The following is a 71,721-nucleotide window of genomic DNA, read 5'->3' as shown; positions in this document are numbered from 1 at the left end:
CTGTCTCCCTAGCACTGGGATTACAAGTTTCTGCTGCTCTGCCCACCTTTTGGTTGTTTGTTCATTTGTTTTTAAGCTTGGGTTGGGAGGATGGAACACAGGTCCTCGTCCTTGTGCACCAAGCCCTTCACTGGCTGAGACACCTTCCTAGCTGTGGAAACCCTTTTATATGTGACTCTTTGTAGAATTCTGTAGGGCTGTAAGTGGCTGTGACTGTCAAAGCAGCAGGGCACCTTGTGAAATGCCAATAAACTTGCCTTAAACACCACGTCACCACACAAGTCTGACATATTTTTAGCTCTAACTATGAAAGACTACTACAAAAGATGATTGGGGATTTTCTTTTCATAAATAGAATTACTTATCCTGTTTCCCAATTCTTAAAGCTGGATGAAAGCTGATGGTGCAATTCCTGGGAAACGGCAGCTCCTATAGTCCTGATGTATCCATCAGTAGAGGAGGGGAATGCCTGGGTGAGATGTGAAAGAAGTCTAACCTGAAGTCTGCCCAGAGAAGAATGTGCAGCCTCTGTACATCCACTATAGATGGACAGGAGGGTCTTCCCTTGTAGGTGAGAATATGACTGTGACATAGTTATAGTTGATGTGAGCATTCCCAGTGACGGACTAATCGGGCACTGTCAGTTAGCATTCTGTTGCTGTAACAAGATACCCAGGCTAAGTGACTTCTATAGAGGAAAGGTTGAATCCAGAGCTGTCTGTCACTCAAGGTCTCTAATCTTGTTTGGGATTCGTGGCAGCACAATGCATGGTGGTGGAAGAGATCTGATCATCTTAGTGTAGCCAGGAAGCAAAGAGAAGGAGGAAGGTTTGGAGGTGTCCTGCAAGGCCGCACATCCTAGTGACCTAGTGACCTAACTTCCTTCTACTGGGCTCCATCTACTAAATGTTCATCTTCTGGGTGGTGTTGCAGGTGGGAGACCAAGCCTGTAACACGATGGATTTGCAGGACACTCCCTCTCCAAGCAGTAGCAAGTGCTAAGTGAGTCCATCAGAAACTGCTTGCTGAACAATCCCTACCAGGTGACCCATGACCTTGCTTAATGACCACTGATCTGTATTCATTGTTTACCAGCAGCTTAATAAGGCCTTTAATGACCTCAGTGAATAAAACAATTAGGAAAGTACAGCCTAGATGACCTCGTGACCTGCCTCGAGCCTGGACGATTATCTGGCTGATCAGTTTGGGATCTGAGTTAAATGTCACCCAATATTTCCTGTAATTATATCAGACTAGTGCCTCGTCCCCATGGGAAATTCCAAATGCCTGACTCAGTAGACTCTTCATTGTTAATGCGCTGTCCATCAGCTACACTCATATGCATACATTTTGAAATTGCTTCTCTTTATGTGGAGATTTCTATGCAGGCATTTTAAGTGAACTCTCATTGAAGTTTGACACACATTGATTAATAGGTACAAACAATAAGCACATAACTGGATAGTTTTTCATATTCATGGATGTGCCCTGTCCTCAGGCCAAGAAATAAAATGTACCATCACTCCAGAAGCCCCTTTTTGTCCCTCTGTGTCACTTCCCACCCAAAGTAATTCAAACGTGATTCTAATGAATTCCTATTGTAACAGCCAGCCACTTGAAAGACATTTCCATAGACAGAGAATATGCTTGCTAATATTTCACCTCAGCCACAGTAATAAGCCCACTTTTGTTGCCTACTGTAATGCCCCAATGTGAAGTGGACAAGTTTGATAGAGTGTTATAGAGTTCAAACCACAGGTGGTTCATTTGTTGGCTTCCAACGACTGTAATAAGGTACCCAAGATGCTCAACCTATAAAGAGGAACGGTTTATTTGAGGTGAGAATTTTGAGAGCGTCAGTCCCTGGGCTTGTTTTGGGGACCCTGTTAGGTATCACATCAATGTGAGGAATGAATGGCTTATGCAAAACACTCACCTCATAGCTGGGAGAGGAGAAGGAGAGGGAGAGGGAAGAGGGAAGAGGGAAGAGGGAAGAGGGAAGAGGGAAGAGGGAAGAGGGAAGAGGGAAGAGGGAAGAGGGAAGAGGGAAGAGGGAAGAGGGAAGAGGGAAGAGGGAAGAGGGAAGAGGGAAGAGGGAAGAAGAGGGAAGAAGAGGGAAGAGGGAAGAGGGAAGAAGAGGGAAGAGGGAAGAAGAGGGAAGAGGGAAGAGGGAAGAGGGAAGAGGGAAGAGGGAAGAGGGAAGAGGGAAGAGGGAAGAGGGAAGAGGGAAGAGGGAAGAAGAGGGAAGAGGGAAGAAGAGGGAAGAGGGAAGAGGGAAGAGGGAAGAGGGAAGAGGGAAGAGGGAAGAGGGAAGAGGGAAGAGGGAAGAAGAGGGAAGAGAGGAAGAAGAAGAGGGAAGAGGGAAGAGAGGGAAGAGGGAAGAAGAGGGAAGAAGAGGGAAGAGGGAAGAGGGAAGAGGGAAGAGGGAAGAGGGAAGAGGAAGAGGGAAGAAGAGGGAAGAAGAGGGAAGAAGAGGGAAGAAGAGGGAAGAGGGAAGAAGAGGGAAGAGGGAAGAAGAGGGAAGAGGGAAGAAGAGGGAAGAAGAGGGAAGAGGGAAGAGGGAAGAAGAGGGAAGAAGAGGGAAGAGGGAAGAAGAGGGAAGAGGGAAGAGGGAAGAAGAGGGAAGAGGGAAGAAGAGGGAAGGAGAGGGAAGAAGAGGGAAGAAGAGGGAAGAAGAGGGAAGAAGAGGGAAGAAGAGGGTAGATGAGGGAAGAAGAGGGAAGAAGAGGGAAGAAGAGGGAAGAAGAGGGAAGAAGAGGGAAGAGGGAGAGGGAAGAGGGAAGAAGAGGGAAGAGGGAAGAGGGAAGAAGAGGGAAGAGGGAAGAAAGAGGGAAGAGGAAGAGGGAAGAGGGAAGAGGGAAGAAGAGGGAAGAGGGAAGAGGGAAGAAGAGGGAAGAGGGAAGAGGGAAGAAGAGGGAAGAGGGAAGAGGGAAGAGGGAAGAGGGAAGAGGGAAGAAGAGGGAGAGGGAAGAGGGAAGAAGAGGGAAGAAGGAAGAGGGAAGAGGGAAGAGGGAAGAAGAGGGAAGAGGGAAGAGGGAAGAAGAGGGAAGAGGGAAGAGGGAAGAAGAGGGAAGAAGAGGGAAGAGGGAAGAGGGAAGAGGGAAGAGGGAAGAGGGAAGAGGGAAGAAGAGGGAAGAGGGAAGAAGAGGGAAGAGGGAAGAGGGAAGAGGGAAGAGGGAAGAGGGAAGAGGGAAGAGGGAAGAGGGAAGAGGGAAGAGGGAAGAGGGAAGAGGGAAGAGGGAAGAGGGAAGAGGGAAGAGGGAAGAGGGAAGAGGGAAGAGGGAAGAGGGAAGAGGGAAGAGGGAAGAGGGAAGAGGGAGAGGGAGAGGGAGAGGGAGAGGGAGAGGGAGAGGGAGAGAGAAAGAGAGGAGAAAGAAGCTGGAGATCTTATAATCTTCAAGGGTGTCCCTTCAATGACCAGACCTGTCACTAGGCCCCACCTTTGAAAGCACTCACCACCTCCCAACAGCACAGAGCTGAGCCTCAGGGATTGTGATCCAGACCCGGCCTACATCAGATGGAGCCAATCTTGTTTAGCCATTTGACCAAGAGTTTGAACATCTGTTTGATGGCTAATGAATTTCAAATTTAAGACATGTATCTCTGCACACTTTAACTTTGTACACTTGTAGGATATGCACACCACAGGAGACTTCCTTGTCTCCACCTTGCTTTTTCTCTTCCTATTTTCAGAAGACTTCTTTACTTTGAGCTTCTTATGCACACCTTCCTTAACAAGCCTTGCTCTCTAGTTGATCATGCTCCCACCTCACTCCCACATTGCCCTGCGTGACTTACTGCATACTCTTCAAAAAGCATCACAATCACCAGTTCACTTTATTACTACTATTCCCTCCTCCTCCTTCCCCTCCCCTTTATCTTCTTCCTCCTTCTTATATTCTAGATAAAGTCCCAATATATAGCCCAAGTTGGCTTGGAACTCATGGTTCTTCTGCCTCTACCTGTTCTTCTACCTGATGCAAAAACACAGGGAATGCTGGTTAGAAGGAGATACTGGATGGTAAAGAAAATATTAGGAGACAGGAGGGCATGTTGATGGTTAGGCTAGGTAGTGAGACCCTGTCTTAAAAGGCAGCAATATTCAAACAACAAAAGGATAACATGCATGGATTCTTCTTGTTTGCATGAAGTTCTATCTTAGGTTTTTTTTCTTTTCCTCCTCTCTCTATCCATCTGTCCCCCTACCCCCTCCTTTTTGGTGGCTGGGATCAAACCCAGGGCCTTGAACCTGCTAAGTACATGCTTTATTACTGATCTATATTCTCAGCCCTCAGTCTGAGTTTTTCTTGGATGGGGTGAGTGTCTGTGTCTCCATATGTATTTGTGAAGTAGTAGGCATCGCATATGTTCACCAGATCTTCCCAGAACCCATCACGTGCTAGCCATTGTGTTAGCAATTGAGTTCCTGGATGGTGGTGGTGGTGTTATGCAGAGCTGGGGGGAGCCTGGAATCCACTGCTGAAAGATTTTACAGATGTGACCCTCTGAAGTGTAAGTAGCATCTAATACCTTCTGTGTGTGGTTCTGAGGATTAAACTCCAGGCTTTCTCTGTGTTAGGAAAGTGTTCTTCTACCAAGCTACACCCTCAGCACTCTAATTCCTCAAAAAGTGGGAGCTGGGTGGAGAGATGGCTCAGCAGTCAAGAGCGCTTGTTCTTGTAGATGACCTGGTTTCTATTCTCAGCACCCACATCTGTCTGTAACTCCTGTTCCAGGTATTCTGCCACTCATTGCATGTACATGGCACACATATGTGCAGGCAGGTAAAGTATTTATACCCATAAAATAATAAATGAATATGTTTTTAATGGATGAGGTAATACTACTATGCATGTTCTTCTGGCACAAATGGAAAAACTTGGGAATAGTTTAGAAGAAATCCAGAGCACTAGTTTTTAAATTAAATCTAATTCTGCACACACAGCCCTGGATTTGATCCTCATTTCTCTCTCTCTCTCTCTCTCTCTCTCTCTCACACACACACACACACACACACACACACAGAGAGAGAGAGAGAGAGAGAGAGAGAGAGAGAGAGAGAGAAATAAATTTAATTTTAGAAATTAAAGAAAAACAGAAAACAAAAAAATTAAAGATGTGAATAAAATAGCAAGCATCTGGTTATACAACAAGTCTGTCCTGTGCCCTTACAGTGACTCCTTACTCTGAAGCATCCTCTAATATTTCATTTGAAAAATTGATATGGGTGTTGTGTTTTGCGCGCACATATGTCTGTGCACTGCATGTGTGCTTGTTGCCCGTGGAGGTCAGAAGAGAGCATGGGATCCCCTGGGACTGGAGTTACAGCTGGTTGTTTACTACCAAGTGGGTGTTAGGAATCAAACCCAGTTAGTTCCTCTGGAAAAGCAGCCAGTGCTCTTGAGTCGTCTCTTCCCATTCACTGAGTCTCGATATATACATAGTTGACATGTAATGAAGAGAGCCTTTCTGTTTCATAGTCTTCATTTGTCTGTCTGTCTGTCTATCATCTATCTATTTGCTTTTATTTGGTGATGGTGGTGGTGATGTATGCATGTGTGCATGTGTGCATGTGTGTGTGGTATGTATGTATGCGTGTATGGCATATATGTTCTTGTGGGATGTATGTGCATGCCTATGAGCCAGAAGCCAGAGGAGGATATCCAGGGTCTTGTTCTATCACTCTAAGCCTTACTGCTTTGAGACAGTCTCCCACTGAACTGCTGTTTTTCAGGTAGGCAACCTGGTCAGCAAGCAGCAAGCCCTACTAATTTTCAAGTCTCTACCTTTTATCCCCCAGCACTGGGGTTGCAGGTGAACATGGCTCTCCCTGGCTTGTTAAAAAAGGGTGCTGGGGGTGGGGAAGAATCCAGACTTAGATTTTCATATTTAGTCTCGTAACATGCAAGTGCTCTTACCTACCGAGCTATCTTCCCAGCTGTCTCCTTTGTGTTCTTATTGAAAATATTTAAGCATCAGAGCTTTGGGTTAAATAGAGAATCCTTTGCCAAAAAGAATCCTGGATGCATAAGTGAGGTGAGCCTGCTCTGCAAGGTACCATTCATTATTCTGTCTGCTCGGGGCTATGGTTGGGCACACTGCTGGATGTGTGGCTCTTCGCCTATAGGATGTGATTGCTTCAGGGAGGAGATGCTGGGTTTTGGGGGCACTGTCCATAGACTTCATAAAGTTTTACAACCACAATTACCATTTTTGAGAGCATGGAGATGTTCAATTATGGTTAATAAAATACAGCCATTGGAGATGCCATGCTTGAGATTGAATTCAGGGTACACAGTATATACACATATAGTCAACAATTTAGCTACACCCTCAGTTCTTAAAATATAAATGTGTGTAAAGATATGTCTAAATTCATGGGGAAATGTGAAGGTATCATATGTCACTGGGTGAAATTCTTTTTCTCAAGTTATGTGTTTCTAAAAGAAAGAATTCAGCCAAGAGACACAGATCATTTAAACAGAAATAGATTTACTCAGAAATATATTTATTATAGTAAAGGGAAATACATGCTCTAAACAGAAATGAAAGTGGCCTGATCCACAGTAGGAGCTGGGCAGCAAGCTGCATGGTACAAACGTGTAATCCCTGCCTCTTTTTTTAGTCTCTGTGTGTGTGATATGTGTGGTGTTTACGTATGGTGTGTGTGTTATATGTATTGTGTGTTATGAGTGTATGTATGTGTATATGTGTATACATGTATTTGTGTGTAAGTGGTTTGTGTGTGTGGTGTATGTGTGTGATGTATGTTTAGGTTCATATGTGTGCACATCTGTATGTGTGTAAGTGTTGTATATGTGAATACATGTGTATGTGTGGTATGTATATATGCATGTATGTATGTGTGCATATATGTATATGTGTGTGTGTGTGTAAGTGATGTGTGTGGTGTGCGGTATATGTTTGTGGTATGTGTGTGCTGTGTGTGTGGTATGTATGTGTGCGGTTAACATGTATGTGGTATGTATGTGTGAATGTGTATCTATGTGTCTATACATGTGTACCATGGTGTATGTGTGGAGGTCAAAGGACAACTTGTGGGATTCTATTCTGTCCTGCTACCTTCTGCTATGTGGGTCCCAGGGATTGAATTCAGGTCATCAGGCTTGGTGACAAACACCTTAACCCACTGAGCCATATCACTGTTGTACATTGTGAATTTCTGAGGAATTTTCATGAATATGTATTTGGCTAGAGGCATATTTATAGGATTAAGGAGACCATTCTCAAAAAAAAAAAAAAAAAAAAAAAAAAAAAAGAGCTCATTCTTCTCCCTCTCAAAGCATGATGAACTCAATCTCCATTTTAGAACATTGTCTCCAAGGATCCTTTGAAAAGCCCACAAGAGGGAAGGTCAAAATCACAAAGTAAATACTATTATAATGGAGTTGGGATCTTCTGTGGATGCAGCTCCTTTTGCTAGTACCCATCTGTGGCACCTTGGTTTCTGGTAAAGCAGGAAGATCCCAGCTGCAGTTTCAACAATTTTAACCACAAAGAGTCAATCTGACCATCAGGAACTATAGCTGCCAGGGAATGGCTCCTGTTTCCTTGGCTCTCTAGTACCTCCTGGCCTGCCCAGTCTCAACACTAACACATAATTATGGTTTTCTTCATTGGTTGCTGTCAGAAGTATAATTTTTACTTAGGTGCAGATACACAATTTTTTAAATAATAAAATGGTCCGTATAATTTAAAAGTTAAGGGGGTTATTGAGAGTGTTAGTGATCTGTTTAACTCGTGTTTGAGCTCCTTGTACCTCTATAAAAATGAGGTGTTGACTTTTTACAAGGCCATTAGAGTGTCTAGAACAGATCTGTGATTCCCACTCTGTCCATGATAAGACAGTCTTGATTGCCTCATGGTATTTACAAACCTACCGGAGAAAACCGGAAATGAGCATAGGCAGTACTAAATGACAAGAAAACACAAGGAGATGATACACTGTATTGATCTATCAAAGGCTGTGAGCTTAGAAGAAAGGGGAAAAGAAAAAACAAAGGCTGAGGGAGATAGAAGGGAGAGAAGAGAGAGAGGAAGAGAACCCGGAGTGTTGGCCTTGCTAATTAACACTAAATGACCGTGGGGTGATAACCTGGTCCATGAACTTCATTTTATCTCAATGAAATCAAGATTACACAAAGCTGCTCATGGTGTTATTCTGAAGTCACTGGTAAAGCATCTTACATGCTATGTTTTGCCCCTGGAATGTAGAATGTAGTTCACTATGTTTGTTTGTTTCCTGTGGTTGAGATGCTACTCAAGAAAACAAAGAGGACAGAACATTTATTATTCATTCATTCATTCATTCATTTGTTCGTTCATTTTGGTCTCATGGTTTCATTCCTTGGATGCTGGCTACACTACTCTGGGCTTCATGCAGCTCATCAAAACATAGTGGTGATAGAAGTGCTGAAGATAGATATTGCCACCCAGGAAGCAGGGAGCCAACAGCAAGAGGGAAAAACTCACATGGGACACATCTATCAAAGGTATGACCCCATCTTTCCACCTCCTCTCAACAATCCACTTAAGTATGAAGTCATCAATGGATTGACCTATTGAATGATTGATCTAACTCTCATAACAGTCACCTCTCAATGACTGGATTCACTAGCTAGAGATCAAGCCTTCAGACATGAATTCTTGGAGTGTGTGGGTGGGTGGGGGGACAAGAACTTATCTTATGGTTTTATAATATATACACAAGCTAAATGGTAACAATTCTGTTTTATTAGGCTGTGAACCCTCCAGGGTGGGAAGTATGACTTGCTTAGTTTTGCTTTCCAGGAATTTAACACAGATCATAAGAGGGACTCCAAAGAAGTTGTTGAGTGAATAGATGGTGTGGTGTGTGTTTTATTTAGAAAGAATCATGGGTTTTGGAACCTGGGAGAGTCTTAGGATGAAAAGACTCAAGGTCTTATGAGGAGCAGGTCAGAGGCATTGCAAGAGGAAAGAACATAAGGACCAAAGAGAAGAGGCAGAGGAGGACCATGAACATGCAGGGTAGGCTAGGATTTAGTTGTGGGATTTCCTGCCTTGAGTTTCACAGGCCAAGATGGCGGGGTGTATCTTATCTGCTGACAGAGAGGGTTGACAAAGAACATTTAAGATGATGACATGAGAAAGAGAACTTTATGAAGGTCAGCCTGGTGCTGATGTACATACAAGACGGAGAATGTCTAGGGAGGGCCAGCCTGTTCTACTCAGGGAACCATCAAGTCTCTGATCAGGGTGACAGCTATCAAAGTAAATAAGGACAAAAGGCAGATTAAAGAGATGGCAGCCAATGCTCTTCTATAGTCTATGAAATCTTGCAGTGGCCATGGATCCCTGCACACTGACTCCTGAAACATCATGATGTCTATGTAAATCTCTTAGAGAGTTCTGAGCTGAAGATGAGACATGTTTAAACTGGAGGATAGATTGAGGAGTGTGGAACATGTGAGATGAACTGATAAAAGAAATCACTTTCGTACCCAAGGTTCCTTTTCCTAGATGACTCTAGCTCGTGTCAAGTTGACAAAAACACTGACCAGCATAAAGTAGACTTTCATGGTAGTTGTGACTTACTACTAAAAGATGGTGGGCGTGTAATCTGCTGTAGAAAAGCACACTTAGATAATTGAAGCAATTCAAAGGCTGGAGGACTAATTTCACCTCAGGGATGAGGGAATAGAGTTTGTCCTGGTGGGAAAGGAATGGCAACAGGACCTATTCCTGTCCCTGGTGGTGGGAGTATGAGGTGGCTAGGCACATCATGTATGAAGTCAGGAAGCAGAGAGCACAGTCAGGAAGCAGAGAGCACAGTCAGGAAGCAGAGTTGGTTATCCTATGCCAAAGACCAACCTTGGTTTGGAGAGGGGTTCTAAGGAAAGAGTGTTTGGAAATGACGAAAAAGAAAGACTCAAACAGTCATTGGTGGGGTGCAAGCTGATAGTCTTGTATTCTGTTCCTGCTGGCTCTCCAAACACTTCATCAAGATAGCTCAGCTTTTGCAGACCAAAGCCCAGTCTTTTATTTATATATCAATTCAGTCATTTACTCCTGGTTCCTTTTTAATTATCCTACAAGTCAGCATTCCATGACCCTAGCCCTTGATTCTTAGAAAGAGACAGCAAGCACATTTTTTTAACATTGCAAATGAGTTCAGAGATCTGCCTGCCTTTGTAAGCACAAACAATAAATTTAGCTGGGTGGGGTCTTGCTCTGTGATCACCACTCCCTAAATCTCTTTATCTCGGTCATTAATATCTTTCTGACAACCTGGCTCACAGTGCAGCTGCCTTTGTTCTTTTAGGTCCATGATACCCTTCATATAATTCATATTGCATCCTTATATTTTGTATAGTTGAAAAATGATATATTTTTGAACTCATGTGTTCAGAGTTCTTTCCCACAGCCTTAAGGGCTGTCCTGAAGGTCACAGCTTTCTATCATTTTGCTGAGACATTAGACATACCTTCACCTCCCGGATTCCTGCTATCTCTGATTATCATGGAGTCATTAACCTTGGCAGAAAGGACATTCTCTGTAATCTTGTCGGGGAGAATATTTCCAGAAGAAGAAACATGAAGTGAAAAAAATTACTTTTTATACAAAGAAGCCTTACTTGTCAACATCAGTGGAGGCTCATGCCCTGCTGGCTCTGTTACTGGGCGTGGGAACCATGTCACACAGTCCTTTCCATGACCCTGCAGGACTGGCAATCCCCTTCAAGAACCAACCCCCAGGGACCCATTCTTCTAGCTAGGCTAGCCCACATTCCACTCTCCCAAAAGAACATTGCCAGCTGGGGACTAAGTGTTCAAAGTGTTCAAAGTAAGTCTGTGGGGAGCATTTCACATTCTTTGTATAACAAGGAGGATACATGGATCAACAGTGAGTGTATGTCAGGAACAAAGAGGTCTGCTTCTGTATATATGAGTGGGAGTCTTTACCCTATCTAAGTTATTATTGCTCAAGTGTTTTTATTAAATTTCTTTCAGCAATGAAGAAAACAATTTGAGAAACCAAAAAAAAAAAAAAAAAAAAAGTGGGGGGGGGTACAGATGGCTATCCTAAGCTCAGAGCTAATGGCCTTTTGAGTTTGAAGCCCGTGCGATTAGGGTTTGGTAGGAATCTTGGGGGTACCCACCAATTGTATCCTCTCTGACTGAAACAATCTAACAATGTTGTCTAGGACACAGCACTTTTGGATTAAGAGAACTGAATTTGAATTTCACCCTTGGTGCTATCCTGTTGGCAATCCAACCACTTCCCTGGAGCCTCTACAGCTCATAATACCTGGGTTGGTCGTCAGGATTAAGTCAGACAAAAGATGAAACAGTTAGTAATTATATCTGGAGCAGAGTCCTCCTAGTTTGCTCTCTATTGCTGTGATAAAACTCTGGTCCAAAGCAACTTGAGCAAGAAAAGGTCTCTTTGGTTTCTCATAATCTACCACTGAGAGAAATCAGGGTAGAAACTGAGGTGGGTCTGAATCAGAGACCAAAGGAGAACACTGCTTACTGGCTTGCTCAGTTTACTTTCTTATACCCAGGGCCACCTCCCCAGGAGTGGCACCGCCCACAGTGAGCTGAACCCTCCCACATCAATCATTAATCAAGAAAACGCCCCTCAGACACGCCTACAGACCAGTCTTACAGAAGCATTTTCTCGATGGAGGTTTCCACTTCTGAGATGATCGTAGCTTGTGTCAGATTGACCGAAATCTAAGCAGTGAAAAAAGTTAACCTTCCCGATAGCTGTGCTCCCTGAACGGTGGTGTATGCTCTAGGGCAGAAAGGTGTGGTTAAGTGACAGACCTGGAAGTTGGAAGGACACTGAAAGAACAGCCATGGGGACTCCATGAGTCTGAACACTGCAGAAGGTTTTGTGGAAATCTTTTATGACAACCCAGAGGCTGACTTCTAGTATGTGAGTGTGGAAGCCTTGAGGACTCAAAGAAATATGTACATGCCTGCCTTGTAGCACACTAGAAGGCTTATACTTCTTCAGCAAGGAAAAATAAAAATGTCTCTAACACAGTGATGGTGGACTTAGGGGGCATTGTGATCTTCTTGAGGCTGTATTTGAACCAGTATCTCTCTGAGAAATAGTAGCAGTATTTCTCCTGCACTGGGTGTCCAGCTAGAAAAGCTTGTAGGTTGAATCCCTCTCTCAAGTTTAAGATCTAAAAATGATGGGATCTGGGAGTGTGTCTCAGTGTGGAACACTCACTTAGTATCTCCAGGCCCTGGGTTCCATCCTCAGGACCACAAGGAAAGCAAAAACCAAAGAAGGAACATTGCAATGTCTGAAAGTTTTATAAAATGCACAGAGAAACAGGTCTGAGCCCCACCCCACCCTTCTTGGTTTTGTTTGTTTGCTTGTTTCTTTTGAGACAGGGTTTCTCTGTGTAGCCTGGCTGTCCTGGAACTCACTCTGTAGACCAGGCTGGCCTCAAACTCACAGAAATCTGCCTGCCTCTCAAGTGCTGGAACTAAAGGCGTGCACCACCATTGTTTCAGCTAGTTTGTGCCTCTCAACAGCATTCTACAATCAATAAAAATAAGATTAATTCTCCCTGAAATATGAGGGGCAGCTGTTTCTAGATTGGAATTCCATATCTGGCCAAACAATCAATTGAAATGAATCCTGGAATAAGGAAACTTTCCCACAAATGAGTCCCAGCAATGGATCATTTTTGTGTGCTCATATTCAGTTGAGATTCTGGAAGAGGTGTGGCTTCAAGACAAGGGCAAAAGTGAAGACAAGGAAATCCCTAGGCCCCAGGAGAGAAGCCATGGCTCACACCTGGCAGAGATCAGCTAGATAAAGTGGGAATCTCACCGAAGCTAAGGGGCTTGTTTATAGAGCAGCTGGCTCACTCAAGGACAAGCCTAACATTTTCAGCTGCTTTCTTCAATCGATGGAATGGAATAACTGATGGGAGAGCCTGCATTGAGAAGATAATTACCCGACTAGAGAGGAGCTTGGGGATGAGCTGATGATAACAGACAGCTAAGCAAAGGGGTGGAGAAGTTGTAATAGGAAAGGATTATGATAAACTCATTACAGAAAATCTTCTACCAGTGTTGTTTACAATAGCCAATAGATGGAAGCAATCCAGGTGCCTGTCAACAGATGAGTGGACAAAGAAGATGTGGTGTGTCCACACAATGGAATATTATTTAGCCTTAAGAAGGAAGTAAGTTTCAATCCATGCTGTAGCATGGATAAACCTTGAAGGGCTATGCTCTGTGAAATATTTCAGACATGAAGAAAGGCTGTGATCCTACTCCTATACAGACCATCTCTAGGGCCATTGGATTCATGGGGTCAGGGTTGGTGAGGAGGGAGAGGGGGCTGAGGAGTTAGTATTTAATGGAGTTTCAGTTAGAAATGGTGACTAAGCTCAGGGGCGGATGGCGGTGATGGTTGTACTTAGTATCACCGAGGGCATTTGTAGAGCAGATGTGAGGGCCCAAGTTAGAATCCCCAGACCCACGCAGACCGTCATTCCCTCAGAAGCTCTCGGGCCAGCATCTGTGAACAAGAGACCCAGCTGAAACCAAGCTAGGAGTGAGGTGTTGTCCTCGGACTTCTGCACATGTGCCTGCACTGTGAGCAACTGCATTCACACACGTGAACATGAGCACACAACCAAGTGAACACACAAACACACATCATACAAGTTGTGTGTATGTACACGTTGATTAAAGACACTTTCCATTTTGTTTTCTTTCACTCAAATACGTACTCATTTCCTTAACATTTATTTGTAATAATAGCTGAAATAACATGTTTTATATTAATGTAAACCCCTCTTTAAAGTCAAGTTCCTTCAAAGTTAAGAAGAAAACTTTCAAACATCTCCATTTGCATATTACATTTTCCAGGGAAGTAAACAGGAACATTGACTTTTTTTTTTTTTTTTTTGAAGACAGGAGTCCCCACCTCCTTAAAAGCAGTGAACATCTCTTTTTTTCTTTTCCCTATTTAGTAAAGCACAGTCAAAGGTTTGGGGGTGATGACAAATGATGTTTTCTCTGGCTTCCATAGTGGGAAAGGACGCTTAGTTCCAGTCCACTTAAAGCCAAACTGCTAAGTAGTTAAAACACACACACACACACACACACACACACACACACACACACAGGAGCGGTCAGGCTGGTTTAGCGAGAATGACGTGTCCCTCTAGACACCCACCTTTGTAAGACAAAACTGATTCACAGGTTTGTGAAGCCTTCACACTGTGCTTAGCTCTTCCTGTATTTGAAGTGTGTCTGTCTCCTGACAGTTTGGCTTAGATGTTTCCAGGGTGAAATCTTGCAAGTGTGTAGACAGCGCACAAAGTGAATGAAGCTATATGTGGCTCACAGAAACCATCCTTTGAGCTCTACCCAAGGCATAAGCTCAGGCGTTAGTTCAGGAAGTCAGACCTAGCTCAGCTGTCTGTGGGTAGGGATCTTTCCTACTGTGAAGGTAATTCGCCTGGTGATGTCTGCAGCTCAGGACTGTTAGGAACCTTACAAGGAAATGCCTGCATTCCTCAGGCTAGGATTGTTTTCTTAAACACCGACCGACAGATAATGGTTGTAATTGCTTTACACTAAGCCATTGCTCACCAGCCATCCCACTCCTTGGTTTCCATCAAGAGTGACACCTACTTAAAATGGAGATGAAAAATTCTAGAACGAAGGTGAATTTATCACTTCCACGGGAGGTACAGAGATGTGTGCTTGGCCATTTACAAAGAGCCTTAAACAACAACTAAACAAGCCAAAAAACAAAACAAAACAAAGTCACTAAAACACACATGGTGGGGACATGAGGGGGTGGGGAGGTGGAGAGGGGGTGGGGGTGGGGTTCACATGATTATAGATGAGTTTCTCAGCCTTCCCTCCACTGACTTTGTACAACACACTTTTATAATCAGGAATTTAAAAAAAAAAGGTTCTCCAAGCTCAGGTTTATCTAAGATAACTTATTTGATTTGCTAATTGGGTTCTTGACTCTAAGTGGGGTTTGCTGCTAGTTCACAGGTTGGGAATTTAGGCTGTGACTTTTGCATAGGGTTTCCTTCCTGGGGGAAGTTCTCAGGACCCTAGGTTAGGAACCTCAGTTGCAATGCTCTCCCATCCCCAGCTGAACTATTTAGATGCTCACTTCTTATGTTTTATAACCATTGCCAGTTGGTTGTTCTTATTTTATCTCCTGCTTTCAGTGATTTGGTCCTTGTCCTCATTCTTTAGTCTCCCAGATGCCAGTATTTCTTTCTGTGATGGGGTTGGGTGTGGGGTTGGAGTGAGGGGGCAGAATTATCACTGTATACTTTAGGATAATAGTGCAGGAACTGGGAACTTGTATGTTGGGTGTTTGTGAATATCTTGGACATTGAGAGTCACTTCAGAAACTAGGTCATGGCTTCAAATCTGAACCTATGTTGTTTAGTATGCAGACCTCCCATTTTGCTTTTTCTGAACAATGAAGACTATATTTAAAACCAAACCAAGAGCAAAGGAGCCAGGAAGACGGCTCAGTTAGAAAAAGTGCTTGTCAAACTCTTGACACGCATGTCAGAGCTGGGAGCAGTAGTGTGTGTCTGTAATTCCAGCATTTCTATAGTGAGATGGGAAAGCAGAGACAGGAGGATGACCCTGGAGGATCACTGGCCAGATCAGTACACAGTATGGTGGCAAATGGCAAGAGTTCCTTCCACAGACAAAGTAGTCAATAAAGACTGGTGCCTGATGTTATCTTCTGATACTAACAAGCACCACACACACACACACACACACACACACACACACACACACACACACAAATAAATAAATACAGTGTCAGTTATAGCCAGGAACTAATGTTAGGGTTCTCCTCAGATAGCAAAATGCACAGATGCTCAAGCCCCTTGCGTGGTTTAAGTAATCTCAAGTTATGTATAATACCCAACATAATGAAACAATGATTATACTGTATAAAGAAATAATGACAAAAATTCTGTACATAGTCAGTATTGAGGCTTTTTTTTTTTCCCAACCTGTGTTTACTGAAAGTGGGAGAGGGAAGGGGTGTCACAGAGCTCTGGTGTTCATGCTTTGTGACTTGAGATTGTCAAGAAAAACAGCCTTAAAGACCAAATATAAAATACCTCTGCTCTGTGTGACCGCAGGAAGCAGGCACTCACTTTATTGTTATTGTGTATCCAGACACCCTCACCTACTCAGTTTAGGAAAATAACAATTAATAGAACACTTTCTTGGGTTCAGGTGATTTGATATCTTACTCAGAAATGTGTTCCTTCACGCCTGACTAGATAGGAATTTTGGCATAGTGACACAAGATTAGAAACAGACAGAATTCTGATATTTGAAATATCAAGTAACTCAGAGAAATGCCTAATATTTCTGGGTCTCACTGCTTCCTTCTATTAAAATGTGGGCTTGGTTTATGTGATACTTATGCTGGGGAAAAACTCTTGGGTCAGAGCCTCAACAGAGGCCCAGGAATGATGGGTAAGACCAAGACTACCCAGGCTACAGGACTAACCCCACAGTGATGTTTCTTCTGATGGTTGTCTTCACAAGACTTCATGTGAGGAGGCTCTACCACCCAAACAAACTCCACGAAGATCAGCACAATTCATTAGTTATTACCAGGTTGAAAACCAAGATAAGGGACAGAAAGAGTGTGTGAGACTTTCATCACTGTGGTAGAAAAGTGTTTGAAATGGTCTTCTCAGACATTAAATTTTTACAAGGTATGCCACCTTCTCTGGCAACAAAACAAAAAATAGACGAAAGTCACAGAAAACCAGAAAAATTCTCCTGTTAATAATCTGGAAACCTATGTCAATAAAAATAAAGATAGTTTTGGTTTAAATAGATTTTTTATTTGCTTTATCAAAATGCTTTCCTCAATGAAATCTCTGAAAAGTAGGAAAGGTTGTATAAACTTATGTTTTACACACACACACACACACACACACACACACACACACACACACTTGTAGTGTGCTGAATCAAGCTCAGAGTCAAATGTGTCAGACAAGTGCTTTTCCCTAGACCTACAGTGTAGCCACTACATACTCTGTAACTAAAACATTCTCTGCCAATTTAATAGATTTTTTTTTTATTATTGCACATACTTTTAGTCCAGGCATTTATCTGTTCTGATTTATTAAAATCCTCTTCCTCTAGCGGGCAAACTGGCCATTTTGAACTCAGGGTTGGAAATGGTTTTGGAACAAAAGTGTGTCACTTACTACAAAGAGATAATGAGGGGTCCCATGGGATTCTGAGCCAGCAAATGGTTCCTGTTAACCTTATTGAAATCAAGGTGTTCTGTTTGGTGTTTTACATCTGCTCAGGATAAGGCTCAGGGCTCTCTCCTAGCTGCAAGGTCATTTCTAAGGTTAGCCAGAGACAAGGTTGCCTGTCAGGAAACTGTCTCTGTCACTATATGGGAAGCTATCTACAAGTGGCAGGGAAAAAATAGCTGACCTTAGTCAGCTCAGCAAGTGAAGACTTCCAGACGCTAAATCTGTTGCTTTTAAAACCCAGTTGTAAACCAGGCAGTGGTGGTGCACACCTTTCATTCGAGTACTGGGGGAGGGGGTGTGGTGTGGTGTGCTGTGGTGGGGTCTGTGCCTGGGGTGGGGAAGGCAAGGGGGCAGGATGTCAACAGAGTCTCTGAGATCAGCTTGGTCTACAGAGTGAGTTCCAGACAGCTACACAGAGAAACCCTGTCTAGAAAACTCAAAACCAACAAACAAAACAGCAGGGCTGGAGAGAGATGGCTCAGTGGTTAAGAGCATTGACTGCTCTTCCAGAGGTCCTGACTTTCCTTTCCTGGGCCCTCATGGTTCTGTGGAAATCACAGCATACACTGTTGTGATCACTTTCCTAAAGCAGATTTCGATTTCCTACAAGTCAAGGGCTGCATCTTATCCACCTTTGTGTGTCTAGCATTGAGTCTGTGGGCTGGTCCATGCTAGATATCCAATATGGCTCCTCATAGGAATTCATGTTAACAAGGAAGAGATTTCTGACCCAGAGATAAGATGGACACTCCGAATCTAGCTAATAACTTTTGGTTCAGTGGGTGGTACCCCAAGCTTCATATACAATTTCCATTTTAAGAATGCTTCCATGTGGTACTTCATCTCTGGCCCTTACTATAGAAGGTTGGTAAGGCAGATATTCCATTTTCTGAGCTCTCGCCTGAGTCAATTATAACATCATTATAACGACAGTCTTCTATGTTTGTCCTTTAGCACGACCTGAAACAGTCCAGACAGCTAATGTTGTGTGTGTGTGTCTGGAGTCCACCTCCCTAGCATATCAAGCTACTTATTTTATCCTTTTATCTTCCTGGCTCGTCTTAGAGAAAGATAAATGAAATCACCGTCTTCCCAGACAGGCATGTTTGGTTAGCTTTAGAGCCACCAGTATTCTTGGGAAGGAGAGCAAGATGCAGTGAGGTAAGTCAGGAAGCAATGGTGGCCACAGATCTACATCTGGTGGGCTGTATTTTTCATACCTTTCATTCCTTGCTTTGTAAATAGATTGACCAGCTGTTAGTCTGGGGAGGGGGAAGTGCCAGCAGCCCAGCTCCTGCCTGACTAGCCAATGTGAGCACTCAGATGTGCTAGCTATCTTTGGTGGAGGGTTGCCTTTCTTGCTGTCCAGTGTTTCATAGACAAATGGGTTGTATTTAAGGTGAATTAGCAGGTCGACTGTGCGTCCTTTTCAGTAATGGAGAAATGATCTCCGAATGGTTGAGATTGAGGTTCTACGATAGCGTTTATGAGGACAGTGGCTATGTGTTAGTCATTGTCTTCTGCACAGTCTGATACAGGCCTTTCCATATGATGTGTTATAGTTTCTTGCTGGACAAGCAAGATGCATAAGAGGGAAAATATTCCGAATCAAATTCCGTGCATTATTTATTGATGCTCCAAATATCTTCCGGATACTGTGGGTTGTTTGTGTGGAGGCTGACTTGTGGATACGGATTCTATTTCTAACCAAAGCACTTCTGTCTACATGCTTCTGGCCAGGTGAATTCGTTATTAGAAACGAGAGGAAATTGATGGTAGTCGAACTGTGGTAGACATTAGCGGGCGAGCTTACAGTGGTAAACTGTTATCTCACTGTGCGTTTGACTCCTTGGGTTTAATTTGGTCTGCTCTGGGCAATCAGGAAACAAAAGTGCAAGCAAGATCTGTTGTCAAAAATTGTGTCCTAAAGTTAGAAGTGTCATTGCAGAATTAGATAGGACACATATTTAGAAAAACCCCCACTTCTTCTTTACACCATGCCAATGTAGTTTAACATTTACTTTTGGGGTTGCTTTAACCAGCGCATAAACATTTGAAAAATACATTGTACAAACAGGAAAGCTAACAGACATTATTTAGGAGGACGAGAAATATTCATTACCAAGATCTTTACATGGTGTTTACTAGAGAGCATTTCACACTGTCCCAAGTTATCTAAACAGTTTTTAATGGCTGGTGTACAGGGGTCTGGTTCTAAAGCCGGTTTATGGAGACTAGGTGTAAATAGCACTCAAACGCTAACTGGGAGTGGCTTTGGAACAAATCGGTGGAATGTTCTGGCTGGATCTTACTCATCTGGAACGGTGTCTGTCCAGGGTTCTTGGGCACAGAAAGGGGCTCAAGAGTCTACATGGGACAAACGTGCTCATGATTCTTTTTAGAGAAATGCGAAGCCGCCTCTTGTTTCTGTTTCAGGCAAAGTCCTGCTACGAAGCCCAGACTAGCCTTGAGCTAAGTCCTGCTTTCGGAATGCCAGGATTACAGGACTACACCAGGTTGAAAAGTTGGGTCCTATGTTTTAAATCTTCACAGCTTCTTGTTGAAACGGGAGGCAAAAGGAAAATAAATAGTAATTTATATTGTTGTGTCATCCGGTGGAAAACAGCGGAAATGTCTTTATCCTCATGACAAATTATTTCTGGAAAAGCCCTTTTCGGGATTCCCTGTAAAATTAGTTTTTACACAACAGAAATCGAACTCCTGGGGCGATTCAAATAGAAGCTGGCGTGGTTTCCTGGGATAAGCAAAAAGTCAATATTTCACTAGAGTCGTCCTATGGAGTGGCCCTCCCAGTCCACTTTATTTCCGTTCTCTTGGGGCGTTAGGAAATCCTCCAAAGGTGTGCCACTGTGGCCGAATTTGGCTCCTAGAGCCTGAAGCAAGTCTCCCCCCGACCCCCAGGGTCGCGGGCCCCAGAGGGGATCGAGTCACCAAGTCACCGCCCCTCACCTCTGCTCAGGCTTCGGTGGCGCAGGGCGGAGCCGCAGGTCGCGGAGGGCGGCCCCAGGCGTCGGTGACAGGGGGGGAGGGGCGGGGGAGGCGAGGCGGCCGCACCTCGCCCTGGGAAGAAGCTGGCCAGGTGTGGCCTGGGCGCCTGGTGCCAGCGGGGAGGAGACTCGAGCCGCCTCGACCAACACCAACACCCAGGCGCGACCCAGCTCCTCTGAGCCCTCGCTGCCCTCCGAGCCACAGCTCCGCTCCGGCTCCCGCGCCCAGTCAGTCGCCGTCCCCGTCTCCGCCCTGCTGGAGCGCTGCGCCCTCGCCAGTCCTCCGCGTCCCGCGCTCCTCTCCGGGAGCCCCTCGAGTGCTCCGAGGCGACGCCTCGCGTATGCCGCGGCGCTGAGCGGCTCTCTTGAGTGACCGCCGACATGAGCTGCAACGGCGGCTCCCACCCGCGGATCAACACGCTGGGCCGCATGACCCGCGCGGAGTCCGGTCCCGACCTGCGCTACGAGATGACCTACAGCGGTGGCGGCGGCGGGGGTGGCGGGGGTGGCGGCGGCGGCGGTGGCACCAGCAGGATGTACTACTCCCGGCGCTGCACGGTCAACGACCAGAACTCCGACGGCTACTGGTGGGTACCTGCCCGCCGCCACCTAGCTCAGTCCTGGACCTTGGGCCAGGGAGTGGCCCGCCTCCTGGGCCGACCAGGAAACCCGGGTCTAGGCCGAGGAAAGTGCTTTGCCCCGGGTCACGGAAGTGCAGGAACGGGTGTCCCTACGCCCAGTGCTTGCCACTGAGAACAGGGAGCGTGGGTGTGTGCGGGGACCCGGGCAACAGTCCTACCGTGAGCCTGCGCAGGGTCTCACGGTCCTCACCTCGCTTCTATCCTAGAAGCGGCTTCTTTCTGCCTCCACTGCGGAAGGGAGCAATGGACGGCAGGGACGTAGGTCTCTCCTTTGTTGCCCCCCTTTCCCTACCCCAGGTTGTCCCCTGAAAGGTGGACCTGGCTGTGATTGCCTTTGTTCTGTTCCAGCCGGCAGGTGGGAGGTCACGCAAGGGGGAGCTGCGGCCACAAAGCCCGGCTTTCAAACTAATGAAAAGTAAAACTTGTGAAGGGGTGGAGTCCCCTTTGCTGCCCGGTGGCTTTGGAGGGACTCAGGACTTGCAACTCATGGTCACCCCAGGGCGACGGCGGCGGAGGCCCTTAAGTTACTTGGCCACCGGAGGGTATTTGCATGGAAGTTGCGCTCTCCACCTGGCCTGAAACTCCCCTGTCACTCAAATGTAGGGATGGCTTGGCCAGGACAGGTCTGTTCCGTTCGCCCCCTTTTCCTCAACTCTGGCCACTTGGTCACCGGGATCGCACCTCTTTAAAAAAATCTAGTCTCCTGGATGACTTTTGTACTAAGGGTGGCTCAGGGCACCTTATTAGTCATCTCTTTGATCTGTATAGAGTGGGCTCAAGCTCTGCCTGAGAGGGTGACCCTGGAGAAAGCACTGAAGAGGAACCCACGGCACAAAGGGCTAGGTCCTCTTCCCGGGATCGTCGGGTAAATACAGCTAGGGAGTCACTGGTGGGTGGGAGAAGGTAATGAGCTTCCTTTCACACAGTCCCCACAGCTGCTTTCTGCAAGCCCACGTGAGCCGTGAGACTTTTGCGACCCGCCCCTTCCCAGCCCTACCCTGGTCGCGCCTCTGGAGGCGGCCGCCCCACTACCTTAATACTTCGCAGTGCAGTGGCCGCAGGCGGAGGAGGAGAAACCTAAAGGCTCCTTGGAGTTTTGTTTTGCAAGCAGTTTTAGAGAACGACAGACCTTCCGGTTGCAACCTGATTTCTGTTTAAATTTATTTATTTCTCAGGCGTCAGGGTACCTTTTCTCATTATTAGAGATCTTTGTTTTCTTAACAAATCGTGCCCGGGGATTTTGACGAACGATTGTGTCCGGTAACACCAGGTTTAAAAACTTGGTTTTAAAGTAGATTTTAAAATTTGGCGAGCCACCTACATCTCAAATTTAGTTTTCTGACTTAGCCTTCCCGGAATCAGTAGCCCATTCTTTTCAATGTGTGGATTACACAATTAAAGTCTGGGGATCAGAATATGGAAGAATATGAAAGAATATTAGAATTTAGTAGTTCAACACGTTATGAACCAAGTTATTGTTATTATTAATCTTATTATTTAGCCTGCTTCTACTAGCCCAGGTTTCTTATCTTTTGTTATTTTTGCTTTATTGGGACTCAAACCCAAGGCCTCACACACAGTAGACAAGTGTTCTACTCCTGACCTACACCTCCTAGCCCTCTTAAATTGACAACCACCGGTGCCTAGTAATTGGCTAATTCACTTCCTTGGTTTCTTATAATCTTATAGAGAAGTAATATTTTTAATTTAGTCATTGATATTAGAGCTGGGTAAAGATACATGTCTTAGTAGGATTCTTCCCTTAAACATTTGATTTAGATTTAAAAACGATTTTTTCCATCCTTCAATATTTCTTCATGCCCCATTTCCAAAAATGTCTATTTATAAACCTGTCAAGCTTATATCTTCTGGAAGGCAAAACAGACAGAAGTAGAAAATGACCTCACTTTGAGAAAAGATTCCCCCACCCCACCCCCAAGGATTGATGTTCATCAGTGGCCTTACAGGGTGTCAGAGGTGGCCAGTGACTCAGAGGTTGTCATTCTCTTGAGACCCAGGTGATAGAGTCCCCTCCCCCCAGCCTGTTGGACCTGTCCTAGCTCTGCTCAGTAGAAAATAGCCCATGAATGCTGAGTTCTGCATTTTCAGTTCATGGAGAGTCAGACCATGTACCTGGACCTGTTTTTCTGGTAACATTTTAGTTTTGTGTGGAGAGAGCTGTTTGCTCATCTCTCATCGCTTAGATTTTGCAGAAGTAGGAGAGAGCCGGGGACCTCTGCTAAGTGAATGGTTAAATAATATTTATGGCTTTTTTTCACTCTCTCTACAAAAATCAGCACAGAAACTACTAGTTGAATTTTAACTTATTTGAATCTGTAGGTTGAATTGATACAAATGAAATAATTTTTGAAATAAGAGTAAGTCTTCTTTATGTAAACCAGTCTTTGTAGAGAACTCAGATCTTTTTGCTGTTGAAATCACTGTGAAGTGTGTCTCCTCTGTGTCTTTTCCACAACTAACTCTTGGCCACTTTCAGAACATTGGAGATCACATGTACACTGCAACGCCCTCTTCCCCAGCACCTCCTGCTCTGTCTGTCTTTATTTTAGACTAGATGAGATCTGTAGACACTTTAACTTTGTGCTATTAAGAAATAGGATTATATGCCTGGTAATATAAAAGGCATGAACCTTGAAAAGAAACTTTAGAGTTTCTTTTTCTTTGCATAAGACATCACATTAATACCCTTTTCAGTTAAAGCAGAATTTCTGCAGTCTTATTCTTGTAGCTAACATAAAATACTAATCACCAAACTATTTTTTGTCACCAAAGTAGCCAGAGCTCACACTTAGCTCTTCCGCCAACCAAAGTGTAGATTTTTGTAGAAGGATTCAAAGTGGTAGGCATTGAGCTTCAGAAATATGTGGCTGTAATGTTAAGGCTTCTTCTTATCCAGATCCCATTATTCCAAATCCGAAACAGGGACTGAGAATATGCTCAAGAGAAGAGCCTGTGCTTAGCAGGCTATATCCTCAGCAGAGCAAAACAAAATAAATTAATAATAATAATAATAATAATAATAATAATATCAATAAAAGAAATCAGAATGAGCACTAAAATCACTCTAAACTTCAGAGTGAATAGAGCCCTGAGGACCACGCAGCCTCACCCAGCACTCCCTGCATTCACTTCTAGACTCCACAGACCCGTTGCTACCTGTTAATGTATGTAAAATTCCATGTCCTTTCATTGGCTTAGCAAGCATCTCCTGAGCATCTGCTGTGTACACACATGGAGTTTATGGAAAGTTAACGTGGATGAACAAAAAAAAAATCTGAGAGGAGTGTATACTCTGAGACCACACAAATACAAGGTACAAAAGAGTAGAATTGAAGGTATAGCCTAGTGCTGTAGTGCTTGCCTGGCTATCGGCCTTGGCTTACACACACACACACACACACACACACACACACACACACACACACACGTTGGCGGTGGGTAAATAGCTTCAAAGCTTTCACAAGTAGAGATAGCATCTGTCATGGAGGCATTAGTGAGACTTTTTTTTTTTTTTTTAAAGTGGTGTTTACTTTGTGTAGTAATTCAGCTGATATACAAGGATGTATAAGAACACGGGAAAATTCAAGAGGTCTGTAGAATGGGCTTCTTGGTAACCATCCATTGAAAAGTGGAAAGCAGTAAGAAAGGGAGGAAGGATCTTGGGAAAGCCTGGTGGAGGGGCTTGGCTAGCGAAGGAATCCATGGCAGGCATTCATGGCCACCAGAGTCTCCTCCATCCAGGGTCACTGAGCCTCAGCAGGGTGGCTCTCTGACAGCTCTGTGGAGGATCGTGCCTTGTGCACTACCTGCTAGAAATCTGGGTGAGATGGCCATTGCTTCACCCCAGGAGGATGAAGGGAAAGTCTGGGCGTGGCAGGTGCAGTGGGATGGGAAAGTAGACACTGCCCAGCTGCACTGACAGCTTCAGCCAACACCTGGTATGCTGCCCAGGTGTGCTGACAGCTTCAGCCTGCACCAGCCTGTGAGATGTTAAGAGAGTTCGAGGACACTCAAAGCTCAGAGCATAGGTAACTCAGGATATGTATTGAAACATCGGCAAAATAAGATTTAGGCAAATTCAATACACAGAAGATAACACTGGTATGGTTATTAAACCTAGGTAAATTGTATACTTAATAAAACATCAGATCCATGGTTAATGATAGTTCCCATCCCCTGCCAGACACTCGTGATAAGTCAGATATTACAAAAAGTCATGTAACCTCAACCTCATTCCTCACAACCAACATCCCAATTTAAAAATGAGAAACTGAGGTTAAAATAGTCAAAAATAAAACACTTTGCTAAGGTCTCACAGCTAACAAGTGGTGGAATTTATTATCCAGGTTATCTCACCGTCTGAGAAAAGCTGTCATTGAACTCATCTTCTCTATTTGAAAACCTTTTCTCAGCCAGTATAACTCTTCCTTGTAATTCTGTTGCAGCCTCATTCTGCATTCGGTGAGATATGTATTTCCTGATGCATTGCTTTATTTTGTTAATACTCTTAGGAAGAGTTTCATGTGCTTAGAAAACCCCACCCAACATGATTCTGTATTACGTAAACTAATTGTTGATTCTATATTATGCCGTCTGATTGCTATTTAATAGGACAAAATAGCTTTCGACTGTAGTTTATTTTTCTAACCATGCATGGGCTTGGTTTCATTGTAGTTCAGAATTGAAATGCCCTGGGAAGAGATGTGCTGATGTTCTGATGTCTCAGTGCTGACTTCTTAAGGTGGAGCAAAGAGAACTTGGGTGTGACTTTGAGAGTCCAGCTTGACTTGGATAACCAGTCTTTCTAGATGAGAAACTTCTAGAAGATTTTAGAAGTGTTTCAGTCTGTAGGAGTAGCTGGGAGCTCTGCTCCCTGTTCAGCCTTTCTCCTTCTCCATTCTACTGGGTCCCCAGTGGCCCTGACTCTTAAAAACTGAAATTTTGGTGCTGGGGTTGAAGCCACAGCCCCAAAGATTCCCAAGACCAGGACACTAAGACAATGAGCCATCCTTGGAAGCCACATCCTAAAAAATGCTAGCTCAGACCCACAATTTATATCTCACCAAAGACAGGTCGGGTTGGAGGGGTTCACATACTTTGTAACCATGCACCAGAACTACATGTCATCCAGATGAGGGCCCTTTAGAGAAGAGCAGCAGCAAACAGTTGAAGGTTTTGCTTGGAAACAAGCTTTTTGACAAACAGATAGCACATCCGACTTCATTTGCCATCTGGGGAGAAGAAAAGCGTGTTTTCAGGGATGGCAGGACAATGTGTAGATGACTTTTTTTTGAGGAACAGTAAAACAAATGTAAATTTTTGCATAGGAAAATATTTCAAAACCGAGTTCTTTGTTTTGGCATTGAATTTGTTATTTTGGTGACATTTCCACTAAACAATAAAAACAAATAAGGAAGACATCTTTCTCTGAGTTTTCTTATTCCTTCTTTTATACTGCTAAAATAGACCATTCTCACTTAATTGCCTGAAAGAGTGCTTTTGAGTCTTACAGAACTCCTGAAAATACCCCATACTTTAAACCCTGTCTGTTCCTTTCCCCCCTTTTCCTTTAAAATATAAATTTATTTTAATGGCTACACTGCAGCATAAACTAGTATGTATTCCTTGATTCCCTTTATATCTGTGTCTACTTTTTTTGCACACTGTCCATAAAATGGTAGCTTGAGGCAAAGACAGAATACACAAAAAGGAAATTTCAGAACAATTAACTGCAGGAGCAGCCACCACTGACAGAACCCCGGGGTTCACTTCTTCAGCAGTATGTAGACCTAACTGCACCCTGAAGCTTCACCCCACCCCTGCAGGTGGGTGTTCCTACCTGTTGGAGATGCAAGCAGTTAGGCAAACAGCTTGAGTGTCACTCCAGTATGGTTAAAGTCACAGACTGTACAGCTGGGAGTGAGCTCCACTGTGCCAGCCTTGGGGTGTCTGTGAAGGTTGTGGCAGTGTGGCCGGTTTGTCCCTTCATTGGCAGCATCCACCCAACATATGGAATACTGCCTCCATGTTTTTGTTTGCTTGCTTTTCAAGACAGGGTTTCTTTGTGTAGCTCTGGTTGTCCTGGAACTAGCTCTGTAGACCAGACCAGGCCGGTCTCAAACTCACAGAGATCCGCCTGCCTTTGCCTCCCCAGTTCTGGGATTAAGGGTGTGCACCAACACCCAGCCACAGTTCTTCTACTAGAACAAAATTTAAGGTCAGAGGAGACCTGTTCATCTAAATCTATAGGGGAAGAGACCTTTATTCAACCCATTTGGGTGGGATCAGGGACTGGGATGGGTGTACTTGTAGGTTGAGCTCCGAAATCAGGGCGACCAGTTTAATGTCATCAAATGGTCATGTGTTTGCCTTTGTTTCTCTTCCAATTTACTGAGCCAAACAGACAGGCCCTGGGCACCTGCAATGCACAGAGCTGTATGTTGTTAGGTGCGTGTAGGAGGGGGAAGATGAAGAAGTTGTAGGAGTAGCTATACCTGTGTGTAAATAAGTCCAAGAGAAAGTTGGGGGCAGAGTGAGCAGATAAGCCCTGGGGAAGAGGCATCTTTGGGCCATCCAGCAACTCACCTGATGGCTAGGGTGTTTAGTGAGTCAACTTTACATGAGGTAAACTTAGACTTCCTTTTTTTTTTTTTTTTTTTTTTTTTTGGTTTTACTTATGATTCTTAAAAAAAAAAAAGAACCTAATAATGTATGATATACAAAAAATACTTTAAAAATTATAAAGAGAGAATTGATAAGGCTTTAAGATTAAAGCAATATGTATTTATAATTTCCAACAGACATTTACTGAGGTTTGTTTTGGGGGAAGGGCTCATTCAATGAGTCTGGATTCAGAGAGAGACATATACCTTCGTTTCTGGCACACATACATGACTCCAAAGAGCACAAAGGAAGAAGAGAGAGCAATGAAAAGAGAGAGAAAGGGAAGATGTAACCCATGTCAAGACACACAGAAAGACATACAGAAAGGCGGCACGAGAGGCTAATGAACAATAAATGTTATTATGCAGGTATTTTGTAAAACAAAGCATTTTTACCTCATAATGTTGCATATCTGTCATCAAAGTCTGTTCTGGCAGCAGATGTTAAAAAATTGTTTAAGATAGCTAATTTTAGGGTATTTTTTTTCTTTCTTAGAAAAGAATGTTATTTGAACACGCCCAGGTAACATGTAGCCAGATGCTGTTCACAAAGACGGTTGTGTGATCTGCTTTTGGATTTAACTCCAGAACATGTTTTCCATTTAGTCACTGATGAAGGGATCCTTTTACAAACGCTTAGAGCCATTCTTGTTTAAACAAGTTTTAGGATGAATTTTTTTTTTTTTTAAATGTTTGCGCAGGCAGGTTCTGTGCGGAATGAGTCATTTGTCTGAGTTTGAGGATGAAACAATGTCAGAAGAGTTGATCTTCCAAAGATAACTCTTTAATTTCCCAGGAAAATCTATTCATTTTAGCTTAGAAATCAATAGTCTTTATTTTTTAACCCGAATGAGCTTTTCTCCCCCACCCCAAAGCATCTTTTATGTTCTCTTGTCTGTAGAATCACACACATTTTTAAATGGAACCTTAGATGCTAGATGCTCACTGGTTCACATCTGAGTGTGGTTTATAAACCTCCCACTCTGAGTTAGGAATGAAGCTGAGCAGTCAGAGTGCTTGCCCAGACCAGAGCCCTGGATAAATCCCCATCACCACAGAAACTGGGTGTGGTGCATAGCCTTGTCATCCTACCACTCAGAGGGAGGAGAACTGCAAGATCTAGCCTGGGTTACAGAGTAAGCTTGAGCCCAAGTTGGTGAGTGGAGGGTTTGATTCCTAGGAGAGAGAGAGAGAGAGAGAAAGAGAGAGAGAGAGAGAGAGAGAGAGAGAGAGAGAGAGAGAGAGAGAGAGAGAGAGAGGTGTTCCCTGAAGCCACTCCCCAGTGCTCATGAGGGATCTGCACACATGTCATGAAGATGGCTGTCTGACCCAGTGGATCAGAATCCTCTCTGCCTGCACTTCTCCTTGATCCAGTGCAGCTAGTTCTATGTATAAAACCCCCTGTGCAGCTGCGATGCCAGGGTGGCTGCTTCCTTCCCCTGTTGCTAACCTCAGCAGGCCAGAATTTGTTCTTTGAGATGGATAGAGCCGGTGTGCACCCAGTTCTCCCTCTGACCTCGCTCTGTTTTTTTCCAAAGGGCTTCTTGATTGCACCTCAGCTGGAATTGGGATTTTTACAGGTGAAGACAGGATAAGTAGGCGCTGAGGATGAGAGAACAGAGCTCTCTCTGGTACCCATGGTTTCTCCTGCTCTTTCAGTTGCCTTTGGTCAACCATTGTCCAAAAATACCAAGTGGACATTAGGCAGGAGTGGGGGCTCAGGCCTGTGACCCGAGCACTGGTGCCCTAGAGTCAGGATCAGGAATTCAAGGTTACCCTTAGCTACTGAGCCAGTTTGAAGCCAACTTGAGAACATGAGATCCTGTCTCAAAGATAAATAAATAAATAAATAAATAGGCTAAGGGGAGTGGGTCACTCTTGTAATCTTAATACTGAAAAGACTGAGTCAGGAGGATTGCTCTGATAGTTGGAGGCCAGCCTGGTCTACACATTAAGATCCTATCTAAAAAACAAACAAACAAACAAACAAACAAACCCCAAAAAACTCCCAACCAACCAACCAACCAACCAAACAAAAAAACACCCCCAAACCCAAAAAACAAAACCAAAAAACAAAGCTGGATAAATCTAGAAATAAACATTCTGAAATTTTAAAATGCCCTTTACTGTACTATATTGTTATATTTGTTCCATTTTATTAGTTCTGGTCTGTTATTGTGCCTAATTTATAAATTAAAGCATTACCACACACACACACACACACACACACACACACACACACACACACAAATAGGGAAAGGCAATAGCTTTTCAGTACTGAGAAAATAGATTTTTAATACTATAGTAAAACAGGATCCACCCCTGGCCTGGTGGCTGTGGTCCAGCACTCAGGAGGCCAAGGCAGGAATACGTGTTTCAAGTCAGCCTGGTGACAGAGTGAGTTCTAGGCTAGCCTCTGCTATAGAGTGTGACACAGCCCGTAGACTTCAATACACCTCGAGGTTTCTTCATCCCGTGGAGAGTCTTAGCACGCAGCCACTCAGATGGAGGTGAAATAGGAAATCAGACAAGTAGGCATGGCAGAGGCTCTTCCATTATTCAGTTTAGTCATTTTCCCCCCAGTCTTAAAGAAACTTGATTTCTGTGTATCTCTCTTCTTCATCTACTAAAAAGCAAGCAAAACACGGGGTTACGGTATTAAGCATGGGTGGTGAGCACATGCCAGGCCCTTAGTAAAGGCTAAAGAGTCTTTTTAGAATTAATAACACAAAGAGTCTACTTTTTAAAGAATAGTCAGATACGTGTGGGCGGGGAAGAGTAAAAGATGTCTTGTCTTCTGTATAATTCATGAGATCTCTAGTGATAGAACTGTTTTCCAAAACTAGGGGGGCATAACAAAGGGGGAGGGGCAGCCCTCAATGCCTTGACCAAGTGTATGACTGCTCCAGCTTCCCCTCCCCAGAGGCAGCTCTTTTATGAGTGTCCAGTAGCATCCTGTAGTAGTAGGGTTTCAGGGGCTCCAGAGTTAGGTTTTGTTGTTCAAGGAATTTCAACTTGCAAATTGACTTAAAATGTGTATGACACTTTGGATATATTTATTCACAAATGAATTTGAACTTCCCACCTCTGTGGTATAGGTGGTCTCTGTGTGGGGTGTGAGTGTGCGTGAGTGTGTGGTGTGAGTGTGTATATGTGGTGAGTGAGTGTGTGTGGTGTATGTGTGAGAGAGTGTGCATATGTGTGTGAGTGTGTGTATATGTGGTATGTGAGTGTGTGGTGTGAGTGTGGTATGTGAGTGTGTCTGTGTGAGTGTGTAGTATGCATCCATCTGTGTGTGTGAGTAAGTGTGGGATGCCGGGGATTGAACCCATGGCCTTGCCCATGTTAAGCGCATTCTTTACCAGCCAAACTTGCTGTTTTATCCATCTTCATTCTGAAATAGATTTTGATTTACAGGAAAGTTGCCAAGCTGGTGCAACGTTCTTATGTATGCCATACGCTGTAGCCCTTAATTGTCTTTCTTACGGCTCAGTTTTTAGCATGGCACACCTTGTTAGGTCAGTTAAGAAAGTCTGGCTTTTATTGTGTGGAGAGAGAACTCCTTCATTCATGTACTTAGAACTGGCTGGCATTCTGTGTGGACAGCACCCCGAGTCACCTTGCTGAACAGAACTTTCCCAGTGTTTCAGAAGAAAAATCCTCACCTTTCAATGAAGAAAACAAGTTGGCTGTGAAGCCTACTACTTAAGGAAGCCGAGGCAGGAGGATTGCTATGACAGTGAGGCCAGCCTAGGCTAGATAGTGAGTGAGACTATGAAGGCTATGTAGTGAAATTTTGTTTCAAATAACCAAAAGAGTAAAAGATGGAAAAAATAAACCAAAGGAAGAATTGTAATTATACAAGACTTTCTCTCCTTTCTGTCTTCCTCCCTTCTTTAATTTATGTAGGATCTCACTGTTGCCCAGCTTGGTTTTGAACTCCTGAACTCAAGCCACCTTCCCACCTCAGCCTCCCAAAAGACCTTCATGATTTCTTATTTACCCTAGAACTCTTGCTAAGTTTCCTGTGTCTCTCCATCTTTCTCTTTGTTTCTTACGGTGGCTTCCTGCCACTTTCTGGCGAGTACACTGGGAAAGTGTTCTAAGGCCGCTGGAATCCTGTACAAGTTAGGACAACAGACGTAGGTAGTCTTGTCTGTGTCCCAGCGGGGTGGGCATCACGCCAGATTCCCTGTGTAATGCTGAGCGGAAGCGAGACTGCGTGTACTCAGGCTGCAGGAGTCTGAGAAGCTGCCCAGGTTTTGACAGGTGGACGCTCAGGCAAGTGTGCTGCCTGGGCCTGCCTCACGGAGCCAGTGCCGTCATTTGGGAGTGGTTTCCCAGGGAAGGCTGGGATCCTCACCCACATCCAGCTAGTGCTGGCTTGTTGGGGAGCCTTCCTTGCAGGGAGGAACCCCAAATAAGTGGCAGGAAAAAAAAAAAAAAGAAAGAAGATGCTTTCCTGTGGTGTGGTAATAATGTAGTCAGGCACTGTGGGAGACGTTCCCACATTCATGTGGGCCTCCCCATGCAGGTATGTTATAGCTATTGTTTTCTTAGCTCCCCCCCCCACCCCCCCCAGTGTTTAGCTTGTAACCCAGGGCACATGCCAGGCTAGTGCTACACCATTGAACTGTATCTCTAGTTCAACATCCCCTTTCCTTTAACAGAAGAGTCTTTCTTTAAAACATACAGGGTGGGGTGCAGAGATGGCTCAACTGTTAAGAACACTAACTGGTCTCTCAGAGGACAGAAGGTCAGTCCCCAGCACCAGTGTTGGGCAGCACACAACCACCTATAAGACCAGCTCCAGGGGATCAGATGTCCTCTTGCCTCCTCAGCCAGCTACACTCAAGGGTACAGCCACACACTCATACACATAGGTTAAAACTAAGTAAACCTTTAAAATAAGACATAAAAGGACACACACAGTTCATTTTGCTAGAGTGACATCAAACTGATAGTCGACGATGCATATTGGAGCTGGTTAAAGGACCGGGTGCCTCTAAAGCCCTCTAAGGATGTTTAAAGTATGTGCACGCATATTTAGGTGTCCTTGGTTGCCAGAAGAGGCAGTCTCATTCCCTGGAATTGGAGTTACAGACACTTCACATGTGAGCTGCCCAGAGTGGGTGTTGGGAACCAAATCTGGGTCCTCTGTGAGACTGGTGTGTGCTCTTATCCACTAAGCTAGCTCTCTACCCACAAGTTCAACACTGTGCAGTATATTCTCGTACATATTAAATGTAAATTGATGTGTTTTACATCTCTATTAAACCAAGCTGCAATAGGCAGGGCTGCAGCTTGATTTATAACCATCAAATTAAGAACACAGAACAAGCTTCGTTGTGGGAAGAAACTTCTGCTCAAGCGCTGCTCCATCTTTTCCCTCATACTGAGATTCTTGCTCTTACCGCCTCTTGATGCAACTGTGGAAAATGCTTTTTGTAGAACTAGCTTTGCTCTTGTCTCCTGTGGCTGGCTTTGCTAGTGACGTCTCTGCACTCCGTGCTTGCCATAGAAGGACATGTGCTGGGGACTTGGCTGTTGGGAGGGAGGGAGGAGAAGTGACAGACAGGCCAGATGAGATCACCAGCTGCCGTCACTGGCCATGTGGACCTGAGGGAACATTGCTTTGAAGGACATTTTGGGGTTAATTCTATGAGATTTTGGTAGTGCGCCAAATTTTGAGCATGGGAGGCAGAGACAAGGAAGTCTGTGAGTTTGAGGCCAGCCTGGTTTACAGAGCCAGGGATACACAGAGAAATCCTGTTTCATACAAACAAACAAAATGTTTTATAGATTAGAAAATAGTATGGTATTCATTTTAACTTCTCTGATGTGGACAATTGTCCTATGGTTATATTGTTGTCTTCATTCTCAGGAAATATTTACTGAAGTATTTTGTTGTGAAAGGTCACTGTCCTTGTCAAATGGGTCAGGAAAAGGTGATATATCCACACACATACTTACTGGGGTGACATCACCATGTGAACGACTGTGGTGTCTGAGTTCACAGGACCACCTTTCTGCCATTTTTGCAGCCTCTGTGAAAGTTTGAAATTACTTTTAAATTGATAAAAGTCATCCCATGTCTGGGTTTCTTTCTCTCTACAGTCAAACCGGCACCATGTCCAGGCATCAGAACCAGAACACCATCCAAGAACTTCTGCAAAACTGCTCAGACTGTCTGATGCGGGCGGAGCTGATTGCGCAGCCGGTAAGCTCCCTTCACGTCTCCAGTCTGGTCCTTGCCCACGCTGGTTTCTGGGGAGTTCACGCCCTCATCACAGCCTGAGTGTGGTTGGGCCTCTCACATCGTTAGTATCTAGCGATGGTCCTTTCAGAGCAGTCGAGACAGGGATATCATGTTGATCTATTTTCTGTTGCTAGTAACAATGCCACAGACTAGGGAAACTACAAAGAAGAGAGGTTTGTTTTGGCTCATGGTTCTGGCCCAATCTGTAAGGCAGCATCTGGCAATGACCTTCTTCTTGGCAGAGTCCCAGGTAGCAGAAGGCATCACATGGCAACAGACAAAGAGCAGGCAACACTCTAGCCAAGTTGGCTTTTAGAACAGACCCACTCTGAAGATAACCTATTCATCCACTAATCACATGGATTGATTAGTCACCTATTAAAGTTCTCCCTGCCTTACTCTCTTGGTTTTTTTGAGACAGTTTCTCTGTGTAATAGCCTTGGCTGTCCTAGGACTCACTCTGTAGACCAGGCTGGCCCTGAACTCACAGAGATTCACCTGCCTCTGCTTCTTGAGAGCTGGCATTAAAGGTGTGCCTCACCACACCCAGCAAGTTCTCGATTCCCCCCACCCCCCACCCCCACCCCCGAAACAGAGTTTCTCTGTGTAGCCCTGGCTGTCCTGGAACTCACTCTGTAGACCAGGCTGGTCTCCAACTCAGAAATCTGCCTGCCTCTGACTCCCATGTGCTGGGATTAAAGGCGTGCGCCACCACTGCTCAGTGTAGTTCTCACTTTTTAAGAGATTCTTTTAATTTTTATTTTCTGTGTCTGGGTGTTTTACCTGCATGTATGTTTGTGCTCCACATGCCTGGTACCTCCTGAGGGCAGAAGCGGGTGTCAGATCCTTTGGAATTCCAGGTGCTGGTGGGCAGCTCTGTGGGTGCTGGGAACCAACCCTGAGTCTTTCAGAAAAGCAGTGTGTTCAGTTAACCATCAGCAATCTCTCTGGCCCTGAGTCCTTTTAAAGTGCTTGTAGGGCTTACAGTGGCTCTGGGATTCCTAAAGCCGACCAGAGAATGATGGGGTGTAGTTTACAGTGACTGTGAGTCCAATGCTCCCAGTTTATTTCTATCGATGTGCGTGCGTTAAAGTACTGAGGTGTGTGCCGGGGAAGTGGTGTCATGTCTGTTAACATGTCTGTGTGACTTGGCTGTGGCCAAGGGAGAGAGAGCAGCAAGTGGACAAGGGAGGGTAAATGCTGAAGGGCACTGGAGCAGCAGAGCAGCTTTCTGTTGAGGAACAATGTCAGTGTGAAGGAGAGACATAAAACTGTATAGCTCCGTCTCATAGACCTGTCCCTGAGCCCCCTCCAATGGTGACATCTGACATAACTGCAATGTGTCATTTTGCTTTCTTAAGAACTGAAAAAGTTATGTTCCTACACACACACACACACACACACACACACACACACCACTGTGTAATAAAAAGCAGTTAAAATATTTTAAATTATGTATCTATTTATATGCACACATGCATGCTTGTGTATTATGAGTGAGTGACTGTCACAGAATGCATCTGGAGATCAAAGAACAATTTTCAGAAGTTGTTGTCTCCTTCCAACATGTGGGCCCTGGACATTGAACTCTGATCACCAGGCTTGGTGGCCATTTCACTGACCCTGTTTTGGTTTGTTTGTTTGTTTGTTTGTTTGTTTTTTGTTGTTGTTGTTTTGTTTGTTTATATTTGTTTCCTTTTAAGACAGAGTCTCTGCAAAGGTGTGGGGTTACAGGTGTTTACCACCATGTGCTCAGTACAGTTCGAAGTGAGCTGTTTGATTGGGGGGGGGGGGGGCTTCCGCTACCCACCACGTTACAGCAGAAGCTTTGCTTTCACCGATGCCCATGGGATTTTTTTTTCTTACGGTCTTGTGTATTTTCATGCAAACTCTTCCTGCTAGGAACTGAAATTCGGAGAAGGAATACAGCTGGCCTGGAACAGAGAGCTGGATGACTGTTTCACACAAGCCAACGATCAGATGGAGATCATAGATGGCTTGATCCGGGAGATGAGACAGATGGGCCAGCCCTGTGATGCATATCAGAAAAGGTATGGCCTGCAGAGCACCGATGGGGGACCCACAGCGGGCAACTTCAGGCTTTTTCCAGAGGAAGCACACATATTACCCAAGAACAATTCCCTCACTTGGGATTTTGCAGCTGTATCCAATTTAAATATAAAACTGCAAACTTCATCTTTCGGGGACCTCCCAGCCCCCACCCAGAGATGCTCTAAGAATGAAAGAGACCTGCAAAAAAAACCAAAAAAACAAAAAAACAAAACAACAAAAAAAAAAAACATTCAAAAAAATTCTAGCTCTTCCTGGAAATGGCAGCAGAGCCCTGTGATCCTGGGTGTTTGGGAAGTTGAGGAAGGAGAATCAAAAAATTCAAGGCCTGCCTGGATAATTTAGTGAGATCTTACCTCAAAATTAATTAATTGCATAGTTTTTGATGATTAAAGAAGGACAAAGGATGTGGTAGAGTTCTTGCCTGGCTCGAAGGAAGCCTTGGGCTCAGTCCCCAAGTCCCCAATACTGTAAAAATCCTGTAAAACCTCTAGGATGATTTAAAGAATTGAATGGTCATGAGCCAGCCCTCCATTGAGGCAGCAGCACAGGCCTCTGGTACAGCATCTGCCTTTTCTTTTGCTTTTTTTTAAAGGTTTATTTATTTATTTTATGTATATGAGTACACTGTAGCTGTCTTCAGACACACCAGAAGAGGGCATAAGATCTTGTTATAGATGGTTGTGAGCTACATATGGTTGCTGGGAATTGAACTCAGGACCTCTGGGAGAGCAGTCAGTGCTCTTAACCATTGAGCTATCTCTCCAGCCCATGTATCTGTCTTTTCAAGAGGCTAGTGTCAAGCTTTATTTAATCAAGTGAGACCCTTGGCGTTAAAAGTGACCACTTCACAGCAGAAATGTGTGGTCTAAATTTGCTCTCATGCCACTAAGGCCCAGGGTGCTAGAAAGATAAATTCCCAGGATGGACCTCAAGAGAAACTGAGTGGCTGCCATGTTAGGCAAAAGCAATGACACTTTTTATGGTGTTTAGGGTTGTGAGTGGCTTTTCAGCATTTATACTCCCATGTGGTCAAGCTGGAAGTCATGGGAAGAGGAAAAGAAATCTTCCAATGCAACATCATTAGGCTGTAGACTGACCCAAAAGAAACCCAGAGAAGCGGGCATTTGCTCGGGATGAGTTTCCATAGGCTGTTTTCTCCTGACAACGGCACTGGTTTCCTTTCTTTTCAGACTGCTTCAGCTCCAGGAACAAATGCGAGCCCTTTACAAGGCCATCAGTGTTCCTCGAGTCCGAAGGGCCAGCTCCAAGGGAGGTGGAGGATACACTTGCCAGAGCGGCTCTGGGTGGGATGAGTTCACCAAACGTCTCACGAGCGAGTGTCTGGGCTGGATGAGGCAGCAGAGGGTAAGTTCTTAGACTCCTAACCTAGGTAGTCTGGGTGGTGGCACAGTCAGGCCCAGCCCTCCAGGGGCAGCAACCTGCTAAATCATGGGGTTATTGCAACTGACCTCATCTGTCTCCCAGATAGGCTGAAAAGAGAGAACTTTTCTATGGCTCATTTGAAATCATAACACAAGAGAGAAAGTTGAAATTAAAAAAAAATTATAAAATCATATCACATGGGAGGTGTTGGGCACTGACGCTGGGTCTTCTGGTTTGGGCTCCGTGGAGGCTTTTTTGAAGTTCGGTTATCCAGCTGTGCCAGTCTCACGTCACTTGTGTGGGTGTGGAGTCAAATAATGGCCCAAGAAGTATGTGCTGATCCTTTCCCTGCAACTGGAGTCCCTACAAAGTATTTTTCAATGCTAATTACTGTTTTGTTGTTTTATGCTGTAATTAAGCCCGATAATGAACAGGTGGCCTGAGAAACATGCCATAATCATGTAGATGGGAATATTATAATGAAAACCTTCTGATGAGCCGTCCTCATCTGTATGAAGTAGCTGTATGAAAATGGTACATTGTGGGGAGATTGTCATGTGATGCCGAAAGAACTTGATTAATTGCTGGACTGATTTTTTAGTGGTTCTAGAATTTCTCAGCCATTTTAGTACTGTACACGTCCCCACTCTTTTCTTTGAGTCTGGGTTGAACCGTGTTGCCATGGCTAGTCTCGAACATGCAGACTCAAGGCATTCTCCAGCTCAGCCTCTGGAATATCTAAAACCACAGGGAAAGGCCCCTTACACGCAGTCTTTAAAAGGTTTGGGTGCATTCTCATGTAGCAATTCCTTCAGCGACTAATCATTCATTCACAAACACATTCAGTTAATCTTTGCTTACTTTTTGTTTATTTGTTTTGTTTTCATTTGTGTGTGTATGTACGTGTGTGTGTGTGTGTGTGTGTGTGTGGTGTTTTGTCTCTCTATATATCTGTGCACCACATGCATGCAGTGCACAGCAGAGGGCATTGAATCCCCCAGAGCTAGATGGTTGAGAGCTACCATGTGCGTGCTGGGAATCAAACCCAGGTCCTCTAAAAGAATAGTTAGGGTTCTTAACCAGTGAGAAATCTCTCCAGATCTATTTGGTTTTGTTTGTTTGTTGTTTGTTTTGGCTTTTTTTTTGAGACAGGGTCTTGCTTTGTAGCTCAGGCCAGCCTTGAACTTGTGATCCTCCTGTCTGATACTTCAAGATACTGAGATTGTAGTGTATTCTACTATGCCCTACCCCCCAACACACACACACACACACACACACACACACACTTACTATAAAGACCATAAACTATTACGGAAGGTGGAGTAGATCGCGGCACAAAGTCAATGATGATCTCAGAAACTTAACTATAAACTTGTTTGCATGTCTCCAGATACCCTAAAATCTTTGAAAATATCTTTAATTTTTGAGACAGGGTCTCATAGAGCCCAGGTTGCCATGAATGAGCTATATAGCTCGGAATGACTTTGAGGTGCTGAGGCCCTGGCCTCTACCTCTGAACACACAGTACTTGAGGGTTCATCAATATTGACACCATGCTAGAAATTGAGGGCTCAAAAATTATGGTCCATAGTTATAAAGATGAATACTACTGAAGACGAGAAACACCCCGCATGCCAAATGATCGCCCATGAGAGCATTAATAAAGTCTTGTTCAGAGAGTGACACTCTAGGCCAGAGGATGATTTGAGTTAATTGGGGCTTGGACTATAATCTTCAAGGATCCTTGTTGGGAGACAAGATAAACTTTGAACCAAAGTAATTATGGGGAGTCATATCCCCTGATGTCGTCTAAGTCAGTGTGACAGTTAAGTGACAGCTCAGAATTAGTCATTTTCTGTATTGCATGGGTGTAACACTGTAAGGATGCTTTGTAGAGCTGGGTGTGGTGGTACATGCCTATAATCTCAGCCTGGGCTACATAGGGGAGCTTTGTCTCTAACACCAACAAATGGACAAACAACGATCACACACACACACACACACACACACACACACACACACTAAAGCAAAGAAGATTTGGCAGGAAAATCTCTACGTGTTTAAATTTCAGGAAATGGTATTTTCACATGGCTGTACTGGTCCGTCATTTTCTGACACCCATCGATAAGCTTTTGATACTGTCAGGTGCTTCGTAGAGTTCTCAGCAAACTAAAAGCTGTGTGAGTCCTGCTGGAGCTTTGCCTTGGGATTCTGTGTGGCCATTTCCTTCTTCCCCCACCTTCCCCCACACATATCGGGCATTCTTCACTCACTCCCAGGAGACCCAGCCGAGGCCTGTGCTGATAAGAGAGCCTTTTCTCCAGCAGCGTGTTCAGGAGGCAGGCCCACATCTCCCTGCCAGGCTTCTGCTTTGTTTCCCTGGTCTGCTCTTCTGCTGATGGGCGAGCCAGACACTGTACACCTGGCAGGTAATGAGCTCTGAGCACCCTGGGTCATCTCTACTTTCCCAGGGTAGCACCTGCTGTTTTTGTTTTCAGACACTGGCAGTTGCTGGACAAGGCCAAAGTCCTGCTAACCTTCAGTTCTCTGACTTCGAAATGGCTCCTGTCGGAAGCCTTGCCAAGGGCACTAGAACATGGGTGTGGCTTAGGACAATTGTGTTCTGTTCTTGCTGCCAGTCCGGTATGGATGTTTGCCCTTGGCATGTCAGAGAGATGACACCTGTGATTTAGAAATTTACATGTGCTCATGCAAAAGAAAGAAGAGAAGGTGGACTTGACCAGAGTGAAATGTTCCAGAGAAGGAAACAATATATTTGATTTTCACTGTGAAACATTCTTAAATTTCAGACTCACGTGATAAATCTAGTCGGATTTCACATTTCAAAAGCAAATGGCAAACCCATAATCCTAGCATTGCTACCAACATTAACCAGAATGAAGGATCTTGAGTTTGCATAGTATCTTCCCTTTGAAATGGACCATAGAGAGTTTTTACGGTTTGAAAGGGAAGTTTCAAATGCTGAATTTCTGAACCAACAGTTAACTATATAACATTCATCAACATAACTTAGGCCTGGATATGTAACTGAATGGTAGGGCACTTGCTTAGCTTTCATGAGGTTGTAGGCTTAATCCCCCATATAGCAATAACAAACAAAAGATAATTTAAAGAAATAAATAATGACAACTTCCATAGGTTAGGGATTTCATTTGAGAGGCAGTGCATGGCTGTGTCTTTAATGACTTCTAACATGCATTTAAAAATTAATAAAGAAGCCAGGTGATGGTGGTACATGCCTTTAATCCCAGCTCTTGGGAGGCAGAGGCAGGCAGATTTCTGAGTTCGAGACCAGCCTGGTCTACAGAGCGAGTTCCAGGATAGCCAGGACTACACAGAGAAACCCTGTCTCAAAAGAAACAAAACAAAAAAAGAAACGTCTATTAGTATATTCATATGACTAGTATCTAATCATGAAAATTCACTTTCTATTTTTTTATTTTATCCTTTTTAAAAAAAAAATGTGAACATTATTATTGTGTGTGAGTGCAGGGCATGGGTTCAGGGGTCAGAGGACAAGCTTTGGGTGTCAGTTCTTTGTCTGTCTCCTGTGGGTTCTGGGAAGCAGAATCCAGTCATTACTCTTGGGTAATGGTCCCTTTTACTGGCTGAGCCATTTCGCCAGCTCCGCCCCCACACCTGCATCCTCATATGTAGATTCTCTTTTGTCAGAAGAATGATCTAGATGGCAAAGTAAAGTACCCATGACTGAATTTTTTCCTCAGTCCATCTTGGGCTGGAACCAAACTAACTGAGGATGTATTTGGTGAATCTCATTAGCTATTTGGTAATCTCAACCCTTTAAAATTTATTTTGGCTTCAGATATAGTTTATATAGTTTGTTTTTTTTAAATCGAGACAGGGCCTTGCTGTGTACTTAGGCTAGTTTTGAGCACAAGTGATCTTCCCGCCTTAGCTTCCTGTGTGGCTGTGCATTTGAGTTTTATCTGGAGCAGAGCTGTGTACGAGCTCTCTCTCAAACCCTGATGCTCTAGAGAAAGGAGTCTGTTCAGAGGAGGGACAATGAAGGGTGTGCTCCCCCCTCTCTCCCTCTGCAGGCAGAAATGGACCTGATGGCCTGGGGTGTGGACTCTGGCGCAGTGGAACAGCATATCAACAGTCACCGGAGCATCCACAACGCCATCGGGGACTACCGCTGGCAGCTGGACAAGATCAAAGCAGATCTGGTACTTCTCATGTTCATCATGGAGTATAGAAGGGTGTATCATTTAGGCAAATTTGTCTGAAACAGAAGACAATTATTATCTTTTCAAGAGACTAGAAACTAAAACAAAACCAACCCCCAAACTCCATTGTCTAAAAGGGAAGTGGAAAGAAATGTATGGGACCTGGAGAAGGAGTTGAGCCAAATGTTAAGCTCACGTAGGATATCACGAGCTTATGGTTTATAAGTAAGTATTTACAGAGGTGGTAGGAAGAAAGCAGAGCATCACCTACCAGAAGAAAATGAGATTAGCATGTAGCTTACATTGCTGGTAAGTTGGTGAGTCCACTCCTAGGTGGAAGTTGTGTCTCATATACCCCTCCTGTGCTGGAAAAAAAAGTCAGACTTTGGGAGAGTGGAGAATGAAGGCACAAGTTGGTAGTCTGATCTCAGTGCATGTTCTCCACCCCAGCTCCGTATGTGAAATCACTAAATGTGATCCTAAGACCAAAGTTTTCATTTTCACTTGGCCCTGCCTCTTCATAATTTAAACCTTATGCTTGTCCACTTGAGTCTGCTCAGCTTTCTCCTTCATGTCTCTAAGATCTAGAGAATCTGAAATTGTATTTCCTTCAGCAAGTTTTTAAGTGACAGAGTATTTACCTTGTGGAGAAGGGACGAGTGGCTAGAGAAACTATCCTGGGAAAGGTCATGGTGGACAAAAGACTTAATAGAGCAATTGCTTCTTTTTACTGAGAGAGCAGAGGCCAGCACCTTAGAAGGAGATGTAGAAGGGGCTACACTTTCTATAGACCAATGAAGGAAACTAAAAAATTCCCTGTGTTTTCTGATCTTCCAGCGTGAGAAGTCAGCAATCTACCAGTTGGAGGAGGAATATGAAAACCTGCTGGTAAGCTCCTTTAGCCTCTGTTAATTCAGTTCAGTTCCTCAAGTGGTAAACGTCTCTGAGGGGACCATACACTGGCTAAGAGTTCAGCAAAGAGCCTGCATATACACTGGTCTCTGTGTACATAGATTATGATTTTGTTGTTGCTGCTGATTTTGTTTTAGAAATGAAGTTTCAAAGGTTGCTTTGTTTCGTTCTCTGAAGGCAGCGCCTAGCACTGTTCTGGTTTCGAGTTAAAATTTCACATCAATGACTCTTGTTAGATGCTCCTAAAGTGAAATTGCAGCCCTTTCAAACAAGCATAAACACAAACAAAATGTTTTCCTCGAATATTTTTACGAATCTGTCATCATCTCCTGACAAATGCTGTGTCAGTTGGTTGATCCCAGAGCAGAGATTTCCACTCTTCTGTCTGTTCGGCTCATCTTATTTTCATCTTTCCCATATTTCCTTGCTAGCTGCAGTGTTTTTTTCAGATAGTGTGGCTCCTGGTAACACGATGCTCTTCCAGTTGGGATGGGCATAAGACTGGAACTTTACATTTGTGGGGGCAAAGGCTGACTTACCTAAGAGAGAAAACTTGATTTATCTAGGAGTCTAGTTCCCCCTAATTATCTAAAACTATTAAACCCAAAAATCATTATCTTTTAATTTTTTAAATTTATTACAGTTGGTGTGTACATGTGTGTATAGATGTAAGGATGCATAGGTTATAGTGGATGTGGTGGTCAGAAGACAACTTTGTAGAGTCAGTTCTCTGCATGGGTACTGGAAATTGAACTCAGGTCGTCAGGCTTGTCCAGAAAATGTTTTACATGGGCCATCTGGCTGGCTTCAAATCATTGTCTGAGTCAAGACTCTCCAGAGGCTGGAGATATAGCTCAAAAGCAGAGTGGTTCTCCAGCATGAGGGAGGCCCTGAGTTTCCCCAGCACTGGAGAAAAGCTGAGAATGGCTGTTTGGAATGATCGAATCTGAGATAGCCATGGTCCCACAGGCATCCCCAATTTGAACAGGGCCTCTCTCCTATACCAGGTGAATGCAGCAGGTGAAGAGGTTTTTTTTTTTCCTAGCCTCAAATGATCTGCAGAGAATGCTGTGTCATTATACTGTCGTTATCCTAATGCTGCTCAACCTTGTCTGCAGAAAGCCTCCTTCGAGAGGATGGACCACCTGCGCCAGCTGCAGAACATCATCCAGGCCACCTCTCGCGAGATCATGTGGATCAATGACTGCGAGGAGGAGGAGCTGCTGTATGACTGGAGCGACAAGAACACAAACATCGCTCAGAAGCAGGAGGCCTTCTCTGTAAGATGCCCTACCTTGTGTGTGGGGGGGTGGGAGTGGGGGGGTGTGGAGGGCGGGTTTAAATAATTTGATCAGCCACTTGTAAGTGGGTACACTGTTCAGGGATGTAAGATTTATTTAGTTTTATTTTATGTGTTTGGGTGTTTTGCCTGCATGTGTATCTATGTACCATGTGCATGCAGTACCCACAGTTGCCAAAAGAGGGCATCAGATTCCCAGGAACTGGACCTTGTTAGCTGCCGAGTGGGCACAGGGAATCAAACCCAGGTCTCCTGGAAGAGCAGTCAGTGTTCTTGATCACTAGGCATCTCTCCAGTCTCTCCCCCTTTATTTTTAAAGAAGTAGGGATTCCCTCTGTTGGTCAGAAAGGCTACTACATTTTGGAACTCAATCACCAAGTAGATGGGACTATGGGGATGTGCCATGGCTGGCTAACCATCCCTCACACCCAAGTTCATCATTTAATACCCACCGAGACAGTGTGATTCAGGGGTAGTGTGGAGATTAGTCTATCCAGCAACCCTAGAGTGGATGGGGCTGTACAACAGTGGACCAAAACCTGAAATGTGGAATCAAAACGTGTTATGTATTGAGTACCTGTAATTTGTAAATCCGAAATCCAGAATGCTCTCTCTGAAACTTTTTGAGTGCCACCATGATGCTGTAAGTAGAATATTCCACACCCAACTTCAGGTGACAGGTGGCAGTCAAAATCCAGGAGCCCCCAACATGCTATATAAAATTACCTTCAGGCTATTGGTAGAAAACAAAAATGAGTTTTATCTTTAGGCTCAGGTCCTGTCTCCAAAATCTCTCTCTATATATTCAAATATCTTGAAACACTTATTGTCCCAAGCATTTGGAGTTATGGATGTTCAACATGTATTCGTGGCAATGCTATTAATTACCTGCATGGTCTGGGTCGGGTCATACTCCCAGTCTTGTCTCAGCCCCTTACTAACCTTGGTTTCCCGAGTGGCTATGGTTCTTGAGGACTATGTGGCATGAGTCCTCAGCATCCGTTGTTCCCAAAAATGCAGTTTTGTATGTGGCCACCTTTCAGTGGTGTAACAGAAATCTAACTGTGACTTGCTGTAAGGATTTGGTCCTTTCCTTTCACAGATACGTATGAGTCAACTGGAGGTCAAAGAAAAGGAACTCAACAAGCTTAAACAAGAAAGTGACCAGCTTGTCCTCAACCAGCATCCAGCCTCTGACAAAATTGAGGTAGGTGTCCTGGGACTTACGTTCTCATTGGGGAGAAAATATTTCATAAAAGACATCTTTGTGGCTGAATAATTCTTCTCTAATATGAAGCCGTGCCAACTTTATTTTCTGTTTTAGAATCAGCACCCTAGACTAGGATTTGGTTTTTGTTTTTTCCTGGAAAATCCAGAAATATTTTAGAGCCTACTAGATGATCTCTGTCACAGTTACTTAATTTTGTTGTTGTGTCACAAAAGCAGCTATGGACACTGTGTAAATGAACAACCATAGTGATGTTTCAATAAAGCTTTATTTATAAATAAAAGCAGTGGGCCAGATGTAGCCCTTGGTCAGTATTTGTTGTCTTTTGCTGGAGACTGCTATCTGTGAGCCAGACTCTGTGCTGAAGAAGATGATGGTTCGCACTTCCCCATGATCTAGCTCCTGTCTCAGAATAGGCTTGGAGTTCCAAAGGGAATCGCATACTGTACCATGTCTGTTCTGATTGGTCAGAAAATACTCAATTAAGGCGAGGCCTATTTTGACTGGTGTCCCTTTGATAGTAGCCGTTTATAAGAACTGTTTACACCAAGAAATCTCAGGTGTGATATTCTGTCTCCAATCATTAGACATTGGGTGGAAAAAAAAAAAAAAAGAGGCATCTTTTTCATCTGGCTCACGGGTCTGTGCAGGAGGCACCCTTCTGTGCCTCTGAGTGGGCATGAGGCAGCCGACATCTTGACGTTTTCTTGTTTCAGGCCTATATGGACACTCTTCAGACACAGTGGAGTTGGATTCTGCAGATCACCAAGTGCATTGATGTCCATCTCAAAGAAAATGCTGCCTACTTTCAGGTTTTTAGACATATCTTTTTAAAAAAAAAAATCTATATTCGATTGTGTGTGTGTGTGTGTGTGTGTGTGTATGTGTGCACATGCGCACACATGCGCGCGTGTGTCATACCTGCTTGCCACAATGTGGAGGTTAGAGGACAGCCTGCTTGAGTTGGCTCTCTTCTTCTACCATGTGGGTCCTAGTGATTGTCAGGTATGGCAGTAGGCGTCATTACCCACCGAACCATCTTGTCAGCTGTGTCAGATATTTTAGAGTGGCCATGGAGCCAGGAGACAAATGTTGATAACCGTGATGATGTCTGGTTCCAGCCCCTCTGGAATTACCACATAATTGTATGATTTTAGAACAAGCCACAACTCCAGGCTTCAGTTTCTCATGTACAAAATAAGGAGCTCAGACCCCAGGGTGACCTCCAGGGAACTTTTCCTAGTCTGAACTAATACACCACGTGCATGCATTGTGTGGCTGAGGTGTTTATGAGCACATGTGCTGCGCAGGTATGGGACTAATGGGGTCACGTGCTTTGCAATGTCTATGCTGTACTGCCTTGAGTGTGCTTTTGAAGTAAGGAAGCAATCTTGAAGATAATGTGTAAATCCTACTAGCTGTCCTTCGTAGAGAAGAAGAGAGATTTGTAATGTAGTCACTCGCCCTGCTACCAAGTCGGTGACTGTTCTCTGCTTGAATATTTTCCTTTAGCCACTTAGCCGAGGCTTTCGTGGGGGTGACGACGGTTCTTGAAACGAAACTACTAAATGATCATGTGGGTTAGATTTCCCCCAGTGTTAGCGAAATCACCCAGGATAATTAAACTTATACAGAGAAAACTTGTTCATTTGAATGACAGTTTTAGCTTGTCCAGTCTGTGGCCCATGGTCCCCATCATTTTAGTTGGTGAAGAGGTAGTGCCACATGGTGGGGAGTGTGGGATGGAGCAGAACTGCCAGAGAGCAAGGGGAGGAAGATGAGGTGGCTAGGGTCCCATGCTTCTCTCTGAGGGTACACCCCAATGATCAGACCACCCTTGATGCCCCTTCTGTAGATTTCATTGTCCCCATTAGCGCCACCCCAGGAACCTAGACTTTCGCACACAAGCCTTTGGGTGACATTCAAGATTCAAACCCTGGCATTTTCCCTGGCATTCCTTTTCATTGATGAGGATTTATTGTCATCTTGAACAGTTTTTTGAAGAGGCCCAGTCAACTGAAGCCTACCTGAAGGGCCTGCAGGACTCCATCAGAAAGAAATACCCCTGCGACAAGAACATGCCCCTCCAGCACCTACTGGAGCAGATCAAAGAGCTGGAGGTACCGTGCCAACTCAGACCCTCAGCAACTGTACCTGGGGTGGGGTGGGGGTAGGGGTGTTGATGTACTCTAGACACAAGACAGGCTGTGAGGGAGTACAGCCCACACAGAGCCCACACCTAAATTTCGTCACCTTTCAGTGGCATCTCTGTGTGCCCAGCTACTGTTGGGAAGGGCTTTTGCTTCAGTATCTCAGCCATTTACTGGAAACAAGAGCGGAGAGAACACTGTGACTTAACTTGACAAGACCCTTGGGAAAACACACCTCACATTTTATCCATAAGGCTCTTTCATGGAGATAGCCTTTCCTGCTCAATTAATTCAAAGGGCTCACTATGGAAGGCTACGTTACCTCGTGATGTATTTCTGGCTTATTATCACTGATGGAACTGTAGCAATATTTAACTTTGATGTTGTGGCAGCTTCTTTAAGAGGTCTCTAAAGCTCAGAGGGCACTTGTGTTAAAGGCAGACTGTGTTTGCAATTGCAGAAAGAACGGGAGAAGATCCTGGAGTACAAGCGTCAGGTGCAGAACTTGGTAAACAAGTCCAAGAAGATCGTGCAGCTGAAACCTCGGAACCCAGACTACAGGAGCAACAAGCCCATTATTCTCAGGGCTCTCTGCGACTACAAACAAGACCAGGTATGTGTTCCGAGTTCCGAGGCAGAGCAAACCCTTCCCTTTCTTTACATCAGTGTCTATCAGTCAAGAGGGCAAAACTAATCTTGGTTTCAATAAATACCATAGTCGTGTCTTTTCTAAATGAAGCAATAACCTGTTGAACCAAAGCAGTAACCATGAGTTGAGTCACTGGGAAGAGTCAGGAATTAATTAGGACAATAGCTGCTACCTTTGGGTGCTGGGGAAGGAAGGCAAAGCTTTGTGCTATCCAGAACACAGACTAACTCTGGATCCACCCCTCACCTAGACAATGGTTACCTTGAAGGTTTAAAACCTTTCAAGGTTGACTTTTTCCTTCTTGTGGTACCTAAATCTTACTTATTTTCAATCACCCTGTTGTTAAGTTTCAGACAAGAGAAGTTAAGAAGTTAAGTTTCATAAATGAGAAATGGCACTGTCATAGCTCCTGGAAAGTGAGTCTCCTGCAGAAGTTTTGGCAGATCTGGATCATGTTAATCCTGTAGGCTCTGTGGGAAGTTTTATACAGGTTTATAGAGAGACGGGTTAGTTTCTGTTCTTATCTGTGACTCCTCCAGTCTGCTTTCTTACAATAAACTTCTGAAGGATCTAAGAGACAAAATGTGTTTACCTAGTTAGAAGAGCTTTATGAAACGGGGTGCAATCCCACCTCAATAAAGGGGTCCAGGGGATGTTCTACCCTGTGGAATGTTCTAAGAACTTGTGTGGGAAGAAAGAAGTAAGTTAGATTGAATGTGGTGGCCCATGCCTGTAATCCTAGAACCTGGAAGGCACAGACAAAATTCCCTTACATAGAAACGCAGCCCAGGGCGGGGAGTGAGATCTTGTTTCAAGGAACAACCCCAACCAAACAACAACACAAACAAATAAACAAACAAACAAACAACAACAAAAACAGTAACTGAACTGGAGAGATGGCTCAGTGGTTAAGAGCACTGACTGCTCTCCCAGAAGTCCTGAGTTCAATTCCCAGCAACCACACGGTGGCTCATAACCATCTGTAATGGGATCTGATGCCCTCTTCTGGTGTGTCTGAAGAGAGCAATGGTGTACTCATATACATAAAATAAATGAATAAATCTTAAAAAAAAAAAAAAAAGAATAACAACAAACAAAACAGAAAAGGAAGAAAGTAAGGAAAGGAAAGAAAAAAAGAAAGACGATTGGATTGAAATATGAGGTGAAATTTTATGTTCAGATAGACAGTTGCCTTAGTACGCAGGTTGGGTTTTGGGTTTTTTTTTTTTGTTTGTTTGTTTTGTTTTTTTGTTATTAGTTTACGTTCTCTTCTTCTGTGGTGCGAGAGATGGGGCTAAGAAAGCACTTTGTCACTAAGCTGCACCTCTAGCCCTTCAGTAGCCATATTAAGAAGCCGTATATATATGGCCAGGTGTCGTGGCACATACCTTTATTCTTCACATTCAGAAGGATCTCTGAGTTCCAGATCATCGTGGTCTACAGAGTGAGCTTTAGGCCATCCCATCCAGGCTACACAGTGCAATCCCACCTCAATAAAGGGGTCCAGGGGCTGGAATTAATTATTTGAATTTTTTTTTTAATGTATTGACCACTGAACCTAGGGTCTCACACATGGCTGGCAGTCACAGTACCACTGAGCTGTATGTCTAGGCCTTTTTTTTTTTTTTTTTTTTTTTTTTTGTATTTATTATGTTGAGATACGATCTTCCTAAATTGACCAGGTTACCCTTAATCTTGCTCATATCCCAGGCAGTCTTTGAACGTGTAACCCTCCTGCCAGTGCCTCATGAGTAGCTGGGACTGCAGGCCTGAGCCACGAAGCTAGGTGGAAGTTCACATAGAAGGTTACTTTTTTTTTTTTTTTTTCTTCTTCTTCTTCTTCTTCTTCTTCTTCTTCTTCTTCTTCTTCTTCTTCTTCTTCTTCTTCTTCTTCTTCTTCTTCTTCTTCTTCTTTTAACAGACTGATGTCTATTTAAGAGCAAATATGACCGAGACAAATGATTCCCCTATATTAAAGTCTAATATACAAAGCATAAGTTCAAAACAGGAAGAAAATATGATGAAGGTTTGCCTGTGGCTGAGACTTTCTCACACTCCTGGGCGATCTTCAGAGTCTCTCACTCACTTAGGATGCAGCTGACTTTGCCGATCCCCTTTTTGGTTCACATGTATTATTTACACACAGGTCTTGCTTGGGAGTGTCGTGATTGTCTCCATTTGATGGGGGAAGCATAGGAGGACAGACAGTTCACATGTTTTCACTTTCATCCCCGTTTCTTTGGCAGAAAATTGTACACAAAGGGGATGAGTGTATCCTGAAGGACAACAATGAACGCAGCAAGTGGTACGTGACTGGCCCTGGAGGCGTCGACATGCTCGTCCCTTCCGTGGGCCTGATCATCCCGCCCCCAAACCCACTGGCTGTGGACCTTTCGTGCAAGTAAGTTCTGAAGTTCCTAGCAGCCCTGACTCTGAGTGGTGGGGCAGGAGGGATGGGGCCTGAGCAAACGGCTCACAGCAGTGTTTTCTCACTGTAACCACCCCCAGAAAAGCCACTTCATGTAGTCACAAGTTTATGTTGAAGATTTTATCATGGATAAAAGAGAACATCTAACCATATCAGAGAGCCAGGGGCAAGCATGAGTGACACTTGCCATACCTTTGAAGCTTCTGGTTTTTGTTTTTGTTTGTTTGTTTTTGTTTTGTTTTTAAAGCAAATCAGTTATTTCAAAAGTAGTCATCAATATGACATGCCCCAGGTAGGACAGCAGGTAGAACACGCATTTTATGGGCTGTCCACAACAGATTCTTTCACATGCTTTAGACTGGAATTCTTAAGCCTCACACTGAGTGAGAAGTGTTGGGAAATGCCCTGCCTTCCTTTCCTGCCCAGAGTTCAGGAATTGTCAGCGTTTAAACTCTATGCGAATCAAAATGCTGCTAACCATCAATACAACGAAGAATCAGATAGCCTATCTCAACCAGGATGATTTGAATGATCTATATAACTATAGATAAAGTCGAGAGTATACTTCTGGGAAGTGGGTTAGTCTGAATCTATTGACATGTTGACAGTTTTGAAAATTACACAATCACTCTGTAAAGTTTGGTTTAGACTTATGGGCAGTTAGTTGTGCAAACCCGTCTAGATTTTCTGTTTGGACTGGAATGTTTTCCCTTTCTTGCTTCCAGGATTGAGCAGTACTATGAAGCCATCTTGGCTCTGTGGAACCAGCTCTACATCAACATGAAGAGCCTGGTGTCTTGGCACTACTGCATGATTGACATTGAGAAGATCAGAGCCATGACTATTGCCAAGGTATGTCTCCGGGGCTGCCTAAAGGGCCACGTGGTCCAGTGCAACTGTTCACTGAACAGATGAAGATCTTGTGTCCCACCATGTGAGGCCTCTTAGCCTTTCACAGGACTGGTCTGTCCACTACTGCACAGAAAGGGTTGGGGCTCGGGATAGAAAGCATGCATGAAGCCTTGGGTTCTTCTGCTAGCACTACAAAACAAGGTGGAATCAGCACATGGCTGGTTTGGAGACAAATAGACATACCCCCTGAAGGGACCTGACAAGCCAAAAATACTTATGGAAAAGACAGTGTGGGCCCCCATCCCCTTAGAGATAATGGGAATGAGGTCATACATATCCACTGGAACAAGGCAGAAGGGGAAGTCAAGAGGAATTCTTGGAAGAAGTCTGAAAACATCCCTCTAAGTCAGAGGTCCTTAAGGTGTGGTTGGCAGAGCCTTGGGTTGAATAGTCCTTTAGCGAAGTGATAAACGAAGTGAAGGAGGCAGGATGGGAAGTTTTTGGGCCCTTGAGTCCTTTATCTTTTTAGAATGGCTAGGCTGCATTTGCTCTATTTTACAGTTGAGTTTCTTCATACTATTGTGTTTGAAGAAAAATATCCTGTGAAGGAAAAAGCCACTGGCCGGCTACTGCTGTGCTTCTTGGCAACACCTATGAAGCCCCCAAGACCTTTTATATCTTAGCCTATGATGAGGGTTGCCCTGCCCACTCTGCCTTGCATGGGGGTACGGGGGCATTCATGTCTCTCAACTCACCGTGCCTGATTTGCTTCTAGCTGAAAACGATGAGACAGGAAGATTACATGAAGACCATTGAAGACCTTGAGCTCCATTACCAAGATTTCATCAAAAACAGCCAAGGCTCGGAGATGTTTGGAGACGATGACAAACGGAGGATGCAGTCTCAGTTCACTGATGCCCAGAAACATTACCAGACCCTGGTCATTCAGCTTCCTGGCCACCCCCAGCACCAGACAGGTCAGCCCGGGGAGCATCTGTTTTCTTAGCATCAGCCAGATAGGTAGTTTGAAAAGGAAAGCCACCTGTGTAAAACTGTTCCTTTGAAAGACACGTAGTATGCTATGTGTTGACATAACAAAATACCTGAAACTGGATAATTTGTAAAGAAAAGATGCTTATTTAATGGGTGGGAAACAGTATGGGGCCTGGTGAGTGACCCATGGCTTTGTCATAATTCAACAGAGAAGCAGAAGTGGGTACGGTGGCATGTAGAAAGGATGGGATGCCTTTAGAAGGAATCACTCTATTGAGGTCTGAATAGTGCCAGGGATTTAACCATCTCCCAGGAGATGGACAGTCATCCTTGCTGAGGGTGGTTCCTTCATAATCTAATCATCCACTAGGCCTACCTCTTAAAGGACCTGCTGCGTCAGGACTTTTATATTAGGGACCAGTCTTCTGGCACAGGAATCCTTGAGGGACAATATGCCTTATCTACTACATAGCGGATATATAAAACAATTTGTATACTGGAGTTCTAGAATCAAGTCACAGGGAGTAGGCATACTTTCATGCAGTTTAAGTTTCAAGCACCTTGTCAGCTTGGCAGCCTTTCATACTTATGGTCCTAACTTATTTTTACAGTCACCAAAACTGAAATCACTCACCTGGGTACCTGCCAAGATGTCAACCACAATAAAGTGATTGAAACCAACAGAGAAAATGACAAACAGGAGACATGGCTGCTGATGGAACTGCAGAAGATCCGCAGGCAGATGGAGCATTGTGAGGCCAGGATGACGCTTAAAAATCTCCTGCTCACAGACCAAGGCTCCACACACCACATCACCGTGAAAATCAATGAGCTCAAGGTAGGAGCTGCTAACACTAATCTCCTGATCCCACAGGTCCTTATGTCTATCTGTAAATGAAGAAAACCACCCCATGGTGTACATGGTGTACAAGCAAGTTTATAGGCAAGTGTATTTTCTATTGCTACACTAAAGATGTTTTTAAGGTTAAAAGCTAATCTTAAGAAGCACGTATAATATATATGCGTATATTATATATGCTTAGCATAGTATATTTACACTATGGAAGATATATTTATTTTAAATTTATGGCAAAGTCAGGGAGGTATACGCACACGAGTATAGGTTCTCACAGAAGTCAGAAGAAGGTGTCAGATCCCCTATAGCTGACATTATAGGCAGGTGCTGGGAACCCAACTTAGGTCTTCTGCAAGAGCAGTGCAGGCTACTAACCACTGAGCTTCTCCAACCCAACATGGACTATTATCCAGTTTTTAAAAAAGAAAGAAAAATTGAGAATTATGTGAATCTGGAGGATTTTAGGCTGAATGAAATGGACCAAGGGCAGAAAGACAGACAGTATGCCATCTCACTCACATGTACAATGTAATAAGGAGTCAAATGCCTAGTGATGACTAGGGGTGGGCCAGGGAGGAAGTGTGGAGATGTAGGTCAAAGGGTACACGTTTGCAGTAAGATGAATCTGAGATCTGGTATGCGGCAGGGGACTGCAGGTAATAATGTATTTATTGAAATTTTCTGAGAGAGTAGATTTTAGGTGCTCTTACCATATGCATGTATACAAGCAATGCGGTAGGTACCTGGCAGGAAACAGTAACCTTTGCTATCCAGAGCAGAACAGCATGCTGCATACCTTAAATCATGTGTGTCCCCCCTCCTTTCTTGACAGAGCGTACAGAACGACTCACAAGCCCTGGCCGAGGTTCTCAATCAGCTTAAAGACATGCTTGCCAACTTCCGAGGGTCTGAAAAATACTGCTATCTGCAGAATGAGATATTTGGACTATTTCAGAAGCTGGAGAATATCAACGGGGTCACAGATGGCTACTTAAACAGGTGTGCACCGCTAATACCGCTCAGGAATAGTTGGCACTTTCAAATTTCCGTTTGTTTTTCCTTTGGTGTGTGGGTTAGAGCCGAGGGTGACTGCTCTCTCAACGGACCACATCGTCAACCCTGTCAAGCTTCATTCTTGCCTGATTTCATTCATTATTGTGGGGCAGAAGTCTGTGAAAGGATAGCTTGGTTTCTGGCTGAAAACCTATTGTCGTCCCATTAGGGTCCGGGGTTCGAGGCCTGTGCTCGACCAGGAACCAAGCTATCCTGAAACACGTCTGCCTCACACATTATGTGTTATTGGCCTATTGGAGCTTGTTACTTAAAGACACCCACCCTCTTCTCAACTGCTTTTACATCACCCCGTTTCCCAAAAGTGACTGAAAGCCAATAGTAGCCATCTATCACGTCACTGGAAACTTTAGTGACATCTTTTGCTCTTTGCAGCCTGTGCTCTGTGAGAGCCCTTCTCCAGGCTATTCTGCAAACGGAAGACATGCTGAAGGTCTATGAAGCGAGGCTGACAGAGGAGGAAACTGTCTGTCTGGACCTGGATAAAGTGGAGGCTTACCGCTGCGGGCTGAAGGTAACGTAAAGGGTTGGAACTATAGCCTGGTCCCTTGGAAGTGATGGAGAGCTTGGCCCGCTGCTACAAAGTCTTACTAAGTTTTCATGAGTGTTTAGTTTTTAGGATTATATGTTTAGGAAAAGCTAAACCTATAATACACTGGATAGAGCCCATATACACTGTAACTAGTTTCTTCTAGTACATCAGTGTCATACATTTATGTGATCTACTTGATATGATTGGTGAGTTGGTAATGACATATTAGTATAGGCTAATGTCCATGCCTTTGTTTTAAAGGGAGGCTCTCATGTAGGTCACATAGGTCTCAAAAGCACTATATAGCCGAGGCTAGCCTAGAACTGCAGCTCCTCTTGCCTCAACCTCCTGGCCCTGGGATTACTGGGGTGCACTACCCATGCTTTACCCAGACATGCAACTGGTTTTCATGGGGTTTGGGTCCTTTTTGCCTTTACTGTCCACACATGGCTAATGTCTATCATTGACAGGAAACTATGTTTTCCTGTGCCTGTTAGCAGGAACAGGATGGAAGTGATTTGTAGTGGGAATTGTTGGTGGAGTCCTGAGTTGGAATGATTTCTTCACCTCAGGGCCTCTCAGCCATGTGTGGTAGATTATGCCTGTAATCCCAATACTTGAGAGGCAGAGGCAGGGGGATTGCTATCTTTGAGATACTGAGGATCAGATCCAGAGCCTTGTGACCATTAAGTTTCTCCAACACTGAGCTATATCTCCAGGCCTTCCTCTTTTAAAGTCAATGATACAAGCCAGTAGGTAGCTCAGTGGTGAGAATGCTACTTTGCCTCAGCACCAGAAGTAGATAAATAAGTTATAAATAGTGACTCGGGGGTGGCATACAGTGGTGGAGGAGGAGATTAACTTGTATGCACTTTTCCCGCTTTAACTTGCAGAAAATCAAAAATGACTTGAACTTGAAAAAGTCGCTTCTGGCCACCATGAAGACGGAGCTGCAGAAGGCACAGCAGATCCACTCCCAGTCCTCACAGCAGTACCCACTCTATGACCTGGACCTGGGCAAATTCACTGAGAAAGTGACACAGTTGACGGATCGCTGGCAAAAGATAGATAAACAGATAGACTTCAGGTGTGTCGGCCTCCTTCCTCATGCTCCTCCCATTCAGTGGTTCAGATCCCACCAGTGCTGGCGCTGTCAGAAAGCAGGGCCTGTACTTGGCTAGCCTGCTTTCTGCTGTTAGTTTTGACTATTGCGAACATTTTATACAAACACACTTATGCAGGGTGTAGACTTTTGTGAGTGGCTTCGACACAGTGTGTAGCTTCCAGGTGTCCTGTCTGTTGTGGCATGCTTCGTGCATCTGGTTTATTTAATCTTAGTCATTTATTTTTGTGGTAGTAAGGATTGAACCTGTGACTTTCTCCATGCTAAACAAGTGCACTGCCTTCGAGCTACTCCCCAAAGCCCCTGGTTTTTGGTTTGTTTGTTTGTTTGTCTTTGTTTTTTTGAAATTGGGTCACTGGGTCATGCTCAGGCTGTTTTGGAACTTGAGCTTCTGCTGCCTCAGCCTCCTAAGTACCAGGATTGTCGGCATGTGCCATCACATCTAGTATTTTTTTTCATCTGTCTTAAAAAAATTAAATTAAATTTCCGTCAGATGAATTTTGTCTATCTTTTAGGTTTTTATGGAGGAAGCAGTAAGCTAAGACCTCCTGTAACCCTGGCTGTCTTCCAGTGCCCCATGCAGTCAAGATTGGCCTTAAACTTTTCATCTTCCGGCCTCTACCTCCCAAGTTCTGCCACATGCAGCTCTTTTATCTCTCTTTATGGCTGGCAACTATTCCTTTGTTTGGAATTGTATCACAGTTGATGGATATTTGGGTTTTAGTTTTGGGATATGATGAAAAAAATGCTATGATAAATATTTACATATTAAGATTTTGTGTTTGCAGGATTTCAGTTCCTTTAGATAGACCCCCAAGGAGAATTGCAGGCTGACTTAATGTGTTATGTGTTTTAATATGTAATAAGAGTGTCTTAATAACCTTATACATTTTTTCCCGTAGACTGTGGGACCTGGAGAAACAAATCAAACAACTGAGGAACTATCGGGACAACTATCAGAGCTTCTGCAAGTGGCTCTACGATGCCAAACGCCGCCAGGACTCTTTAGAGTCCATGAAGTTTGGAGATTCCAACACAGTCATGCGGTTTTTGAATGAGCAGAAGGTATAGCCACACGCATCACTCCAACGCCCTATTGAAATTAACTGGGTTTAAGCTGTGTTTGTTCCTGGTTTGAAATGATGAATATTTCATATTATGAATCCACCTTGTGAATGTTTAAGGAGTGCACAGAGGAGGAGCGACTGGAATGTTTACAAAGAACTACGACTGGAGAATAGTGATAATGGGGGTTGTTTTTGCATTATAGTAAAGAAGCATTAGAGCTGAGAGTAAGTGCATGCATTGCCTGTAATTTTAGGAGCTGGGGTTGGGGGCAGGGATAGGAGATCCTTGAGTTCAAGGCCAGCCTTGACCCTATCTCAAAAAGAAAAATAAAAGAAGAGATGGGCTTATACAGTAGTGCTGATCGAAAGTCTCCTCTTAGTAGTGATAACTTGGAGGCTTACTTCTGTCTCAATGGAGGAAAGTTCTCCTCCTCTCAAGCCATTACTGAGCGTGAGTCCATATAATAATAGACTGAAGGGGAAAAATAACCACTGTAAAGGTGAAGTAACACTTACATTTGTATCCTTTAATATTTGAAATATTTTATTCTGTATAGAACCTGCACAATGAAATATCTGGCAAACGTGATAAATCAGAAGAAGTACATAAAATCGCTGAACTTTGCGCAAACTCGATTAAGGTATATTGGTTTCATTAAGAATGTTGGCACACTATGGGAGGGTATAGAATCTAAATTCACTGTATTCATCTATGGAAATACCAAAGATTTTTTTTTTTTTTAAAAGGATGGTTGGTGATGGTTGGCCAGATGGCTGGCTCGTTTAGGTGAGGGTGCTGATTACTGAGTCTGACAACCTGAGTTTGATCCCCAGAACACAAGTGTTAGGAGAACACTGACTTTTGCAAGTTGTCCTCTGACCTCCACATGTATACACTCAAAAGGAATATTTTAAAGATATAAAAGAATGTTGGTATTTTATCAAGAATATTATTAACTACATTATTTGTTGTTTTGTTTTAAAGACTATAAACTTATTAAGGGTAGTGATCATCTATGCTCTGTCCTGAAGAACCTGTTTAAGTTCATTAAGTCATTATTCATTGAGTTCAGGCTAGAGAGATAGCTCAACCATTCAAGGCTCACGCTTCTTTTGTAAAAATAATTTATATTTATCTTATATGCATTGGTGTTCTGCCTGCATGTGTAACTATGTGAGAGTATCAGATCCCTTGGAAGTGCAGTTACAGACAGTTGTGAGCTGCCATGTGGGTGCTGGGAATTGAACCAGGCTCCTTTGGAAGAACAGCCAGTGCTCTTAACTGCTAAGCCATTTCTCCATCCCCAGGGTTTACACTTCTAAATGGCAAGAGTTTGGATCTCATTTACTTCAATTTATTACACTTTGAAAATATCCCTGTGGAAAGGGCTAGTCTTTATTCATTAGGTTTGCACTCTGTGCAAAAGTGAACATATTTCATTTATTAACAATATTAACTGATTATTGTTAAGGGCCTTTGTGAGATATTTTTCCAAGTAATTTGATGATGTAAACCTGTGGAATAATAACTGCTAATGACTGAGGCAGGAGTATTGCTGTGAATTCAAGGCCAGCCTGGACCAGACAGTGAGTTCTAGACCATTCAGGAACAGAGTGAGACTTTGTCTCAAAAAACAAAAACAAACTAAGACAGATTTCTTAAGGGCTGGAGTATACATCTTCAGGATAGAGTATTTGCCTAGCAGGCAGGATCCTGGGTTTGAATAACCACCAGAACAAAGATGCTTCTCTTAAACTTTGTTATTCTGCAGGATTATGAACTCCAGCTGGCATCATACACCTCAGGGCTGGAAACTCTACTGAACATACCTATTAAGAGGACCATGGTTCAGTCCCCATCCGGGGTGATTCTGCAAGAGGTATGTAGTAAGTCATTACATATCTCAATGTTGACCATCGTAAGTCATTACGTATCTCTTAATGTCTGGTGCCCCTTCTACCTGTATTTTCCCTGTTTCCTGCCCATCTTTCCTACCATGCTACAGTACCTCTCTAGTACAGAGTGTCCACTGAAATTCAGAGCTATTACAGTCTCCCTTTGGTGTGAGTCAATACACATGCCACAGTTTGGGAAACCATCGGTGGAAGTCTGAATGTGTCATTTATACACTGGACTGGACTTGCCGTATTTGGTGAGGTAGACTTCTAAGAAGTGGAAGTTATGTAGTAGATTTCTAAAGGACAGCTTTCCTCACGGATGTCAGAGAAGGTCAACTGGAGCGGTGAGGACAGAACAGAGATGGCTCTGGTCCTTTGTTTTGCTGGATTTCTAGATTCTGGATCCAGCATAACTGATAGAAGGGAATTTACTGTTTATCTTATAATATCACTGTTTTATTAATTTAAGATGGCAAAATTGTTCAACTTATATAGAACTTTTAAAAAATGTAATATTTTTTAAATGATATATATTTTTCTCTTTCCCCAAGGCGGCAGACATTCATGCAAGGTACATTGAATTACTTACAAGGTCTGGAGACTACTATAGATTCTTGAGTGAGATGCTGAAGAGTTTGGAAGATCTGAAGGTAATTTGTTTCCTTGAAGGTTTTTTTTTTTTTTTTGAAAGAAACGGCATAGAACTGCTTTATTATAATACAGTTTGGTCAAATTGCATTTCCTCCAGTTGGTTTAATGCAGTTTGAGTCCGGGCTCAGTACAGTGCTCTTGAGTGGCTGCTCCAAGTGGACTTAGGTAGCATTTGCCAAATTGTAATTACTTTGTCAAAACCTTATGGTTTCATTTAGTGCTTTATTTATATAAAATTTCAGATAGACTCACCATAGACTAAATTTTAATCTTTAATGTCAAGTAATTATTCAATTTATTCTCCCTTTTTGAGAGTAGAATTGAGTTCATATGGATATTTGCTTTTTATCTTTGAATAAATTCTGTATGGTAGATTAAATCAAAAGCTTTTTGGTTTTGTTTTTTGAGACTAAACAAAGTGAAATGAAACAAAACAAAAACTAGATTGGCCTCAATTGACAATCTTCCTGTCTCTGCCTCTAAAGTGTAGGATTACAGGATGTGCCATCACGAATAATTTAATCATAAGCTTTTGATCATGAGGGAAGTTATTCATTTTAAAAATGAGGAGACTGGAGTTCAGAGTTGATCTATCACTCCCTAAGATCATATGAACAGCCAATGGAGGCTTCGTGGGAGGTGTGGAGGGTCTTTGATTGTTTTCTGGTAGTTTTTATCTGATATCATTGTGTGTGTGTGCGTGCATGTGCGTGTGTGTGTATATGCATGTGCATGTGAGTGTGTGTGTGTACACACGCGCGTGTGCACGCACGCACGCATGCGCTTCTGTGTAAAATACACATACCTCTGAAGAGAAAAAGTGCTTTCTTCCTTGTGGTCCAAAGTGCTTTCTTCTCAACATGATTTCTGATTTTATATCCACAGCTGAAAAATACCAAGATTGAAGTTTTGGAAGAGGAGCTAAGACTGGCCAGGGATGCCAACTCGGAAAATTGCAATAAGAATAAGTTCCTAGATCAGAACCTGCAGAAATACCAGGCAGAGTGTTCCCAGTTCAAAGCAAAGCTTGTGAGCCTGGAGGAGCTGAAGAGACAGGCTGAGCTGGATGGGAAGTCAGCCAAGCAAAACCTAGACAAGTGCTATGGTCAGATCAAGGAGCTCAATGAGAAGATCACCCGGCTGACCTATGAGATCGAAGACGAGAAGCGCAGGAGAAAGACCGTGGAAGACAGGTTTGACCAACAGAAGAATGACTACGATCAGCTGCAGAAGGCAAGGCAGTGTGAAAAGGAGAACCTTGGCTGGCAGAAGCTGGAGTCTGAGAAAGCCATCAAGGAGAAGGAGTACGAGATAGAGAGGTTGAGGGTTCTGCTGCAGGAGGAGGGCGCCCGGAAGAGAGAGTATGAAAATGAGCTGGCAAAGGTAAGAAACCACTATAATGAGGAGATGAGTAATTTAAGGAACAAGTATGAAACAGAGATTAACATCACCAAGACCACCATCAAGGAGATATCCATGCAGAAGGAAGACGATTCCAAGAATCTCAGAAACCAGCTTGACAGACTCTCCCGGGAGAACCGAGATCTTAAGGATGAGATAGTCAGGCTCAATGACAGCATCCTGCAGGCCACGGAGCAGCGAAGGCGAGCGGAGGAAAATGCCCTTCAGCAGAAAGCCAGTGGCTCGGAAATCATGCAGAAGAAGCAACACCTGGAGATCGAACTGAAGCAGGTCATCCAGCAGCGCTCAGAGGACAATGCCAGGCACAAGCAGTCCCTGGAAGAGGCTGCCAAGACGATTCAGGACAAAAATAAAGAGATTGAAAGACTCAAAGCTGAGTATCAGGAGGAGGCCAAGCGTCGCTGGGAATACGAAAATGAACTGAGTAAGGTAAGAAACAGTTACGATGAGGAGATCATTAGCTTAAAAAACCAGTTCGAGACTGAGATCAACATCACCAAGACCACCATCCACCAGCTGACCATGCAAAAGGAAGAGGACACCAGTGGGTACCGAGCTCAGATAGACAATCTCACCCGAGAAAACAGGAGCTTGTCTGAGGAGGTCAAGAGGCTGAAGAACACTCTAGCCCAGACCACCGAGAACCTCAGGAGGGTTGAAGAGAATGTCCAGCAGCAAAAGGCCACCGGCTCAGAGATGTCTCAGAGGAAACAGCAGTTGGAGATTGAGCTCCGACAGGTCACTCAGATGCGAACTGAAGAGAGCATGAGGTACAAGCAGTCCCTCGATGACGCTGCCAAGACCATCCAAGATAAAAACAAGGAGATCGAAAGGCTCAAACAGCTGGTCGACAAAGAAACCAATGAGAGGAAATGCCTGGAGGATGAAAATTCCAAGTTGCAGAGAGTTCAGTATGACCTGCAGAAAGCCAACAACAGCGCAACGGAGGCCATTAGCAAACTGAAGGTTCAGGAACAGGAATTAACACGCCTGCGAATTGACTATGAAAGGGTTTCCCAGGAGAGGACAGTGAAGGATCAGGACATCACGAGGATCCAGAGCTCCCTGAAGGATCTGCAGCTGCAGAAGCAGAAAGCAGAAGAGGAGCTGAGTAGGCTGAAGAGGACTGCTTCCGACGAGTCCTCCAAGAGGAAGATGCTGGAGGAGGAACTGGAGGCCATGAGGAGGTCTTTGAAAGAGCAAGCCGTCAAAATCACCAACCTGACCCAGCAGCTGGAGCAGGCATCCATTGTTAAGAAAAGGAGTGAGGATGATCTCAGGCAGCAGAGGGATGTGCTGGATGGCCACCTGAGGGAGAAGCAGAGGACCCAGGAGGAGCTGAGGAGACTCTCCTTGGATGTAGAGTCCCTTCGAAGGCAGCTGGTACAGGAACAGGAAAACGTCAAGCAGGCTCACTTGAGGAATGAGCATTTCCAGAAGGCCATAGAAGACAAAAGCAGGAGCCTCAATGAAAGTAAAATAGAGATCGAGAGGTTGCAGTCTCTCACGGAGAACCTGACCAAGGAGCACCTGATGTTGGAGGAAGAGCTGCGGAACTTGAGACTGGAGTACGATGACCTGCGGAGGGGCCGAAGTGAAGCAGATAACGATAAAAACTCAACTATTTCGGAGCTAAGGAGCCAGCTGCAGATCAGCAACAATCGAACCCTGGAACTGCAGGGGCTGATTAATGATTTACAGAGAGAGAGGGAAAATTTGAGACAGGAAATTGAGAAATTCCAAAAGCAGGCTTTAGAGGTATTCACAAATATTTGATCAAAGCTTCACTGTTTCTCCCGTAACTGACTCCAGATCTAATCTGAACTGTTGTCTTGTTGCTTCCAAAATGCCTAATTTCTCTCTCTTTTTTTTTTACTACTCATAAACGTATTACTCACACCTATACTATGGCTTTAAGATCGCTCCAATACCTAATTCACTCTTCGCTGCATCCAATGCCATTCTGTTGGAAATCTGTGCTTGGCCCTACTTCAAAAACTTTAGCATGAGAAAAACATCTAAGATACTTCCCACGAATGCTCTGCTCTTGGCTGGGGCTTCCACTGAGTGCTACATCATGCACTTAGCTTGCACAAGGTCCTGGGTTCAGTTCCCAACACCAACATTTTAACGTCCTAAAATACGAGGTGGTTCTCATCTAGTGGTCTGGCTGTATGTTATCTTTAATTCATTTTTTTTCTCAGTGAAATTGATTATTTCTTAGGTAATTTTAAATTTCCACCTTACTTAGATGTCTTTTCTGCATGCATTACCCTGTTGTCTTTTGGTTATGAGCCTAATGTTTCTTTCCGTTTAACTTCTTTTAACAATCCCTAATTTAAAAATAACTTCTAATATATTTGACTTCTATAGACAATATTTGTGTGGGGCTGGGTGGTGTGTGTTTATTTGTATATTTGTATTGCTTTGTTAAGTGTGTCAGTACAGTATACCAGGTGAGATGTAGGTACATCAGGGATGCTAACTTGGAAGAAAATTGCTCTTCTCTTTTCAAACTATCATTACTGTTAAAAGTAAGGCAGGCCGACGACTTCTAATTATGTCTGTGAAAAAGGAACACGGAACAGTAAGTATGAAGCCATTTACCAAACTGGCAATTGACATTTTCATAATTTTTTTTCAGTAATGTGTCAGGTAGCAAATTAACAGTATATGTAGGGAAAATATAGACAGGGAAAAATGAGACTATGTTTAAAATACATATATAGGAAAGGAGGTTAAATTACATTAATCATATGTTAGCATCTAAACAATATGTTTTCCCCATTTCTTTCTTTCTTTTTTTGAATTCTAGGCATCTAATAGGATTCAGGAATCAAAGAGTCAGTGCACTCAAGTTGTTCAGGAGAGAGAGAGCCTGCTGGTGAAGATTAAAGTCCTGGAGCAAGACAAGGCGAGGCTACAGCGGCTGGAGGACGAGCTGAACCGTGCCAAAGCAACGCTGGAGGCAGAAAGCCGGGTGAAACAGCGCCTGGAGAGTGAGAAGCAGCAAATCCAGAATGACCTGAACCAGTGGAAAACTCAGTACTCCCGCAAGGAGGAGGCCATTAGGAAGATAGAGTCAGAAAGAGAGAAGAGTGAGCGAGAGAAGAACAGTCTTAGGAGTGAGATCGAGAGACTCCAGGCAGAGATCAAGAGGATTGAAGAGAGGTGCAGACGAAAGCTGGAGGAGTCTACCAGGGAGACTCAGTCCCAGCTGGAGACCGAACGCTGCAGGCTTCAGAAGGAGATCGACAAACTCAGGCAGCGCCCCTATGGGTCCCATCGGGAGACCCAGACTGAGTACGAGTGGACTGTTGATTCCTCCAAGCTGGTATTTGATGGGCTGAGGAAGAAGGTGACAGCAATGCAGCTGTATGAGTGCCAGCTGATCGACAAGACTACACTGGATAAGCTGTTGAAGGGGAAGAAGTCAGTGGAGGAGGTGGCTTCAGAGATTCAGCCTTTCCTGCGGGGCGCAGGGGCCATTGCTGGTGCTTCTGCTTCTCCAAAGGAAAAATACTCTTTGGTGGAGGCCAAGAGAAAGAAATTTATCACCCCAGAATCCACAGTCATGCTTCTGGAGGCCCAAGCAGCCACGGGTGGTATCATCGATCCCCATCGGAATGAGAAGCTCACCGTGGACAATGCCATAGCTCGGGATCTCATTGACTTCGATGACCGCCAACAGATCTACACAGCAGAGAAAGCCATCACTGGTTTTGATGACCCATTTTCAGGCAAGACGGTATCTGTTTCAGAAGCCATCAAGAAGAATTTGATTGACAGAGAAACCGGTATGCGCCTGCTGGAAGCCCAGCTTGCTTCAGGGGGTGTAGTTGATCCAGTCAACAGTGTCTTTTTGCCAAAAGATGTCGCCTTGGCCCGTGGACTGATTGATAGAGATTTGTATCGCTCCTTGAATGACCCCCGAGATAGTCAGAAGAACTTCGTGGATCCAATCACCAAGAAGAAGGTCAGCTATATGCAGCTGAGAGAACGATGCAGAATCGAACCCCATACAGGTCTGCTCCTGCTGTCAGTACAGAAGAGAAGCATGTCCTTCCAAGGAATCAGACAACCTGTGACCGTCACCGAACTTGTTGATTCCGGCATATTGAGACCATCCACTGTAAATGAACTGGAATCCGGTCAGATTTCTTATGATGAGGTTGGCGAGAGAATTAAGGACTTCCTCCAGGGTTCAAGCTGTATAGCAGGCATATACAACGAGACCACCAAACAGAAGCTTGGCATCTATGAGGCTATGAAAATTGGCTTAGTTCGACCTGGTACTGCTCTGGAGTTGCTGGAAGCCCAAGCAGCTACTGGTTTTATAGTGGATCCTGTCAGCAATTTAAGGTTACCTGTGGAAGAAGCCTATAAAAGAGGTCTGGTGGGCATCGAGTTCAAAGAGAAGCTTCTGTCTGCAGAACGAGCCGTCACTGGCTACAACGATCCTGAAACTGGAAACATCATCTCTTTATTCCAAGCAATGAACAAGGAACTCATTGAAAAGGGCCATGGCATTCGCTTACTGGAGGCACAGATCGCAACCGGTGGTATCATCGATCCAAAGGAGAGCCATCGGTTACCGGTTGACATGGCGTACAAGAGGGGCTATTTTAACGAGGAGCTTAGCGAAATCCTCTCAGACCCAAGTGATGATACCAAAGGCTTCTTTGATCCAAACACTGAAGAAAACCTCACCTATCTGCAACTGAAAGAAAGGTGCATCAAAGATGAGGAAACGGGGCTCTGCCTGCTGCCTCTAAAAGAGAAGAAGAAACAGGTGCAGACTTCACAGAAGAACACCCTCAGAAAGCGACGGGTGGTCATAGTTGACCCAGAAACCAATAAGGAGATGTCTGTTCAGGAGGCCTACAAGAAAGGCCTTATTGATTACGACACCTTCAAAGAGCTATGTGAACAAGAGTGTGAGTGGGAAGAAATAACTATCACAGGATCAGATGGCTCCACCAGGGTGGTCCTAGTAGACAGGAAGACCGGCAGTCAGTATGACATTCAAGATGCTATAGACAAGGGCCTCGTTGACAGGAAGTTCTTCGATCAATACCGATCAGGCAGCCTTAGCCTCACACAGTTTGCTGACATGATCTCCTTGAAAAATGGCGTTGGCAACAGCAGCAGCTTGGGCGGGGGTGTCAACGATGATGTTTTTAGCAGTCCCCGACACGAGTCCGTGAGTAAGATTTCCACCATATCCAGTGTCAGAAATTTAACCATCCGAAGCAGCTCTCTCTCTGACCCCCTGGAGGAGTCAAGCCCCATTGCGGCCATCTTTGACACAGAAAACCTGGAGAAAATCTCTATTACAGAAGGTATAGAGCGGGGCATTGTGGATAGCATCACTGGTCAGAGGCTTCTGGAGGCTCAGGCTTGCACTGGTGGCATCATCCACCCTACCACCGGTCAGAAGCTGTCCCTTCAAGATGCAGTATCTCAGGGTCTCATTGACCAAGACATGGCCACCAGGCTGAAGCCTGCCCAGAAGGCCTTCATTGGCTTTGAAGGTGTAAAAGGAAAGAAGAAGATGTCAGCAGCAGAGGCCGTGAAAGAAAAATGGCTGCCCTATGAGGCAGGCCAGCGCTTCCTGGAGTTCCAGTTCCTCACCGGAGGCCTTGTTGACCCGGAAGTGCATGGGAGGATCAGCACCGAAGAAGCCATCCGCAAAGGTTTCATCGATGGCCGTGCAGCCCAGAGGTTGCAGGACATCAGCAGCTATGCCAAAATCCTCACCTGCCCTAAAACCAAGTTAAAAATCTCCTACAAGGATGCCATGAATCGCTCCATGGTGGAAGACATCACTGGGTTGCGCCTTCTGGAAGCCGCCTCCGTGTCCTCTAAGGGTTTGCCTAGCCCTTATAACATGTCGGCTCCAGGCTCTCGCTCTGGTTCGAGATCCGGATCTCGCTCAGGCTCCCGCTCTGGTTCCCGCAGTGGGTCTCGGAGAGGAAGCTTCGATGCGACGGGGAATTCTTCCTACTCCTATTCCTATTCATTTAGCAGTAGCTCCATTGGGTACTAGTGGTCAGAAGTAGTTGCTATACCGTAGGATCATTTGTATGAATTTCTACTTTATCTTAAACAGAGAAAACCTGGTGCTTGCAGTATAGCTGTAGACCTTTCTATGCTTAAAATGTCGCTGCAATAAAACTGCAGTAGTAAAGTCTCACTTAGCTCTGTAGCTTTCAGCTCAACTAGTGTACTTCCATATAATGAATGAGAAGTGGTAGTCATTTGTAAGGATAGCACACATTGAATTTGGAGTTTATTTCTTCCCTGTTTTGATCAATTCTCTGTAATGTTTCTTGGTCTATAAGGTTCAATTTCTGTGTCTGGAGATATAAGAAATTACACTGACTTCTGGTGGCTTAGTCCTTATGTTGTCTCTCACCTAAATAGTTCCACTTTCTGCATTAGGAGAAAACTGGTCCCTCCCCACCCCAAGTATTTTGCTCCAAGTTTCCTTTAGTTTGAGAACATAGGTTGTATCACCCATATATTCTTGGATACACTTGTTTGGTTTGGTATTACCTTGACTGTGTCCACAATAGCAGCAATCTTTGCTTTTTGTTAGCCAAGGTTTTCTGTTCAAATGGCTTGTCATTTTCTGTGTGCTTTAAAAAGGTGTCTTTATGAAGTTTGCTGTTCTGGCAATAAACGTTTAGACATTGGAACTTTTTGTGTTTTGATTTATAATGCATTTATACATACAAGGGCATTTAATTGCTGATTTTTATGTATCATAAAATAGGTCTAAATCATTTCTTTACTAACAAAGCTAATAAGAAAGCCCATCAAAATACTAGTTTGGGTTCTTATTTTTAAGAAGAGATGGTCTTCTATTTAGTTCTTTCAACTTAGCTCTTTGGAAAAAAAAGCTTATGAAAATATAGATCATTCTAGAGTTCAAAGCCATGCTCTGTCTTATTCTGGATAGTAAGTTTCAGAAGCACCCGCCCAAAGTATCACAGTACTAGAAAAAGAAGTAAAATGACCGAGACTCCTTTCTGGATCACCTCAAAATAAACAATGTTGCATTTTTACCCCCAAAAGGAAAAACAAAACTGTTCTTGAATCTATGGAAAGGACCCCTGAAGAGTGTTTGGCTCTACACTGAAAAATAAGGAATGGTTTATTCTGCCTCATGATTTCAGTTCATAATCCTTCAGTTCATAATTGCTTCTGGGTGAACCAGAGCCTCATATTAAGGCAGAACCTCAGAGCAGTGGGGATAGATACTTTAGGGCGGGCAGGAAGAGGAGGGGAAGTGGAAGAAAGAGACTTGCTCCCGGTGGCCTACTTTCCTCTAAGCTCTGCCCCAAATCTTTCTATAATAGTAGCTCTATTATTTGGGGACCAAGCCTTCTACATTGAGCCTAAAGAAGACCTTTTTTTTTTTTTTTTTTTTTTTTTTTCTGAGACAGGGTTTCTCTGTGTAGCCCTGGCTGTCCTGAAACTCACTCTGTAGACCAGGCTGGCCTCGAACTCAGAAATCTGCCTGCCTATGCCTCCCAAGTGTTGGGATTAAAGGTGTGTGCCACCACCGCCCGGCTAAAGAGCTATTGTGTCTGGTATTGGGTAAGGTACTTTGAGAATTCAATAGAATTTACAAGTCCACTGACTGCAAGACATTTGCAGTTTGGGTGGGGACAGGAAACACATAAAACAATCAGTGGGACAATTTCCGTCCATCAACATGAAATACACAGATTTTTGTATAGGTAAAATGTAGAACAGCAAATAAAGTGCTGAGCATGAAGAAAAGACCAGATATACTCATGCTATTGGGGGCTTTTGGTGCCAACTGAATGTCACTTTTATTTTTCAATGAACACGGTATTTTTCCTTCATAGTCATACTCTTCTTTTTTCTCTCACAGTCCATCTCCTCTTTGTCTCCATCTCCTAATTTGGAGGACTTGAAGTTAATTTTATTCACTAACGAGTTCCGTATGCCATGCCATAGGTCTTAGGTTAGAAAAACATAGTATAAAAATAGCCCTTGTAAGTCTAAAAGGAAGAAGAAAACTGAAGATGATGCTGGAGTGGAGGGGAAAGGAAGGAAGGGAGGGAGGGAGAGAGCACTCAATTCTTAATCACCTCAGGCTTCTATCACATACCATGGACCTCTTGCTTCAAACAAATATATTACCCCACAGTTCTGGAGGCTGGAAGGCCACAATTCAGGAGCTGCAGAGCTGACTTCTGAGACTGATGGCTTGTGACTGGACATCTTTTTCATTATGGCATTGTTATTTGTCCCTCTTACTCCTACCCCCACTGCTTGCTGATTCCCTCTCTTTTGTCAAACAGCCCTTCCCTTCTCTTTCGTTGTTGTTTTGTTTTTTTGAGATGGGGGTTTCTCTTTGGAACACTGTAGGTTGTCCTGGAACTCACGGAGGTCTGCCTGCCTATGTCTCCCAAGTGCTGGGATTAAAGGTGTGAGCCACCACCACCCGGCCCTTTCTGCTTCTATGTCACATGTATTCCATCATTCTCCTTCACTTTGGATCACACCTTTCCTCCATCCCTTTTCTTGTCTCATACACACTTGAGTCTGAATGCTGCATATGAGGGAAACCATGATGTCTGTTTTTCTGGATCTTGCTTATTTTGTCTAACATAATGGTCTCCAGTTCTGTCCATTTTCATGCATCTCTACACATGCCTCAGCTAAGTAAAATTCCATCGTGCATATTTACCAGGTTTTCTGTATCCATTCATCTGTTGATTCTTACCTAGACTGGTTCTGTATCCTAGCTACTGTGAGGAGTGCAGGAGTGAGCATGGACGTGCTATTCTTTTTGTGGTAAAAAGGATGGGCTGCTTTGTGGGTTTGCACATCATCCATGCACAGACTCATGCTAGTCTTTATCTCACTCTGATTGCAGCGTGAGAGAGGCGTCTTTAATAAAGACTTACAAAAAAAAATCAAATAAGGAGCTCAACTTCACAATTTTGCTTGATCTCATCTCCTTAAAGGCCCTACCTCCAAACATAGTCACATTGTAACTGTTTGAATATAGAAGTTTTAGGAAAACCCAACCCAGCCTATAATAAAAGTCTGCGTAGACTAATGGGGATACATCAAAGACACATAGGTCACATCTTAATCTGGCTTCCATTGACCAAATATAGGATGACTCTAGCATCAACAGGAATAGTAAATATTCTTTATATAATAAAGTATATAATAATAACTTTTAAAACTCTACATCTGGGGTTGGTGAGATGGCTCAGTGGTTAAGAGCACTGACTGCTCTTCCAGAGGTCTTGAGTTCAATTCTTAGCAACCACAGGGTGGCTCACAACCATCCGTAAAGAGATCTGATGCCCTCTTATGGGGTGTCTGAAGACAGCTATAGTGTACTTACATATAATAAACAAAAACCTTTGGGCCAGAGCAAGCAGGTCCAGAGAGGGAGAAGGGAAGTGGGGAAAAACTCTACATCTGTTTAATTAAACTGAGTTCATGGTGAACTATCCAACAGGATGAAGTGATTAAACAGATTCATAGCATTAGCATTGAGTATTTCCTCAGATTAAAACAGCAACCAGAGACACGGGGTCAGCTGGCGAATCTTTCCTATATCCGCCAGGTTTCTGTAAAGGTTGTCACTAAACTCTGAGATGAGATGGGACTGTTGGGCTGGCAAAATGCCTCAGAGCATAAGAGTGCTTGTGGTGCAAGCTTGAAGCCCAGAGTCTGATCTTTGGAAACCACGGAAGAGAGATCTGAGTCCAGACCAAAGCCAAGCTTGGGGAGGAATCGGCTTATTCCATCTCTTAGGTTACCGTCCAAGGCACAAACTCAAGCAGGGGCCATGGAGGGTCACTACTTTCCAGCTTGCTTTTCCTGGCTTGCTTTTTTTTTTTAGCTTGTTTGCTTTTATAATCTTGGACTTTTTGCCCAGGTGTGGCACTCCTGGCATCGATCACTAAGCAAGGAAATGCTCACAAGCCAACCGGATAGAAACAAATTCTCAAAGCTGAGATTCCCTCTTCCCAGGCAATTCTTTGTGTCAGGTTGACAAAAGCTAATCAGCACACATTGATAATAAATTCTAAACAGTATATATTTTTTTAAACACGGGGCTGTCCTAGATACAACTTATGCTTGACCTGGGCTGAGTTTTGTCTTCTTTCACATACACACGGGCACCCATAGAAACAGAAATCTGACAACAGTCATCGTGGCATCTCCAAAATTGTTGTCACATTTCCCCTGTTGTGGTACAAGCAACAGAAAAAGGAAACAAGCTGTGGGGTTGATGAAGAAAGAAGTCAAGTCCGTTTCTTTTCATGATGTGATTTATTGGAGAGAAAATCTCACAGCCACTCGGGACCATGATCAGAGACCTTGGGATAGGACAGCATTAGGAAAGATAGCTTTGAAATGGAAGAGTAGAGAAAGGTCTCCCTCATGTACAGCATGTAAAGGGACAGCACAAACCTCCATGGAAATCCCTCAAGTAAAGGAGAGTCTCTGACTTTTCATTTGGGAGAGTTGGCATGAAGTTCTACATCGTATTATTTAATCTGACATAGCTTACATGCCAAGGAGCCAGGTACTGGGTAGAACCGTAAATTTACCTTGCAGACATGGGGGTGGGAGAAGGCTACTGTTGGCTTGCTTCCAGCTCGGACCTCCACAGCAGGCATTTATCAGCTGCAGCCAGAATTCTGGGAATTCTTGGGGAGGGGGAAGGGAAGCAGCTAGCGGGGTCTGTAATCTAACATCTACCACTGGGTATAGAAATAAGATAACAAGCAAAGACAGCTCAAGAGGAGTGTGAGTAATGGCACTAGAGCTCAACCCTGACCGTTTTTGACTGCTGTCATGTTTTCTTAACAACAGTCATTTCTTATCGGTTAATGAATAAAGCTACTCTTTCTTTTTGTCTTTAAATTAAAAGGTGGGAACTATGCCATTTGCCTTTGGAAATGATCGGCAACCAAATTTTCCCTTTCTATCTCT

General features: G+C 44.0%; 1 protein-coding gene across 2 annotated transcripts; it reads left to right on the top strand.

Moving 5' to 3' along the window:
* The first annotated feature begins 20,349 nt into the window (after positions 1 to 20,349).
* Positions 20,350 to 67,418, top strand: Dsp (desmoplakin). 2 transcript variants are annotated; one of them, XM_034509956.2, is made up of 24 exons: positions 20,350 to 20,924; positions 33,779 to 33,881; positions 35,823 to 35,971; positions 37,184 to 37,358; positions 41,456 to 41,584; positions 42,422 to 42,472; positions 43,615 to 43,776; positions 44,899 to 45,003; positions 45,741 to 45,836; positions 47,019 to 47,144; positions 47,635 to 47,787; positions 50,070 to 50,224; positions 50,977 to 51,103; positions 51,879 to 52,080; positions 52,708 to 52,934; positions 53,785 to 53,951; positions 54,399 to 54,537; positions 55,449 to 55,642; positions 56,581 to 56,743; positions 57,303 to 57,386; positions 58,518 to 58,625; positions 59,196 to 59,294; positions 60,181 to 62,475; positions 63,533 to 67,418. In XM_034509956.2, the coding sequence occupies exons 1-24, from the start codon at positions 20,719 to 20,721 to the stop codon at positions 66,764 to 66,766; spliced, it is 8,649 nt and encodes a 2,882-aa protein (XP_034365847.1). In that variant the 5' UTR covers positions 20,350 to 20,718; the 3' UTR covers positions 66,767 to 67,418. The 2 variants fall into 2 exon arrangements, with proteins under 2 accessions (XP_034365847.1, XP_034365849.1); XM_034509958.2 differs by having other exon boundaries at positions 20,355 to 20,924; positions 60,181 to 60,678.
* The last annotated feature ends 4,303 nt before the right edge of the window (positions 67,419 to 71,721 follow it).

Source organism: Arvicanthis niloticus, chromosome 8, assembly GCF_011762505.2.
Source record: "Arvicanthis niloticus isolate mArvNil1 chromosome 8, mArvNil1.pat.X, whole genome shotgun sequence".
Classification (NCBI taxonomy): domain Eukaryota; kingdom Metazoa; phylum Chordata; class Mammalia; order Rodentia; family Muridae; genus Arvicanthis; species Arvicanthis niloticus.
The sequence above is the reverse complement of the archived record's forward strand: the minus strand, read 5'-3'. Positions and strand labels throughout refer to the sequence as shown.

Excerpts from the sequence above, each read along its gene's own strand:
- Dsp (XM_034509956.2), top strand. The coding sequence starts at position 20,719 with ATGAGCTGCAACGGCGGCTCCCACCCGCGGATCAACACGCTGGGCCGC. Across the intron at positions 52,081-52,707 it reads CCACCCCCAGCACCAGACAG|TCACCAAAACTGAAATCACT; the intron begins GTCAGCCCGGGG and ends TTATTTTTACAG. Across the intron at positions 52,935-53,784 it reads TGAAAATCAATGAGCTCAAG|AGCGTACAGAACGACTCACA; the intron begins GTAGGAGCTGCT and ends CTTTCTTGACAG.